Here is a 72089-nt window from a genome sequence, read left to right on the forward strand (position 1 = left end):
TTGGGCTTTGGTTCATTCATGAATCTTCATTAATATGTTAGTTAGAAATTGGCAAATGGTGAATCAGCACTCCTAGTTTTGTGCCATTATTCATCCATATAATTTAACAAGTGTTAATAAAAGTGACTTCTATCAGCTAGTCACTGTTCTAGCATTGGGAATGTATTAAAGAACAAATTAATGCTCTTGCCTTAATAGAGCTCACATTCTGGTAGAGGAATAAAACAATAAATAGACAAGCAAACAAACATACAGTGTGTTAGATGGTCATAGAACTATGGAGATAAAACAGGATAAGAAAGACAAGGAGTAGGGAAAGTGTTCAGGGATAGTGAGAGTAGTAAAATGACAGCTGAGCAGAGGACCTGAAAGAAATAAGAAAATGAGTAATGTAATGTGTTTCCATTTCAAGTAGAAGGACAAATAATTGCAAAGACCTTGAGGCAAAGCTTGCTTGAGTGTATTCTAGGAAGAGCAATGAGATTGGTGTAGAAGCAGCAAAGTGAGTCAGAGAGTGGCAAAGGTGGTTAGAGGAGTAGCAGAGGGACAAGATCTCAAACAGCCTCTAGGTCACTGTAAGGATTTTTCAAATGGAAAGCCATTTGAAAGTTTTCAGTGAGACACTACAAATATTGTAAAAGAATCATTTTGTTAGCTAGGTTGAGCCTAGACTGTATGGGAACAAGGTGAGAAGCTGAAAGATCAGTTAGGAGACTGTTGTAATATTCCAGATGAGTCATGATGGTGACTCTGACCACAGTGGAAGCAAGGAGGATGGTAAGAAGTGTTGGATTTTGGAGTTTTTTTAGAGGCCCAGCAAAAAGAATTTCTTGTCAAGATGTGGGGTATAAAAAAAGGAGAGGAGTCAAGGATAACTGAGAATTTTACCCTGTGAAATGGGAAGAATTGAGTTGGAGCTATCATTTACTGATGTAGGGAAGATGGCAGAATGATCATGCATTTGGAGACAGGTTAAATTTGAGATGCCTTTTAGGAATTTATGTGAAAATGTCATGAGCCACTGGCTACAATAATTTGGAATTTAGAAAAGAAGTCTGATCCAGAGAGGTAAATTTGAGAGTCATCAATGTTTAGCTGATATTTTATTATTTATTTTCCAGTTTTATTGAGTTATAATTGACATAAAATGTATTCATTTGTGTATAACATAATGATTTGATATATACATATATTGCAAAATGATCACCACAATAAGTTTAGTTAACATCTATCACCTCACATAGTTACATTTTTTTTTTTTTTTTTTGCGGTACGTGGGCCTCTCACTGTTGTGGCCTCTCCCATTGAGGAGCACAGGCTCTGGATGCACAGCCTCAGCGGCCATGGCTCATGGGCCTAGCCGCTCCGCAGCATGTGAGATCTTCCCGGACCGGGGCACGAACCCATGTCCCCTGCATCAGCAGGCGGACTCTCAACCACTGTGCCACCAGGGAAGCCCCATAGTTACATATTTTTCTTATGATGATAGCTTTAAAAATCTACTCTCTTAGCAACTTTCAAATGTACAATACAGGATTGTTAATTAAAGTCATCATGCTGTATATTACATGTCCAGAACTTATCTTACAACTGGAAGTTTGTACATTTTGACTACCTTCACCCATTTCTCCCATTATCACCACCCCAACCCCCCATCTCTGGCAACAGCTAATCTGTTCTCTGTTCCTATGAGTTTGGTTTTTATAGGTTCCACATATACATGAGAGCATACAGTATTTGTCTGAATTATTTCACTTAGAATAATGCCCTCAGTGTCTATACATGTTGTCAAATATTACAATATTTACTTTTTTAATGCCTGAATAATATTCTGTTGTGTGTATATACTACATCCTTATTCATCCATCAGTAGGCACTTAGATTGTTTCCATGTCTTGGTTATTGTTAATAATGCTGCAATGAACATGGGAGTGCAGATACCTCTTTGAGATAGGGATTTTGTTTTCTTTAGCTAAACACCCAGAATTGGGATTGCTAGATCATATGGTAGTTCCATTTTTGATTTTTTGAGGAACCTCTATTCTGTTTTCCATAGTGGTTGATATTTACATTTCCAGCAATAGTGTACAAGGGTTCCCTTTTCCCCACAACTTTCTCAACACTTACCTCTTGTTAAGTGTTGATGACAGTCATTCTAACAGGTGTGAGGTGGTATCTCATTGTGGTTTTGATTTTCATTTTTGATAGTTGGTATTTTAAAAGCCTTTAAACTGGTTATTTTAAAACTATAAGGGGATGGGTATAGGTAGACAAGTCAAGAGACCCTAGGGATGAGCCCTGGACCAGGTCAATACATAAAGGTTGGATTGATGAGTATACTGTTTTACTATTACTGATGAAACAAATTACCACAAATTTAGTGGCTTAAAAAACACTAACTTATTCTTTTATAGTTCTGGAGATCTGAAATGTAAAATCAAGGTTTCATCAGGGCTTCAAATGGCATTCCTTTTGGAGGCTGCAGGGGAGAGTCTGTTTCCTTGCCTTTTTTTTTTTTATCTTCTAAAGGTCATCTGCTTTCCTTGGCTCATGCCCCTTCCTTGCATTATTCTAACCTTTTGCTTCCATCATCACATCACTTACTACTGACTCTGACCCTCCTGTTTCTCTTATAAGAACCCTTGTGATTACATTGGACTCACTTGGATAATCCAGGATAAACTCTCTGCCTCAAGATCCTTAACCCAATCACATCAACAAAGCCCTTTTAACCATGTATGGTTACATAGTCATAGGTTCCCACTATTAGGACATGGTTACCTTTGAGGAACCAATATTCAACTTCCCACAAGTAGGAACCAGAAGATAAAGTCAAAGGAAGTATCATCTTGTGAGGTAGACAGAGAACAGAGGAATGTGCTCTGGAATGAGGTGAAGACAGTTCTTCAAGGAGAAAGGAATGATCACTCTGTTATATGCCACTCATTGATCCAGGAAAATGCAGATGAGAATCGACTTTTAGATTTAACCTAATGGAAATCATTGCTGACACTGACAAGAACTACATTAGTGGAAATGTGGAGGATGAAAGCCTGACTGGAGTAGAATCAGAAGATGGAGCAGGCCCAGCTTCGTGGGTATAAGATCTGTACAGTCCCTTAAGGACCCCGCTCTTAGATGAGCCTCACATTTGGATTAATGCTCTACTGTCACTGTCTGGTAATTCTTAATTTTGAAAAAGGGATCCTCACATTTTCATTTTGCACTGAACAGAGCAAATTATGTAGCTGATCCTGCAATGGATGAAAAAGAATTGGAAACAGTGGTTATGGATAAATCTGTCAAGGAATTTTATGGAAATGAGGTCAGAAAAATGGAGCCAGAGGAGGAAGTGGAGTCAAGGGAGAATTTTTAAACTTAAGATGGCTGCTTTCTAGTTTGGTGCATCCTATGTAACAGAGTTAGGGCTGATCAGGAATGATTATCCCTATTGCCAGATGTCCCACATGTGGTGTTAGCTGAGTTTACAGCATGATTTCATGGATCCCTGCATAGGAAAACACACCTCTGCTTCCTCGGCTCACCATCATTATTTTTCCATTGGGTTGGTGGTTTCATGCACGAAGGATCAAAACCTTATAAAATTAAACTCCAACATATCTTCTTAATCTATCAAGCTCATGTCACTGTGAACTCTGGTATATGAGATTAATTTTCCAGGCTTTGTTCTTCACAGAGCCATGGTCTTTTAGAAGCATTTGCAAATTGACTTTTATCAGGATTTGCTCTAGCATCTTCCCAGGCATACCAGTTAATCTGACTCAGGGCCAGAGTCATTGATTGCTGTCCTCAGGAAAGACACACTGTTGGCATTTGTCCAAGATTCAGGCAGTTTTTTCCCCCTATGCATCATAGTCACTGGAAATAAATTTCACTGTGAAGGCCTGATGACCACACTTAACAAATAACCATCCAAAGAGCTCGCACTAAGCAGCCAAACCTATCAACTCTCCCTTCTACCAAGTAAAGGCCTCGTGAAGCAATCTAACCTTGACCATTATAGATTGGAAGTTTTCAGAAATCCCTGAGATGAATGCTATTGAAACTATTAACTGGAAAAGAAAAACTGCCAGTCTTTCAAACCATCTTTAATACTTATCTACAATTATTTTACTTATTGGAGCAAATTATCTTTTGTATAACAGCTTCAATTTTGCCCAGGGATAATTCTTCAATGAACTCCATATTAGCAATTTATAAAATTTAAATAAAATGGTGCCATCTTATCTTTGGAAGTTTCCAATTTATACAGGACTTCCTTTTCTTTCCCCTTAAATTGACAACATTGCTGTGCTTCCCCTAGGTATTTATTCAATTAGTTCCTGAAGGTTTGCCCGTGACAAGGGCAGATGGATGAAACAGTGGACAGATGGATGGAAGGACAGGTGTCAGTATAATTTTAAAAAACACTTTACTCTTATTGTTTCCTTTAAAATTTTTAATTGAAGTATAGTTGACATACAATATTACATGTTTCAGTAGCATAAAAGTGATTTGAGGATTACATAAATTACAAATTGATCATCATGACAAGTCTAGTAACCACCTGTCACCATACAAAATTATTACAAAGTATAGTATTGTTGACTATATTGTCTATACAGTGAATTGCATCCTCATGACTTACTTATTTCATAACTGGAAGTTTGTACTCTTGATCTTCCTATCTATTTCGCCCAACCCACTTCCATGCTTCCCTCTGGCAAGCACCAGTTTGTTCTCTGTATCTATGAATCTATTTCTATTTTGTTTTGTGTGTTTGTTTGGATTTTTAGATTCCACATATAAGTAAAATTATATGGTATTTATCTTTTTCTGTCTGACTTATTTCACTTAACGTAATACCCTTCAGATCCATTGATGTTGCAAATGGCAAGCTTTAATTCTATTTTTTAATGCCTGAGTAATGTTCCATTTTATACATATACCACATCTTCTTTATCCATTAATCTATCAATGAACACTTAGGTTGCTTCCATTTCTTGGCTATTGTAAATAATGTTGCAATAAATATAGGGGTACTTCCATTTCATGGCTATTGTAAATAATGCTGTAATAAACATAGGGATGCATATATGCTTTTGAATTAGTGATTTTAATTTTCTTCAGCTAAAAACACAGGAGTGGAATTGCTTGATCATATGATAGTTCTCTTTTTTTGAGGAATCTCCATATGTTTTCCATAGTAGCTGCACAAATTTACATTCCCACCAACAGTGCATAAAGTTTCCCTTTTCTCCACATCCTTGCCAACACTTTTTATTTGTGGTCTTTTTGATTATAGCCATTCTGAGAGGTGTGAGGTGATAGCTCATGAGGCTTTGTTTTACATTTCCCTGATGATTAGTAATGTTGAGCATCTTTTCATGTGCTGGTTGGCCATCTGTATGTCTCCTTCAGAAAAATATTTATTAATTTTCTCTGCCTATTTTTTTTGTTTTGTTTTGTTTTGGTTTTTTGTTTGTTTGTTTGTTTTGCGGTACACGGGCCTCTCACTGCTGCGGCCTCTCCTGTTGCGGAGCACAGGCTCCGGACGCGCAGGCTCAGCGGCCATGGCTCACGGGCCCAGCCGCTCCATGGCATGTGGGTTCTTCCCGGACGGGGGCACGAATCCATGTCCCCTGCATTGGCAGGCGGACTCTCAGCCACTGTGCCACCAGGGAAGCCCTCTGCCTATTTTTAAATCAAGTATTTTTTTTTTTTTTATTTTGAGTTGTGTGAATTCTTTATATATATTGGCTATTAACCCCTTATCAGATTTATCATTTGAAAATATCTTCTCTCCCATTCAGTAGGCTGCCTTTTTGCTTTGTTGAGAGTTTACTTTTTTGGCAAAAACTTTTTAGTTTGATGTAGACTCATTTGTTACCCTTGCCAGGGGAAGACAGAACCAAAAACACATAGCTAAGTTTGTTGTCAAAGAGTATACCACCTATACTAGAAGTCTTATGCTTTCATGTCCTACATTTCTATCTTTAATCCATTTTGAGTTTACTTTTGTATATGGTGTAAGAAAGTGGTCCAGTTTCATTCTTTTGTATGTAGCTGTCCAGTTTTCCTAACCCCATTTATTAAAGAGACTATATTTTCCCCATTGTATATTCTTGACTCCTTTGTTGTAAATTAATTGACCATATAAGTTTATTTCTGGGCTCTCTCTTCTGTTCTATTGATCTATGTTTTTGTGTCAATACTTTACAGTTTTGATTACTGTTGCTCAGCAGTGTAATTTTAAATCAAGGAGTGTGGTACCTCCAGCTTTGTTCTTCTTTCTCAAAATTGCTTTAGCTGTTTGGGGTCTTTTGTTTTTCCACACAAATTTTAGAATTATTTGTTCTAGTCCTGTGAAAATGCCATTGGCATTTTGATATGGATTACATTGTTCCATAGATTACCTTGGTTAGTATGGTCACTTTAACAGTATTAATTCTTCTAATCCATGAGCATTATATATCTTTCTATTTGTTTGGTCATCTTCAATTTATTTCATCAACGATGAATAGTTTTCAGTGTATAGGTCTTTCACCTCCTTGGTTAAATTTATTCATAGTATTTTATTCTTTTAATGCAAATGTAAATGAGGTTGTTAGTTTCTCTTTCTGATAGTTTATTAATGTGTAGATATGCATCAGATTTCTGTTATATTGATTTTGTATCCTGTGACTTGAATACATTTATTAATGTGTTCTAATAGATTTTGAACTCTTTAGGGTTTTCTATAAATAGTATCATGTCATCTGCAAATAGTGACAGTTTTACTTCTTCCTTTCCAATTTATATACATACCTTTATCTCTTTTTCTTGTCTAATTGTTGTGGTTAGGACTTCCAATACTCCTCATGTTTTGCTTTTTCCAATATTTTTCATGTAGTTGATTTCTAGTCTCATACTGTTGTGGTGGGAAAAGATGCTTGACAAGATTTCTATCTTGTAAAATTTATTGAGACTTGTTTTGTGGCTTAGCATGTGATTTATCCTGGAGAATGTTTCATGTGCACTTGAAAATAATGTGTATTCTGCTGCTTTTGGATTGAATGTTCTATATATATCTATTAAAATCATCTGATCTAATGTGTTGTGGTTACCATGGGTTCATATATAAAAACCTATTTATATAGCAGTCTATTTTAAGTTAAAGTTCACTTACATTCAAATGCATTCTAAAAGCACTACATTTTTATTCCCCTGCACCATGTTTTATGCTTTGACATCATATTTTATGTCTTTTTAATTTTTGTATCACTTAATTATTTTACATATACATAATTTTACTACTTTTGTCTTTTGACCTTCATACTAGCTTTATAGGTAGTTGATCTTTACTATATGTTTGCCTTAACCAGTGAGATTTTTTCTTTCATAATTTTCTTGTTTTAAAAAACCTCTGTTTAAAGAAATCTCTTTAACATGCCTTGTAAGGTGCCAAATTTCTTTCAGCTTTTGCTTTTTATCTCTCTTTCAATTCTGAATGATAGCCTTGCCAGGCAGAGTATTATTGTTTGTAATTTTTTTTTTCATTCAGCACTTTGAAAGTATTGTGCAATTCCTTATGGCCTATAAAGTTTCTACTGAAACATCAGCTGATAGTCTTATAGGGGTTTCTTCATATGTAACTAAATTTTTTTTCTTGCTGCTTTGAAGTCTGTCTCTTTATCTTTAACTTTTGACATATTAATTATAATGTGTCTTGTTGTGTGTCTCTTTGTTTTCATCTTGTTTGGGACTCTCTGTGCTTCCTGTACTTCAATATCTGTTTCCCTTGGCAGACTGGAGAATTTTTAGTCATTATTTCTTCAAATAGATTCTCTGTCTCTTCTCTCTCTCTTCTTCTGGGATGCCCCTATAATTCAAATGTTAGTATGCTTGATGTTCCAGAGGGCACTGAAACTTTCATCGTTTTCTTGACTGTTTTTTTCTTTTGCTCTTCTGATTGTGTGGTTTTCACTACTCTCTCTTCTAGATAGCTGAACTGTTAATCTGCCTCCTCTCTGGTGTATTTTTCATTTCAGTTATTGTATTTTCACTTATGACTGACTTTTTATATTTTCTCTCTCTTTGTTGAAGTTCTTACTGGGTTCATCCATTCTTCTGAGTTTGGCGAGCATATTTAAGACTATGAATTTTTTTCTAATAACTTGCTTATATTTGTTACATTTAGTTCTTTTTAGGATGTTTGTCTTTTTCTTTCATTTGGAAGGTGTCCCTTTGTCTCTTAATTTTGTGTAACTGTGTTTTTTCTATGTAATGAGTATATCAGCTATGTCTCCCAGTTTTAAAAGAGTGGCCTCATGTAGAAGGTGTCTGTGAAGCCCAGAGGCAAAATTCCCACCCTGTTCACCAGAGTCAGGTGCTCCAGGGGTATCCCCAGTGTGAGCTGCATGCACACTCCTATTATGGTTGTGTTGCAATTGCTGTGAGTGTGCTTTTGGGAAGCATTGGCTCCCAGGCTGGCTGGCTGCAAGGCCCAACTGCAACTGCTATGAACACTCTGCTGGGTGGGGTTGGTTCCTGGTCCAGCTGTTTATGAGGTCAGCCATGGTTGCTGTGGGTGTGCTGGTGTGTGGGGCTGGCCCCTTGGAGTGGGAACCACTTTGGAGGTGAGTAGTGTTGGCAAACACCACTTGCCATGTGAGGCAGAGTTGGACCCCTAGGAGCTCCAGAGCGGTGCCAATGTCAGCTGGATTTGCCTGATGGGTAGGGTGGGGTGGAAACTATTTTGGAAGAGCTGGCTGGGCAGGTCACATGGTGTTAGGTAGGTTGATTAAGAGGGACAGGAATAGTATCTGCATCGGGCCAGCTAGGTGGAAGGAAAGTTTAAGAAAATTGGTGCCCACCAGCATTTCCTACCCTGGAGAAAAGTTCCAACAGATCCTTGTCCCTCTAGCTCATGCCCTAATATTAGTCAATGAATCTTCTTTTTGAATGGCCCAGTTGCTTTTCACGCTGTTGCCTCTTTTCTGGGACTCAGAGTGAGTGAGTTTGTACAGACTCACTCCCTTCAAGAGTGGGAATCTTGGTTTCCCACAGCCTTCTGGGTCTCCTGTATGTAAGTCTGCTGGTTTTCAGAGCCAGACATTACAGGAGTTCATTTTCCTGGTATAAGTTCCCTTGTCTTGGGAACCCAATGTGGGACTTGAACCATTAACTCCTCTGGGGGGACCTCCATGGTTGTGAAATCATTCCCACTTGTGAGTTGCTGCATCAAGGGTGTGGGTTCTGACTAGACCACATCTTTGCCCCTCCTACATCTCTTGATCTGGCCTTCTCTTTATATCTTTAGTTGTATAAAATCTGTTCTGCTAATCTTCAAGTCATTCTCAGAGATATTTGATCTGTATGTAGTTGTAGATTTGATGTGTCCATGGGAAGAAGTGAGCTCAGGATCTTCTTACTGTGCCGCCTTGATCTGGACCTGGTCTCAAGAAAATTGAATCAGACTTTTCATTGATCTACTCAGTTGTTGCTTACCAATTACATACAGTAACACAAGTTTAGAAAATATAAGTCTTGCAAGCAAGCTGCTTACATTTTAATTAGAGAGACAGATAAATGGACAAGAAATGCCCACATATTGTGGGAGGTAGAATGTTATCAAAGCCTGAGACTTTGGGATCCTTCCTTTCCTTCCTAGCTTTAATTAATCTTAAGTCTCTTCATGGTGCTCAGACTTCTCTCCTTGGTTTACTTTCTTTCTCTTATATTTTCCATCCTTACCACGCTTCCATCTATACTTACCTGTTTCCATATTTATTCCTAATACGTGAGTAAATTTATTTATTATTTATTTATTATTCCTAATATGTGAGTAAATGAATTCCTAATATGTGAGTAAATGAATAGGCTGCCCTTCTTTTTTTTTTTTTTTTAACATCTTTATTGGGGTATAATTGCTTTACAATGGTGTGTTAGTTTCTGCTTTATAACAAAGTGAATCAGCTATACATATACATATGTTCCCATATGTCTTCCCTCTTGCGTCTCCCTCCCTCCCACTCTCCCCATCCCACACTTCCAGGCTGTCACAAAGCACCGAGCTAATATCCCTGTGCCTTGCGGCTGCTTCCCCCCAGCTATCTACCTTACTACGTTTGTTAGTGTGTATATGTCCATGACTCTCTCTCGCCCTGTCAAAACTCACCCTTCCCCCTCCCCATATCCTCAAGTCCGTTCTCCAGTAGGTCTGCGTCTTTATTCCTATCTTACCCCTAGGTTCTTCATGACATTTTTTTCCCTTAAATTCCATATATATGTGTTAGCATACGGTATTTGTCTTTTTCTTTCTGACTTACTTCACGCTGTATGACAGACTCTAGGTCTATCCATCTCATTACAAATAGCTCAATTTCATTTCTTTTTAAGGCTGAGTAATATTCCATTGTGTATATGTGCCACATCTTCTTTATCCATTCATCCGATGATGGGCGCTTAGGTTGTTTCCATGTCCTGGCTATTGTAAATAGAGCTGCAATGAACATTTTGGTACATGACTCTTTTTGAATTTTGGTTTTCTCAGGGTATATGCCAAGTAGTGGGATTGCTGGGTCATATGGTAATTCTATTTGTAGTTTTTTAAGGAACCTCCATACTGTTCTCCACAGTGGCTGAACCAATTCACATTCCCACCAGCAGTGCAAGAGTGTCCCCTTTTCTCCACACCCTCTCCAGCATTTATTGTTTCTAGATTTTTTGATGATGGCCATTCTGACTGGTGTGAGATGATATCTCATTGTAGTTTTGATTTGCATTTCTCTAATGATTAATGATGTTGAGCATTCTTTCATGTGTTTGTTGGCATTCTGTATATCTTCTTTGGAGAAATGTCTGTTTAGGTCTTCTGCCCATTTTTGGATGGGGTTGTTTGTTTTTTTGTTATTGAGCTGCATGTAAATTTTGGAGATTAATCCTTTGTCAGTTGCTTCATTTGCAAATGTTTTCTCCCATTCTGAGGGTTGTCTTTTGGTCTTGATTATGGTTTCCTTTGCTGTGCAAAAGCTTTGAAGTTTCATTAGGTCCCATTTGTTTATTTTTGTTTTTATTTCCATTACTCTAGGAGGTGGGTCAGAAAGGATCTTGCTGTGATTTATGTCATAGAGTGTTTTTCCTATGTTTTCCTCTAAGAGTTTGATAGTTTCTGGCCTTACATTTAGGTCTTTAATCCATTTTGAGCTTACTTTTGTGTATGGTGTTAGGGAGTGATCTAATCTCATACTTTTACATGTACCTGTCCAGTTTTCCCAGCACCACTTATTGAAGAGGCTGTCCTTTCTCCACTGTACATTCCTGCCTCCTTTATCAAAGATAAGGTGTCCATATGTGCGTGGGTTTATCTCTGGGCTTTCTATCCTGTTCCACTGATCTATCTTTCTGTTTTTTGTGCCAGTACCATACTGTCTTGATTACTGTTGCTTTGTAGTATAGTCTGAAGTCAGGGAGCCTGATTCCTCCAGCTCCTTTTTTCGTTCTCAAGATTGCTTTGGCTATTCGGGGTCTTTTGTGTTTCCATACAAATTGCGAAATTTTTTGTTCTAGTTCTGTGAAAAATGCCAGTGGTAGTTTGATAGGGATTGCATTGAATCTGTAGATTGCTTTGGGTAGTAGAGTCATTTTCACAATGTTGATTCTTCCCATCCAAGAACATGGTATATCTCTCCATCTATTTGTATCATCTTTAATTTCTTTCATCAGTGTCTTATAATTTTCTGCATACAGGTCTTTCGTATCCTTAGGTAGGTTTATTCCTAGATATTTTATTCTTTTTGTTGCAATGGTAAATGGGAGTGTTTTCTTGCTTTCACTTTCAGATTTTTCATCATTAGTATATAGGAATGCCAGAGATTTCTGTGCATTAATTTTGTACCCTGCTACTTTACCAAATTCACTGATTAGCTCTAGTAGTTTTCTGGTAGCATCTTTAGGATTCTCTATGTATAGTATCATGTCATCTGCAAACAGTGACAGCTTTACTTCTTCTTTTCCGATTTGGATTCCTTTTATTTCCTTTTCTTCTCTGATTGCTGTGGCTAAAACTTCCAAAACTATGTTGAATAAGAGTGGTGAGAGTGGGCAACCTTGTCTTGTTCCTGATCTTAGTGGAAATGCTTTCAGTTTTTCACCATTGAGGATGATGTTTGCTGTGGGCTTGTCATATATGGCCTTTATTATGTTGAGGAAAGTTCCCTCTATGCCTACTTTCTGGAGGGTTTTTATCATAAATGGGTGTTGAATTTTGTCGAAAGCTTTCTCTGCATCTATTGAGATGATCATATGGTTTTTCTCCTTCAATTTGTTATTATGGTTTATCACATTGATAGATTTGCGTATATTGAAGAATCCTTGCATTCCTGGAATAAACCCCACTTGATCATGGTGTATGATCCTTTCAATGTGCTGTTGGATTCTGTTTGCTAGTATTTTGTTGAGGATTTTTGCATCTATGTTCATCAGTGATATTGGCCTGTAGTTTTCTTTCTTTGTGACATCCTTGTCTGGTTTTGGTATCAAGGTGTGGTGGCCTCGTAGAAGGAATTTTGGAGTGTTCCTCCCTCTGCTATATTTTGGAAGAATTCGAGAAGGATAGGTGTTAGCTCTTCTCTAAACATTTGATAGAATTCACCTGTGAAGCCATCTGGTCCTGGGCTTTTGTTTGTTGGAAGATTTTTAATCACAGTTTCAATTTCAGTGCTTGTGATTGGTCTGTTCATATTTTCTATTTCTTCCTGATTCAGTCTTGGCAGGTTGTGCATTTCTAAGAATTTGTCCATTTCTTCCAGATTGTCCATTTTATTGGCATAGAGTTGCTTGTAGTAATCTCTCATGATTTTTTTTTATTTCTACAGTGTCAGCTGTTATTTCTCCTTTCTCATTTCTAATTCTATTGATTTGAGTCTTCTCCCTTTTTTTCTTGATGAGTCTGGCTAGTGGTTTATCTATTTTGTTTATCTTCTCAAAGAACCAGCTTTTAGTTTTATTGATCTTTGCTATCGTTTCCTTCATTTCTTTTTCATTTATTTCTGATCTGATTTTTATGATTTCTTTCCTTCTGCTAGCTTTGGGGCTTTTTTTGTTCTTCTTTCTCTAATTGCTTGAGGTGCAAGGTTAGGTTGTTTATTCGAGATGTTTCCTGCTTCTTAAGGTGGGCTTGTATTGCTATAAACTTCCCCCTTAGAACTGCTTTTGCTGCATCCCATAGGTTTTGGGTCGTCGTGTCTCCATTGTCATTTGTTTCTAGGTATTTTTTTATTTCCTCTTTGATTTCTTCAGTGATCACTCCATTATTAAGTGGTGTATTGTTTAGCCTCCATGTGTTTGTATATTTTACAGATCTTTTCCTGTAATTGATATCTAGTCTCATGGCGTTTTGGTCTGAAAAGATACTTGATACAATTTCAATTTTCTTAAATTTACCAAGGCTTGATTTGTGACCCAAGATATGATCTATCCTGGAGAATGTTCCATGAGCACTTGAGAAAAATGTGTATTCTGTTGTTTTTGGATGGAGTGTCCTATAAATATCAATTAAGTCCATCTTGTTTAATGTATCATTTGAAGCTTGTGTTTCCTTATTTATTTTCATTTTGGATGATCTGTCCATGGGTGAAAGTGGGGTGTTAAAGTCCTCTACTATGAATGTGTTACTGTCAATTTCCCCTTTTATGGCTGTTAGTATTTGCCTTACATATTGAGGTGCTCCTATGTTGGGTGCATAAATATTTACAATTGTTATATCTTCTTCTTGGATCGATCCCTTGATCATTATGTAGTGTCCTTCTTTATCCCTTTTAATAGTCCTTATTTTAAAGTCTATTTTGTCTGATATGAGAATTGCTACTCCAGCTTTCTTTTGGTTTCCATTTGCATCGAATATCTTTTTCCATCCCCTTACTTTCAGTCTGTATGTGTCTCTAGGTCTGAGGTGGGTCTCTTGTAGACAGCATATATAAGGGTCTTGTTTTTGTATCCATTCAGCCAATCTGTGTCTTTTGGTGGGAGCATTTAGTCCATTTACATTTAAGGTAATTATCGATATGTATGTTCCTATTCCCATTTTCTATATTGTTTTGGGTTCGTTATTATAGGTCGTTTCCTTCTTTTGCATTTCTTATCTAGAGAAGTTCCTTTAGCATTTGTTGTAAAGCTGCTTTGGTGGTACTGAACTCTCTCAGCTTTTGCTTGTCTGTAAAGGTTTTAATTTCTCCATCAAATCTGAATGAGATCCTTGCTGGGTAGAGTAGTCTTGGTTGCAGGTTTTTCTCCTTCATCACTTTCAGTATGTCCTGCCACTCCCTTCTGGCTTGTAGGGTTTCTGCTGAGAGATCAGCTGTTAACCTTATGGGGATTCCCTTGTGTGTTATTTGTTGTTTTTCCCTTGCTGCTTTTAATATGTTTTCTTTGTATTTAATTTTTGATAGTTTGATTAATATGTGTCTTGGCGTATTTCTCCTTGTGTTTATCCTGTATGGGACTCTCTGTGCTTCCTGGACTTGATTAACTATTTCCTTTCCCATATTAGGGAAGTTTTCAACTATAATCTCTTCAAATATTTTCTCAGTCCCTTTCTTTTTTTCTTCTTCTTCTGGAACCCCTATAATTCGAATGTTGGTGCGTTTAATGTTGTCCCAGAGCTCTCTGAGACTGTCCTCAGTTCTTTTCATTCTTTTTTCTTTATTCTGCTTTGCAGTAGTTATTTCCACTACTTTATCTTCCAGGTCACTTATCCGTTCTTCTGCCTCAGTTATTCTGCTATTGATCCTATCTAGAGTACTTTTAATTTCATTTATTGCGTTGTTCATCGTTGCTTGTTTCATCTTTAGTTCTTGTAGGTCCTTGTTAACTGTTTCTTGCATTTTGTCCATTCTACTTCCAAGATTTCGGATCATCCTTACTATCATTATTCTGAATTCTTTTTCAGGTAGATTGCCTATTTCCTCTTCATTTGTTAGGTCTGGTGGGTTTTTATCTTGCTCCTTCATCTGCTGTGTGTTTTTCTGTCTTCTCATTTTGCTTATCTTACTGTGTTTGGGGTCTCCTTTTTGCAGGCTGCACGTTCGTAGTTCCCGTTGTTTTTGATGTCTGTCTCCAGTGGTTAAGGTTGTTTCAGCGGGTTGTGTAGGCTTCCTGGTGTAGGGGACTAGTGCCTGTGTTGTGCTGGATGAGGCTGGATCTGGTCTCTCTAGTGCACAGGTTCACGTCTGGTGGTGTGTGTTGGGGTGTCTGTGGCCTTGTTATGATTTTAGGCAGCTTCTCTGCTAATGGGTGGGGTTGTGTTCCTGTTTTGCTAGTTGTTTGGCATAGGTTGTCCAGCACTGTGGCTTGCTGGTCGTTGAGTGAAGCTGGGTGCTGGTGTTAAGATGGAGGTCTCTGGGAGATTTCCACCGTTTAATATTATGTGGAGCTGGGAGGTCTCTTGTTGACCAGTGTCCTGAAGTTGGCTCTCCTACCTCAGAGGCAGAGCCCTGCCTCCTGGGCTGGAGCACCAAGAGCCTTTCATCCACACGGCTCAGAATAAAAGGGAGGAAAAGTAGAGAGAATTATTAGAAGTATGAGTAAAGAAAGAAGGAAAGGAGGAAAGGAAGGAAGGAAGAAGCAAAGAAGGAAAGAAAGGAGGGAGGGAGGGAGGAAGGAAGGAAGGAGGGAAAGAAGGAGAAAATGTAGAGAGAATTAGTAGAAGTATGAGGAAAGAAAGAGGGAGAGGAGGAAAGGAAGGAAGGAAGAAAGAAGCAAAGAAGGAAAGAAAGGAGGGAGGGAGGGAGGGAGGAAGGAAGGAAAGAAGGAGGGAAAGAAGGAGAAAATGTAGAGAGAATTAGTAGAAGTATGAGGAAAGAAAGAAGGAAAGGAGGAAAGTGAGGAAGGAAGAAAGAAGCAAAGAAGGAAAGAAAGGAGGGAGGGAGGGAGGAAGGAAGGAAGGAAGGAGGGAAAGAAGGAGAAAATGTAGAGAGAATTAGTAGAAGTATGAGGAAAGAAAGAAGGAAAGGAGGAAAGGAAGGAAGGAAGAAAGAAGCAAAGAAGGAAAGAAGGAAGGGAGGGAGGGAGGAAGGGAGGAAGGAAGGAGGGAAAGAAGGAAAAAAGACAGAAAGAAAGAAGATACAGTAAAAATAAAATAAAGTATAATATAGTTATTGTACTAAAAAATATTTAGAAAGAGAAAAAAAAAAAAAAAAAAAGAACGGATAGACCCCTAGGACAAATGTTGGAAGCAAAGCTATACAGAGAAAATCTTACACAGAAGCATACACATACGCGTTCACAAAGAGAGGCAAAGGGGGAAAAATCATAAATCCTGCTCCCAGAGACCACCTCCTCAACCTGGGGTGATTCGCTGTCTAAAGGAGGGAAGGAAGGAAGGAAAGAAAGAAAGAACGAAGGTTAAGTACAATAAAGTTATTACAATTAAAATTAATTATTAAGAAAAAAAAATTTTTTTTTTAAAAACCATGGACGGATAGAGCCCTAGGATAAATGTTGGAAGCAAAGCTATACAGAGAAAATCTTACACAGAAGCATACACATACACGTTCACAAAGAGAGGCAAAGGGGGAAAAATCATAAATCCTGCTCCCAGAGACCACCTCCTCAACCTGGGGTGATTTGCTGTCTAAAGGAGGGAAGGAAGGAAGGAAAGAAAGAAAGAAAGAACGAAGGTAAAGTACAATAAAGTTATTACAATTAAAATTAATTATTAAGAAAAAAAAATTTTTTTTTTTTAAAAAAAAAACCATGGACGGATAGAGCCCTAGGACAAATGGTGGAAGCAAGAGTATACAGACAAAATCTCACACAGAAGCATACACGCACACATTCACAAAAAGAGGAAAAGGGAAAAAAATCACAGATCTCGCTCCTAAATTCCCCCTCTTCAATTTGGGATCACTCCCTGTCTATTCAGGTATTCCACAATGCAGGGCACATCAAGTTGTTTGTGGAGCTTCAATCCGCCGCCTCCGCGGCTGCCGGGAAAGACCTCCCCCTCTCCTCCCTGCTCTCACAGCTCACAGGAGCTCAACTTTGTACCCGGCCCTGCCCCTGCGCGCAGGTCGCTGGAGGGCGTCTGTGTTTTGCTCAGACAGGACGGGGTTAAAGGAGCCGCTGATTCGGGAGCTCCGGCTCACTCAGGCCGGGGGTTGGGGGATGGGGGAAGGAGGGGCACTGCGTGCAGGGTGGGCCTACGGCGGCAGAGGCGGCGTGATGCTGCGGCAGAGGCCGGCGTGACGCTGCGGCAGAGGCCGGCGTGACGCTGCGGCAGAGGCCGGCGTGACGCTGCACCAGCCTGAGACCCGCCGTGCGTACTCCCGGGGAAGTTGTCCCTGGATCCCGGGAACCTGGCAGTGGCGGCCTGCACAGGCTCCGCGGAAGAGGGGCGCGGAGAGTGACCTGTGCTCGCACACAGCCCCCCTGGTGGCGGCAGCAGCAGCCCCAGCGTCTCCCGCCCGTCTCTGGGGTCCGCGGTTTCATCCGCGGCTCGCGCCCGTCTCTGGGGTTCTCGCTTCCCGCCGCGGCTCGCTCCCGTCTCCGGGGCTCGCGCCCTCAGCCGCGGCTCGCGCCCGTCTCTGAGGTTCGCGCTTTTAGCCGCGGCTCGCGCCCGTCCCCGGAGTTCCTTTAAGCAGCGCTCTTAAACCCCTCTCCTCGCGCACCAGGAAACAAAGAGGGAAGAAAAAGTCTCTTGCCTCTTCGGCCGGTGCAGGCTTTTCCCCGAACTCCCTCCCGGCTAGTCGTGGCGCACCAACCCCTTCAGGCTATGCTCAAGCTGCCAACCCCAGTCCTCTCCCTGCGCTCCGTCAAAAACCGAAACCCGAGCCTCAGTTCGCAGCCCCGCCCGCCCCGGCGGGTGAGCAGACAAGCCTCTCGGGTTGGTGAGTGCCGGTCGGCACCGATCCTCTGTGCGGGAATCTCCCCGCTTTGACCTCCGCACCCGTCGCTGTGCACCACTCCGCGGTCCCGAAGCTCCCCCCTCCGCCTCCCGCAGTCTCCGCCCGCGGAGGGGCTTCCTAGTGTGTGGAAACGTTTCCTCCTTCACAGCTCCCTCCCACTGGTGCACGTGCCGTCCTTATTCTTTTGTCTCTGTTTTTTCTTTTTTCTTTTGCCCTACCCAGGTACGTGGGGAGTTTCTTGCCTTTTGGGAGGTCTGAGGTCTTCTGCCAGCCTTCAGTAGGTGTTCTGTAGGAGTTGTTCCACGTGTAGATGTATTTCTGGTGTATCCGTGAGGAGGAAGGCAATCTCCACGTCTTACTCTTCCGCCATCTTCCCCCGTCTCTAGGCTGCCCTTCTTATACAACATTGCTAAAAAATTTTAAGTTTAGTTATGATTCTAAAGAGGTATTTTCTTCTCCAACTTTCACTTAAAAATAAACTTTGAGTGACAACTCCAGACATTTTACTAGGCAAATGTGGCACCCTGCAAAATTCATAGTCATCTAGGGCCAATTAATATCTGCTTTGGGGGAATATGCAATTTATAATAATTTCTTAACTTGTATAAGATTTTGAAGTTTCATGAATGTTTTCAGGTATGATTTATCATTTGATATTTATATCAAACTTATAAAAATGAATTCATTTTAATTTATAGATGAGGAAACAAAGGACCAGGCCACAGTCACACAGCTAGTAAATAATAGAATTTCAACCACATCTACTTGCAATTTTCAAATCTAGTGCTTTTTCCAAGATTTTTACTGCTTCTCCAATTCCAAAGGCCAGGTTTCTGAAAGTGCTAGTATTTGACTTGAGTGAAAGGAAGGAAGGAAGAAAGAAAGAAAGTAAGGTAGGGAAGGAGTGAAAAGAAGAGTGAAGGGAGGAAGGAGAGAAAAGAAGAAAGGAAAGATTGAAGAAAGGAAGGAAGGAAAGAAGAAAAGAGGGAAATGAAGGAAGAAAAGAGGAAGGAAAGAAGGTAATATAATGTAAGTATATCAATTAAGGTACAGGTGGGAGTTGAGTCAGCCGACTGAAGATGCCCTATGTCAAGTGTGGTACCCAAGAGGATGTAAGTTTTTTCCATAGACTCTTCTTTTATTGCTTTTCCCAGCAGCAAGTCAAAAGTAAGAGAATTCAGTAAGTTAAAATAGATGGCTAAGTACAGAATTTCCTTTGTCATACTGAAGGTTGAGTTAATAAATTAGAAAAGTAACAGCTGTAGAGGCATCTGTAGTTTCATAAGTTTAAGATCTCTAAAGCAGTACGGCATATTTATCAGATGATTAGCTAAGTAGAGCCTTTATAAAAGATTACCTCTCTGCTGTTTGATGATCTTTGATCAAGGTAGAACAGCTTTAGTTCTGAAAGATAAAATTAACTTAAAGTAGGCTTAATATATTATTCATATCTATAAAAAGAACAGAACAGAGGTAGAAAAATTTAGTGATTTGGGTACTAATGTTTAAGGGAACTATTTTTGATTAAACCAGCCTCTACTAGTATTTCTCCTTTCTTGTTTTCCATATTAATTATTGAATGTACTTTATAGATTTCATCATTTTGCTTGTAGTTTACTGTGGTAATCTTATTTCCCTTCTGGATATTTATCTTGCTATCAATGACATGTCAAATACTTTTTAAAATGAATTCCTGATAATATTTAGCAGAATAATCACATAAAGAAATTCAGAAGTACCCATTTTAATTAAAATAGCTTGAAAATTTTATCAAACGGGTAACTTTCTTTAAGAAAAAATCAAATAAAATCTCCTACTTTATTCTCTTTCTTATATAAGGAGATGATTTCAAATAAAGCTATCCACAAGAGTTGTCTTCAACCATCTCATCTTATTCATAGAATGCTGCATACAGTGAAATCTCTTTAAACTAATATTGCTATTTCAAATAATTAGAACCTAGAAAAGGTGTGATTCTTAGTTAATTTTCCCTACAGTTCTTTAATAAAAATATTTTTTAAAATGTATAGATCAAGGAAGGTATATTTCATATTGTTACACTACTGAATCTTACAAACCATGGATATGGTACCTCTTTCCATTTATTAAGTCTTCTCTAATTTCTCTCATGTTTAGTAGTTTTGTTTGTAGAGAGTTTGCATATCTCGTGTTAAATTTATTCTGGGTATTTGACGTATTTTAAAGCTATTTTAAAAGTTATAAGTATACAGTTTTTATTTTCCAAATTTTGCTTATATTTAGAAATAAATTTGATGTTTATTTTAATATTGTGTGCAGAAACATTTCTGAAATTACCAGTTAATTTTACTAGTTTTCCTAAATTATATCATACACAAACAATGACAAATTTTTCCTTCTATTCCAATACTTTACCTATTTATTTATTTAACCCCAATGCACTGGCCAAGATCCCCAGAAAAATGAAGAATAGTGGTGGTGATAGTGACATTCTTATCTCATTCATCTCAAAGGGCAGCTTTCAATAGTTAACCATTAAATGGGATGTTTCCTAGAGGTTTTGTTGGTATATTTTATAAAATCGAGGAAGTTTCCTTCTATTCCTAGCTGCTAAGAGTTTTTATCATGATAAGGTGTTGGACTTTATCAAATACCTTTTATGAATCTATTTTTAAAAATATTTTATTGAAGTATAGTTGATTTACAATGTTGTATTAGTCTCAGGTGTACAGCAAAGTGAATCAGTTATACATATACATATAGCCATTTTTTTTCAGATTTCTTTTCCCCATAAAAATATTGATAATTTAAATCTACTTAAGTCTAATTTTGTATTATTTTTTCTTGAATTTTCATCAGTATATTTTCTTGAAATATGTTTTGGATATGGTCAGCGTTGCTGTCAGGCTAAGAAACTTAAGCAAAATGTTCTTTTCCTCCAAAGTGGTATATTCTCTTCATAATAAGTTACAATGTGTGGAATAGTTATTGTACTTCATAGTGATAAAGAAACTAGTGACTTGAATGGTCATACTTCCTCTTAAAATGAGAAAATTTAGTCAAGTAATATTTAATCATCTCGCTGATACCTTAAATATATGGGAAATGTCCACTGTAGGAAAGCAATACTTTGAACATTTACATTTTTCATATATTTTTATGAAAATAGAAGCTTAAAAGGAAATTTATCAACTTGGATTTAATTCTAGATCCAAGTTGATAAATAGACACATATTTCAGGTAGTAACTTGGAACCACTGAAAGGAATAGCTGCGTTTGTGCAAAAACATCTGAAATAATTAACTTAGTTATTTATTTTTTCAACATTGTCTTGTCCAAAACTATTTATCATTGCTTTGCTTTCAAGATGTTTCTTTTTCTGTCCTAAGAGAAAGAAAACATCATTCTGTACAATGTACCTAATACATTACACAAGCATACAATGTAAACATTTTTAGCATTTCTCCATTTTAGGCAACCTATCTTTCTAAGGCTAATTTATCTTATAAGCTGAAGAGTACATTCATTTTAACCTGGTAAGGTTTCCACTCTAAGTAGAAATACTGGATCATAAATTTAAAAATTATTAGTTATCAGAAAATTTTTAAAAATCAAACTTCTGATTAGCGTTAGTTCAGTGGGCCAAGTTAAGAGCTATGGGCTTCTGTTCTCCACACCCTGTGGTGTGACATGATGACAGTGTGACCTGGTTACCTGATTTCACTAAGACATGAAGCCTCTTCCTGTACCTGTGACCATGACATCACAGTTCCATCCTTCATCTCTTGTTTGTTCTCATTGTGATTAGTCCAACATGCTTTCAAGACAGCTCTCTTAAATTCAACCCAAACTACCAGACTACATAAAGTGTATTTTGTGTCTTAAACAATTTAATCTGCTGACTAAACAGCAGGTAAATTTTGTCCTTGTGCCTGGATGAAATCTTTGTCTCAGGCAGGCTCAATACTGTTCTGGAACCTTGAGGTAGTGTCAGTAACGCTGGGTGAAGAGTCCTGGGGTCAGAAAACTGTGTGTTATTCTCTGGCACCTCACATGGGCATGCAGCTTCTTTTGTGCTGTTGTGTCTTGGTGAAAACGTTAATGTTAACATCCTGTTTCACTGCTTCATCACAGCTGTCAGGACTGATAAAGGTGACAAACTAGAGCAGGTGGGTAATGAGAGGTAGAGAGTTTCAGCTTCATGTGCTCCTTGAATCTTGAGTTTGACTTAGAGGTTCTTTTTGACTCTGCTTCAAACCCCAGCTTCTTCTCAGTCCATGACTCTCTTCCTATTTCCCTGGATTCCATTTTACTTTTCCACTGTGGTGCAGGGCAAGTACCAGTTGTATCCTCTGGATAGCCAAAACAATTGGCTCAATTTTTATTTTATTGTATTAAAATTTTTCTTTCAATTTTCAGATTCAATATATTCTATGTTCCTAGCTGTTTGGGAAATCAAAGGCTCTTAAGACACAGACTATGCCCTTCAGATTCTTACAATGTAGTTTGTCTATTTATTCAACACAACTTTGCCAGATGTTTTATTGAAGAGTAATATATTTATATGAGAAAACACAAAATATGACATAATTTAAGTCATAAAATATTTGGTACTCTTGTCAGTGGCTATGGAAGATGAGTGAGAAGAGTGTAATGTAATGGAAAGAGCACACTATCTAGCCTAAAACTTTGTTAATGAAAGAATGATCCACATGGATCAGCAACGCCAGTGCTACCAGGAGCTTGTTAGAAATGCAGACACTCAGAACCCAGCCTATACTTACCAAATTAGAATCTGCTTCTTAACAAATCTTCAATTAAGCTTGGAAAAGCACTGCTCAAGAACAATTGGATTATTACTTAGATGTTTAGTCGATAATATATTTTCTTCCAAACTGTGAAACCCTGAATTTTCTTTTTTAAATTTTTTATTTTTTAAAATTTTTACTGAAGTATAGTTGATTTACAATGTTGTGTTAATTTCTACTGTATAGTAAAGTGATTCAGTTATATCTATACATACATTCTTTTTTTAATATTCTTTTCCATTATGGTTTATCACAGGATATTGAATATAGTTCTCTGTGCTACACAATAGGACCTTGTTGTTTATCCTTTCTATATATAATAGTTTACATCTGCTAACCCCAATCTCCCACTCCATCCCTCCCCCAACCCCCTCCCTGTTGGCAACCACAAGTCTGTTCTCTATGTCTGTGAGTCTGTTTCTGTTTCGCAGATAGGTTCATTTGTGTCATTTTTTAGATTCCACATATGAGTGATATCATATGGTATTTGTCTTTCTCTTTCTGACTTACTTCCCTTAATATGATAATCTCTAGTTGTATCCATGTTGCTGCAAATGGCATTATTTCATTCTTTTTTATAGCTGAGTAGTATTCCATAGTACAATATATATGTACCACATCTTCTTTATCCATTCATCTGTTGATAGACATTTAGGTTATTTCCATGTCTTGGATATTGTGAATAGTGCTGCTATGAACATAGGGGTGTATGTTTCCAAATGATCATGAGTATTGACATACTAAAGAGGTTGGTAGTAATGCAGGGGTGGCTTTGTTGAATTTTGTTTACACTATATTTTGCTTTCACAATGACTTTATTTATGTGTATGCAAGCATGTGCATATACACACACACAGAGATATATATTTTTTCTGGGCTCTTAGGCCCACTGCTAAAAGCAGTAGTATGGAGTATCTATAATTACCATGTTTTTTGCATTAGATGTTATGGGAGATGAAAAGGTAAATAACATAGTCTCTTGACCCAGGGAAGAAGTCTTGTGGAGAAAAGATCTACCAGACATATGAATAAATAAATAAATGCAATGTTACAGGAACAATAAACAAGATGACATTAAAAATACTCCATGGATCTTGCATTTTAAAATCAATTCTACTAAGATATCATTTATATACAATAAAATGCAACCATTTTTTAAAAAGAACACTTGGATTTAAGTCCTTTTGGAGCCACTTATTAGTGAGCACAAATACCTCTCTGATGGCAATGATTAATATCAGCTTCACAGGCTCATAATAAGGTTAAATTGAAGATAATGCATGTGAAACCCTTTATAAATTACCAAGTAATACACACATCAAAGTTATCTGTATTTTCAGCAAAAGTTTTCATGGAAGTGTATAACTTTCACGATAATCTGTGTAATAAGCATGCAATCTGAATATCTCTTTTGGTCCCTGGTTTCTACTTAGCTAAACTTTCTCTCTCTCTCATAAGGACACATTTTTTTTTGCAGTACGCAGGCCTCTGTCGGCACCTCTCCCATTGCAGAGCACAGGCTCTGGATGCGCAGGCTCAGAGGCCATGGCTCACGGGCCTAGCTGCTCCATGACATGTGGGATCTTCCCGGACCGGGGCACGAACCTGTGTCCCCTGCATCGTCAGGTGGACTCTCAACCACTGCACCACCAGGGAAGCCCATAAGGACACATTTTTAAAACTACATTCTTGGGTTCTTTTCTGAGGTGTTTCTACTTCTGTTTTTGTTTTTTCCACTTTAGAACTCCTGAGCCATTCTACTTCTCCTGGAAGAGTCAGTAAGATCTTCTTTAAAAAAACCCTTTATCAATTAAGACTTAACAATTAACTATTATCATTAATATAGACAATTATTTAATATAAAAAAATCATACTCAAAAGTGATCACATACTTAAGCTCAGGAAATAGGAGTAATCTCTCACAAAATATATGGGATTCTAATTTGTTAGAAATTCAGAAGCATGTGGAGATTTAATTTTTGTAATATTAATCTTGTATCCCATTGGAATGTTGGTACGAGGCAAACAACATCTGATTCAGTCTGCCAAGCTATTCCCCCTCCACTTCTCACTACATTATGTACTTCAAAGATACAAAACATTAACAATTCACACCATCACTTACAACTAAGATTGATGGTTAACCCAGTTCCAAAATACGGAGCAATTTCCTACTAACCACAAGGCTTAGAGGTCAGAATTAAGAGTTACAATTGCTGACCAAAGTATTTTTCCTTTCAAATAGTTTATTTCCAAAGAATCACATACAGAATATTTAAGGATTAACATACCAGTTTTTCTAGTTATTTGTTGCTTTTGGTAGGGTGGAAAGATGGAGGAAGAGGCAAAGGCTGCCATGTTACATGTGTTTGAGACAAGCTTGTAGTTGATACAATTTCTAGTTGAAAAAAATATTTTAAATTCAGATAATTAAGTTTCATGTCAAAAAGTTTATTTTAGTTGTAAATATTAAAATGACAACTAGTTCACATATTTTATCTTCGTCTGGGACATAGTGGGGGTAATCGACATACTTAGAACTTGTACTTCTTAAAAAATTAGATACATAATGCTCATTGTTATCATTCATGCCCCCTCCCCAAATATAACTTGTGGGAAAACATTGGCTCACAAGCTGCTTTATTATATAGAATTTATTCACTGTTTATTAACTCAAAAGGAAGTGAATGCATCCCCATTGCCTCTGACTTTTTCTATGACATTTATGTTATCCTGTTATTATGACATAAAAAGCAACTATGTTCATATTATATAATACATTTGATTGGGGTGACATTGTTAGATGCTATCTATGTTTATCAAGTCATCTGCAATTTTTTCAATACCACTAAGTGATAGGTGAGGGCTAGCAAATTGGATTACTCATATTTGGAGAATCAAAGGATATACTTAATGTTTTATTTTTCTTAAGAGACATGTTTATTTAATCTAAATGTTATGCAATGACTTTCATAATTGCTTCCAAGATTTTTCTCTCTTTGGAACCTGAAATTTTACAACTATGTTAATTAATAACAATGTTTTGCAGTTCTGTGGCACCTTTTTGTCTGAGAATCTCAGTGTTTACTTAATGTTCATCATATCTTTGGGGAGATGTGATTCTGTGATGTTTTCTTTTCTACTTTTTTCTTTTTAAATACAAATAGTGCATTAATTCAAAGTCCCCACATTTTGTCCAGTACTGAATTTGCGTGGTACATTGTGCAAATAAAAAGAGGATCTCACTCAGCTGTTGTTCTCAGGGAGCCTGAATGGGCCCTAATTACTATCCTGCTTGCATTTGGTGAAGGTGCAACTGGAGTCATTAGAAAGCATGCAAAAGCATTTCATAGGCTTCTTGGAGGTAAAGATCATGCTTTTACCTTCTTTTATTTTTCACATCATAGGTATAACCAAAGTCACTGTGAACTCCAAGTATACACATTCTACAGGATAATGGAATGATAAATTTGTAGGCTAAGATGAACTACAGTCATGGAGAACTTTGAGCACTACAGATTAAAGCTAGATTCCTTGTGTTAGCAACCTACTGTTGCATAACAAATTACCACAAACTCAGAGGCTTCAAACAACACACATTTATTATCTTATAACATCTGTGGGTCCAAAGTTTTGGGACAACTTAACTGAGTTCTCTGCTTAGTATCTCAAAAAACTTCAACCAAAGTGTTAGCTGGGCTATGTTCACATCTGGAGGCTGATGGGGGATAAATTCACTTCCAAGCTTATGCATGTTGTCAAAGGATTTCATTTCCTTTTGGTTGTAGGACTGAGGACCCTGGTTAGTTGCTGGCTGTTGGATGGAGATCACTTCCAGAACCTAGAGACGACTCTCAGCTCCTTGCCAGGTGGGTCTTCCAATATGGCCACTTCTTCAAAGTTAGCTAGGGAAACAGACTCTGGAGTGAATCTACTAACAAGGCACAGTCTAATAAATGTAATACAAACATAGGAGTGACATCCCTTCACCTTTGTCATTTTCTACTAGGTAGAAGCAAGTGAAAGGCTTTTCCCACACTCAATGGAAGACAATTGCACAAGGCCATGAGCATGAGGAGGTGGGGATTATAAGGACCACTGTAGAGTCTGTTCACACTACTCTTTAACCTGCCTATATTGACTGAGATTAGGGAAAGCTGCAGATAGTGGGAAAGCTAAGTTAATAGTTACTAAAGCAAAATAGAACTTTATTCTTCTCTCATGTGAAAAAAGAGGAAGATAAATCCAGAAGAAGGCATGTCATGACTGATATGGCAGTCCCTCCTGTTCATCTCGGGCCTATACTCTATCTTTGTCCTGTGCAATTTTTAATATATCTTTCAGTCACAGCTTCTAGTCTTAAGGTCACCTCATGGTTCAGTATAGCTATTGATACTTACAGTCATCACCAGCATAAAGGAGTAAAAGTAGATGGAAAAAATGTTCAACCCAGCTGAAACAGTTCCCATAGCCTTCCTGTATAGTCCACAAAATAGTCCATCAATTTGGACAAACCTTACATATAGCTGAGGGTTACATATAGCTTAGTTACACAAAGCTGAAAGGGAGGTTGAAAAATGTAGTCTTTAAATGAAGCTACTGTTGCCCCAATTAAATCAGGGTTCTTTTACTAAAGAAGAAAATAAGCATAGTTATTAGGTGGTAACTTGCTATTTCTGCCATGCTGGCATTGAAAGCTCCTTATAAGCTTGCCCTGACAAAATGTTGAACCTCACTGTCCAGTACTAACCTGCTATGGAAACCATGCACCTGGGTCTGCATTCAGCCACCCCTAAACAGAGAAACCATGTTGATCTCTTCCTGTGCTAGTCCAGGTGTCTTCACCATGGAATGTTCCATACATTGACTCTCCCATCCTTGCTAGAGTTCCTGCATTGGTAACATGTGCAGCGAATCAATCAATAGTGCTTGGGCTGTGCTTTGTTTTGATTAATTCCATCCTTCATCTTCAACCCTTGGATCCCAAAGCTCTTGAGTTGGAATCCTGGCCTAGTGCCTGCTTCCTTTCTACTGTGTGATTTATTTGTCTGCTCTGGAATCTGCATCACTGTGCACTGGCTTCATTTCAGGACACAGATCACTTCCTTTTGTGCCAGGTCCTTGTTTGGGTGAGTCATGTTCTCCATTCCCATGCTCTTGGTTACCATGCTATTCTGTCAGCTACAGCTGGGACTCACCCCAGTGTCTGCCATGTCTCATTGTCTGGGTATAGTTCACAGTTTATCTACCTGCAGCCTCAGCCTGCCACTCCTACAGCAATAATCCATGCCATGCCAGAGGTTGAACAGCTGGCAGTACTAGCCTAGGTGTGTGGTAGGTACTTGGTAAATATTTGATGAGTTTAATGAGTACTGCATTTTAGGAGAAGATTCTTTGATCTTACTAATGCCAGCTTCCCTCACAAACTCAGGTTATGCTTTTTTCTTCTCCAAGAATATTCCAGTACAAGTCAAGTCTAAAACCATTTAGGTCTCAGGCAATGGTCTTGGGACCTAACTTTGTCAATTCCCCAAATAATTTGGGTGGGAATCTCAATGAGTGGTGAAGTATTGGAGGTGGTGGTGTTTAGCGCTTTGAGTCCCAAGGAATATGGCTGCTGAGGTTGTGATTGTCAGGACAAAGGGAAGGGAAATCAGAATTCTGTTGAGCTGCCTGGGTCTGCTGCCCAACCTTTTCATTTCCCGTTGTCGCCTCAAATCTCCTTTCTTCTTACTCTTCCACCACTGTTGCTGGAGATCCTACAAATGTTTTACTCCCGTCGAATTTCACTCTATGATTGCCTTAGTTTATCCCACTCTCCAAGTTCATCTCCCTGCCCTAATGTCTGACCCACGTTGACCTGTAGGTTCCTAGTATGAAATTGCAAGTATAGTGGCAAAAAATGTCACCCTTTCTACTCAAAACAGTTAGGACATCACAGTCTCAGTTTTAGTTCACACTACAAATACTTATGAAACCTTGCCTTGTGTAAGACACTGTTCTTGGGGTTTGGGAGACAAGGCTGAATGAAAGAATGTCCTTAATCTCAAGTCATTTATGATCTAGAGAAAGACAGAAACAATGAACAGGGAAATGAATGGACAGACAGGAAAACATCACGTAATGATAAAAACATTGCAGGGAATTAAAATAAGCTATTGTATTAGTGAGTGACTTAGGTTTAAATAGTTAAGAAAGACCTCTGAAAAATTAAAATATATGTCGGGAGAGACCTTCAAGATGACAGAGGAGTAAGATGGGGAGATTACCTTCCTCCCCACAAATAACTCAGAAATACATCTACATGAGGAACAACTCCTACAGAACACCTACTGAACACTGGCAGAAGACCTCAGACTTCCCAAAATATATATATATCTTTTTCCTTTTGCTCGTTTTGTGAGTGTGTATCTGTGTGCTTCTTTGGGTGATTTTGCCTGTATAGCTTTGCTTTTACCATTTGTCCTAGGATTCTGTCTGTCCTTTTTTTTTTATAGTATAGTTTTTAGTGCTTGTTATCATTGGTGGATTTGTTTTTTGGTTTGGTTGCTCTCTTCTTTCTTTCTGTCTTATTTTTTTCCTTTTTTCTTTTTTTTTGCGGTACACAGACCTCTCACTGTTGTGGCCTCTCCTGTTGTGGAGCACAGGTTCTGGACGCGCAGGCTCAGCGGCCATGGCTCACAGACCCAGCAACTCCACGGCATGTGGCATCTTCCCGGATCAGGGCACGAACCCATGTTCTCTGCATCGGCAGGCGGACTCTCAACCACTGCGCCACCAGGGAAGCTCTTTTTTTTCCTTTTTTTTTTTTTTATAACTTTTTAATTTTTAATGATTTATTCTTATTTTAATAACTTTCTTTTTTCTTTCTTTCTTTCTTTTCCTTTCTCCCTTTTCTTCTGAGCCAACTGGCTGACAGGATCTTGGTGCTCAGACCGGGTGTCAGACCTGTGCCTCTGAGGTGGGAGAGCTGAGTTAGGGATATTAGTCCACCAGAGACCTCCTGGCTCCATGTAATATAGAAAGGCAAAAGCTCTCCCAGAGATCTCCATCTCAATGCTAAGACCCAGCCCCACTCAACGACCAGCAAGCTACAGTGCTGGACACCCCATGCCAAACAGCTAACAAGACAGGAACACAACCCCACCCATTAGCAGAGAGGCTGACTATAATCTTAATAAGGTCACAGACACCCCAAAACACACCACTGGACGCAGTCCTGCCCACCAGAAATACTAGATCCAGCCTAATCCAACACAACACAGGCACCAGTCCCCTCCACCAGGAAGGCTTCACAACCCACTGAATCAACCTTAGTCACTGGGGGCAGACACCAAAAACAACGAGAACTACAAACATATAGCCTGCAAAAAGGAAACCACAAACACAGTAAGTTAAGCAAAATGAGAAGAAAGGGAAACAGACAGCAGATGAAAGAGCAAGGTAAAAACTCACCAGACCAAACAAATGAGGAGGAAATAGGCAGTCTACCTGAAAAGGAATTCAAAATAATGAAAGTAAAGATGATCCAAAATCTTGGAAACAGAATGGAGAAAATATAAAAAAAACATTTAACAAGGACCTAGAAGAACTAAAGAGCAAACAAACTATGATGAACAACACAATAAATGAAGTTAAAAATTTTCTAGAAGGAATCAATAGCAGAATAACTGAGGAAAAAGAATGTATAAGTGACCTGGAAGATAAAATAGTGGAAATAACTACTGTAGAACAGAATAAAGAAAAAAGAATGAAAAGAACTGAGGACAGTCTCAGAGACCTCTGGGACAACATTAAACGCACCAACATTCGAATTAAAGGGGTCCCAGAAGAAGAAGAGAAAAAGAAAGTGACTGAGAAATACTTTGAAGAGATTATAGTTGAAAACTTCCCAAATATGGGAAAGGAAATAGTCAATCAAGTCCAGGAAGTGCAGAGAGTTCCATACAGGACAAATCCAAGGAGAAATATGCCAAGACACATTTCAATCAAACCATCAACAGTTAATCACAAAGAAAAAATATTAAAAGCAACAAGGGAAAAGCAACAAATAACATACAAGGGAATCCCCATAAGGTCAACAGCTGATCTTTCAGCAGAAACTCTGCAAGCCAGAAGGGACTGGCAGGACATATTTAAAGTGATGAAAGGGAAAAACCTACAATCAACATTACACTACCCTGCAAGGATCTCATTCAGATTAGACAGAGAAATTAAAAGATTTACAGAAAAGCAAAAGCTAAGAGAATACAGCACCACCAAATCAGCTTTACAACAAATGCTAAAGGAACTTCTCTAGGCAGGAAACACAAGAGAAGGAAAAGACTTCCAATAACAAACCCAAAACAATTAAGAAAATGGTAATAGGAACATACATATTGATAACTACCTTAAATGTAAATGGATTAAATGCTCCCACCAAAAGACATAGACTGGCTAAATGGATACAAAAATAAGACCTGTATATATGTGGTCTACAAGAGACTCACTTCAGACCTAGGGACACATACAGACTGAAAGTGAGGGGATGGAAAAAGATACTCCATGCAAATGGAAATCAAAAAAAAGCTGGAGTAGCAATTCTCATATCAGACAAAAAAGACTTTAAAATAAAGACTATTACAAGAGACAAAGAAGGACACTACATAATGATCAAGGGATCAATCCAAGAAGACATAACAGTTGTAAATATTTATGCACCCAACATAGGAGCACCTCAATTCATAAGGCAAATGCTAACGGCCATAAAAGGGGAAATCAACAGTAATACAATCATAGTTGGGGACTTTAACACCCCACTTTCACCAATGGAGAGATCATCCAGAATGAGAAAAAATAAGGAAACAGAAGCTTTAAGTGATACATTAAACAAAATGGAGTTAATTGATATTTATAGGACATTCCATCAAAAGCAACAGAATACAATTTCTTCACAAGTGCTCATGGAACATTCTGCTGGATAGATCACAACTTGAGTCACAAATCAAGCCTTGGTAAATTTAAGAAAACTGAAATTGTATCTTTTCCGACCACAATGCTGTGAGACCAGATATCAATTACAGGAAAAAATCTGTAAAAAATACAAACACATGGAGGCTAAACAATACACTACTAAATAACCAAGAGGTCACTGAAGAAATGAAAGAGGAAATTTAAAAAATGCCTAGAAACAAATGACAATGAAAACATGACAACCCAAAACCTATGGGATGCAGCAAAAGCAGTTCTAAGAGAGAAGATTATAGCAAAATAATCCTATCTCAAGAAACACCTCGAAAAAGCAACCTAACCTTACACCTAGAGCAATTAGAGAAAGAAGAACAACAAAAAGACCCCCAAAAGTTAGCAGAAGGAAAGAAATACTAAAGATCACATCAGAAATAAATGAAAAAGAAATGAAGGAAACGATAGCAAAGTTCAATAAAACAAAAAGCTGGTTCTTTGAGAAGATAAATAAAATTCATAAACCATTCGCCAGACTCATCAAGAAAAAAAGAATTAGCTAGACTCATCAAATTAATAGAATTAGAAATGAAAAAGGAGAAGTAACAACTGACAAGGCAGAAATACAGAGAATCAGGAGAGATTACCACAAGCAACTATATGCCAGTAAAACGGACAACCTGGAAGAAATGCACAAATTCTTAGAAAAGCACAATCTTCCAAGATTGAACCAGGAAGAAATAGAAAATATAAACAGACCAATCAGAAGCACTGACTTTGAAACTGTGATTAAAAATCTTCCAACAAACAAAAACCCAGGACCAGATGGCTTCACAAGCGAATTCTATCAAGCGTTTAGAGAAGAGCTAACACGTAACCTTCTCAAACTATTCCAAAATATAGCAGAGGGAGGAACACTCCCAAACTCATTCTGTGAGGCCACTATCACCCTGATACCAAAACAGACAAAGATGTCACAAAGAAATAAATCTACAGGACAATATCACTGATGAACATAGATGTAAAGTTCCTCAACAAAATACTAGCAAACAGAATCCAGCAGCACATTAAAAGGATCATACACCATGATCAAGTGAGGTTTATCCCAGGAATGCAAGGATTCTTCAATGTACACAAATCAATCAATGTGATAAATCATATTAAAAAATTGAAGGAGAAAATCCATATGATTATCTCAATAGATGCAGAAAAGCTTTTGAGAAAATTCAAAACCCATTTATGATAAAAACCCTCCACAAAGTAGGCATAGTGGGAACTTACCTCAACATGATAAAGGCCATATATGACAAACCTACAGCCAACATCGTTTTCAATGGTTAAAAACTGAAACCATTTCCTATAAGATTAGTAACAAGACAAGGTTGCCCACTCTCACCACTGTTATTCAACATAGTTTTGGAAGTTTTAGCCACAGCAATCAGAGAAGTAAAAGAAATAAAAGGAATCCAAATCAGAAAAGAAGAAGTAAAGCTGTCACTGTTTGCAGATGATATGATACTATACATAGAGAATCCTAAAGATGTTACCAGAAAACTACTAGAGCTAATCAATGAATTTGTTAAAGTAGCAGGACACAAAATTAATGCACAGAAATCTCCTGCATTCCTATACACTAAGGATGAAAAATCTGAAAGAGTAATTAAGGAAATACTCCCATTTATCATTGCCAGAAAAAGAATATAATATCTAGGAATAAACCTAGCTAAGGAGACAAAAGACCTGTATGCAGAAAACTGTAAGACACTGATGAAAGAAATTAAAGATGATACAAATAGATGGAGAGATATACCATGTTCTTGGATTGGAAGAATCAACATTGTGAAAATGACTATACTACCCAAAGCAATCTGCTGATTCAGTGCCATCTCTATCAAACTACCAATGGCATTTTCCACAGAGCTAGAACAAAATATTTCACAATTTGTACGGAAACACAAAAGACACTGAAGAGCGAAAAAAATCTTGAGAATGGAAAATGAAGCTGGAGGAATCAGGCTCCTGGACATCAGGCTATACTACAAAGCTATAGTAATCAAGACAGTATGGTACTGGTACAAAAACAGAAATATAGATGAATGGAACAGGATAGAAAGCCCAGAGATAAACCCATGCACATATGGTCACCTTATTTTTGATAAAGGAGGCAAGAATATACAATGGGGAAAAGATAGCTTCAATAAGTGGGGCTGGGAAAATTAGACAACTACATGTAAAAGAATGAAGTTAGAACATTCCCTAACATCATATACAAAAAGAAACTCAAAATGGATTAAAGACCAAAATGTAAGGCCAGACACTATAAAACTCTTAGAGGAAAACATAAGCAGAACACTCTATGACATGGACCTAATGAAACTTCAAAGCTTTTGCACAGCAAAGGAAACCATAAACAAGACGAAAAGACAACCCTCAGAATGGGAGAAAATATCTGCAAATGAAACAACTGACAAAGGATTAATCTCCAAAATATACAAGCAGCTCAATATCAAAAAAAAAAACAATGCAATCCAAAAATGGGCAGAAGACCTAAATTGACATTTCTCCAAAGAAGATACACAGATTCCCAACAAACACATGAAAGGATGCACAACATCACTAATCATTAGAGGAATGCAACTCAAAACTGCAACGAGGTGTCACCTCACACCAGTCAGAATGGTCATCATCAAAAATTCTACAAACAATAAATGCTGGAGAGGGTGTGGAGAAAAGGAAACCCTCTTGCACTGTTGGTGGGAATATAAATTGATACAGCCACTCTGGAGAACAGTATGGAGTTTCCTTAAAAAAAAATTACAATAGAACTACCATACAACTCAGCAATCCCACTACTGGGCATATATCCTGAGAAAACCATAATTCAAAAAGTGTCATGTACCACAATTTTCATTGCAGCTCTATTACATTAGCCAGGACATGGAAGCAACCTAAGTGTCCATCAACAGATGAATGGATAAAGAAGATGTGGCACATATATACAATAGAATATTACTCAGCCATAAGAAGAAATGAAATTGAGTTTTTTGTAGTGAGGTGGATGGACCTAGAGTCTGTCATACAGAGTGAAGTAAGTCAGAAAGAGATAAACAAATACCGTATGCTAACACATATATATGGAATCTAAAAAAAAAAAAAAAATCGTTCTGAAGAACGTAGGGGCTGGACAGGAATCAAGACGCAGACGTAGAGAATGGACTTGAGGACATGGGGAAAGGGAAGGGGAAGCTGGGATGAAGTGAGAGAGTGGCATGGACATATATACACTACCAAATATAAAATAGATAGCTAGTGGGAAGCAGCCACATAGCCCAGGGAGATCAGCTCCGTGATTTGTGACCACTTAGAGGGGTGGTTTAGGGAGGTTCGGAGGGAGAAACAATAGGGAGGAGATATGGGGATATATGTATATGTATAGTTGATTCACTTTGTTATAAATCAGAAACTAACACACCATTGTAAAGCAATTATACTCCAATAAAGATGTAAAAGAAAATAAAATATATGTCAGTAATTATTTACAATAGAGAAGATATAGAAACAATCTGTCTGTTAACAGATGAATGGATTTAAAAAATGTGTTATATATACAATGAAATAATATTCAGGCTTAAAAAGAAGGAAATCTTGCCCATTTTAACAACATGGAAGAAACTGGAGGGCATTATACTAAGTGAAATGAACAGACAGAGAAAGACAAATACTGTATGGTTTCATGTATATGTGGAATTTATCTTTAAAAAAAGTCAAACTCATAGAAACAGAACAGAATGGAGGTTGCTAGGGTTTGGTTAGTACTTAATCTAGATGCCTCAAGTGTGGTGTGGTTGAAATAGGGAGAGGCTGGTCAAAGTTTATAAACTTTCATTTATAAAATGAATAAATTATAAGATTTTAAGGCAAAGAGAAAACTGTATGTGTGTTTGAATGTACGTACAAGTTTATACAGCAAAATGTTTATAATCACAGCCTCTAGGTGGTAAGGTTAAGAGTCATCTTTAAAAATTTGCTCTTCATGTGTTTTCTGGCTTTTTTCTTGCACTGTGTAAGATTTTTCCTACAATAAGAAAATAAAAGCAATACAAGTACATCATAAAATAGAGAAAAAGGAATACAGACAGGCTGCTTCTAAGCATTTCCTTTCTGCAGATAAATGTTGATGACCTTCACCATCACAGAGAGGAGCTGCTGTTACACTTTTTTTTGAGGCATCTAGATTAAGTACTACCTAAGACTAGATTTATTAGCAGTCCATCTGAACAAGATGGAACCATGTGCAGTTTATAGTTTCAGGAAAAAGACACTTCAGACCAGCTAATGTGAGAAGAAAGTAACAGGCCACTGAAGATGTATGCTTGTCACTGAGATAAAAATTCCTTCCCCAAATACTTCTCTTTTGCCAGCTGTGCTAGGCGACCCAGTGCTTTGCCCGTGAGACCTTCCATGTTCAATGGATTGTGGTGGAACAGCAATTCACCCATGCAAAAAGCAGTTGTATGTTTCCAAAGAGGAGGATTATAGAAGTTCAAGAGAAAAATGAATTCTTGTATTGTGCTGATCTCTTTTTTATATACATGCATATATTATAAGTATGCTCAATTTACTAAATAGTTATTTTTTATGAAGACATAATACTCCTTGCTGATTCTGAAAGAGGGAATCAGGCAAATTATTATATGAGTACATTTATCACATTTTTCCATTTTATTATACTTCTGGATAATTAATATTCTTCCTAGAACTGCAGTCAGTATGTACTGAAATACAATACACATTGTACTAAAATAACAATTTATAATTTTTTCAATAAACAGAGAGATTCATTTCTATGTGTGTTACAAGCTACTTACTTCTTGAAGTTGGATCCAAAGCCCTTAGAGTAAGAATGTACCTTAGAAATCATTTTGTTCCAGTAGTGGCAGAGGCGGTTATCTCAGGAATTTGAGAATATCAAAAGGCAGGAAAAAAAACTGTAAAGTATATAACCCTTAAAGCAGGAAAACTTCACTGGATGGGATGTACTTTAATAAGGCTTTTTCTCTGAGGGAAGTCTCTAGTCTGAAAGGCACAAAGCAGCTGGAAATAAGCAGAAGCCTATTTTGTTACTGACTAGAGATACCCGAGGATAGAGTTGAGGGCTGCCAGAGGGGCTGGGAACTGAGTGAGGGAATCCTGGTAAGAAGCAAACCACAGAAGGAAGAGCCTCAAAATCTGTGTATAAATTCCCCTCAAATCCCCTAACATAGGGGAGACGTTCAGGTGCCCTACAAAAAGCAACAGTGGAAAGGTTGAAAGAAATGTCAGTTGCTGCCCTCCACTGTGGAGACAGAGTTTAGAATTTGAGTCTGGCCATGTTGGAGGGCTTGGTAAACTCAGGCTATTCATGGAAACCCCACAAGTTTCATGACATTGGAGTAAAGACTATGTGCCAGATCTAAAGAGTTCACCCTAGGTCTGAGCATAAACCATGAGACCCACTCCCAAAAGTATAAAACAAAGCCTCCACAAGCTTGATGTAATCAGCCAGTAATGTAACTGTCTGTTAGAACAAAAATAAACACCATCCAGAGGATGATAACAGAATCTAGAGTCTGTATCACCCACAATGTCTAGTACATATTAAAAATTAGTAGGTATGCAAAGGAACAGGAAAATGTGATGCATTGGTCAAGAGGAAAATAAGCCAAAAGAAACCAACCCTGATGACATAGATGTTGAAACTAGCAGACAAGAATTTTAAAGTGGCTCTTATTATTATGCAAACTAGAAGTTATCTATTTATTGTTTCTCAGTCCCAATTCTACCTTTCTTTGCCCTGCTTTGTGATATTGGAACTAGAGTCTGTAAACATTTCTCTTTTGCCAGCTGACACAATGAAAAGCTTTGTTAAGAGAAGGTACTGAATGGGTCACTGCAGGAGGTAGAGGCTTCTCTTCCTGGTTATGGTATGCTTTTAACTTTTTAAAAATTCTGGTCCCTGCTGCATGAGGCAGCCAGTAGAATGTGTGACACCCAGAAGGTGGCTTTCCCATGAGTTTTAGCAGCACCTCAGCAGGGAGCTTCCCACTTGTCTCTCCACTGGGCTGGCATCCCAGCAGGTGATTTCTTGCTTGCCATCCCTAGCCTGAAATACATCATGAACTTTCCTGCCATTCAGTGGTCCAAAGACACACTCAATCTAATGATGTATGAATCTCGGTTTTGAAGGTGAAAGTGACTTATTCCCTGTCTATTCATGCCTCAGCCTTAGCGGCAGTGGCTGCTCCCTATGTAGGTTATTTATATATTCTTTAGAGTTCTCTTTATCTCTCAGTAGTTAATTCCCTGGAACTAGTTAATAATTCTTTTTATTATATTTTTCCTATTCAAATTATTGGTGTGTTTTCTACCTCCCAACTGGACCCTGAACTACAAAATATATTCAAAGTCCACACAAAGTTGCCTAAAAATATGTTCAAAATGAATAGGATATCTCAGTAGAGTTTCTAGAGTTAAAAAAATAAACTGACTAAAATATAAAATAGCTATAATAAATAATTAATGTATAAAATATCTATAATAAAAATTTATGGCATGGACTTATTAACAGATTGAACATGACAAAATAATGTCTGAATTTAAAAATTGAATAATGTCTGTATTTCTCTGATGAACTTAAAAAACAGAGAATGAAAAAAAAAGTGAACAGAGCTTTGGGGACCTGTGGAATACTGTCACAAAAATATAACATACATATAATTGTAGTCTCAGAAAGAGAGGAGAAAGGGAAAATTGGACAGAAAAATATTAAAAAAAAATAATGGTTGAAAAGTTCCCAACTTGGGAAAGCATATAAATCTATAGATTCAAGCAGTTCAGCAAACTCTAAAGTAGATAAATATATATATCATTCTTAAGCATATCATTGTCAAATTGCTGAAATTTAATTATAGGAGCTCTTGAAATCAGACAAAGAAAAATGATAATTATATAAAGAGTACCAGTAATGTGAATGGCTGCTGGCCTCTCATCAGAACTAATGAAGACCAGAACACAGGAAACATCTTTAAAGTACAGAAAGGAGAAAAAAAAGTCAGCTCTGAATTCCTTCAGTAAAATATACTTCAAAAATATATAAAGATAAGTAGAAACAGATAAGAATTTTCTTAGGAAAAAAACAACAAAACTGAGAATTCTTCACCAGCAGCCCTGCACTACAAGGAGTACTAAAGGAATTTTTTTAGAAGAAAGTTACGCTACATGGAAAATCATGTTTACAGTTGGGAATGAAGAGCACTAGAAACTTTAAATATGTGGGTAAATGCAATAGAAACTGATTTTTCTCTTAATTTTTGTAAAATACATATAATCAAGTAAAATAAAACAAAATTTATAATACATGCAGATATAAGACATATGAAAACAATAACACAAAAGAGATAGTGAACAGAATTACAATGTTTCAAGATTCTTACATTTTAAAAAAAGCAGTACAATTTTAATTCTAAGTAGAATGTGACAAGTTAAAATTGCCTAGTGTAATCCCTAGAGGTACAATTTTAAAAGAAGAGAGAGGTATACCTAAATAGTCAGAAGGAATTAAAATGCAATAATGCAACTAGTAAATTAATCTTAAATAAGGAATGGAAGGGGAGAAAGCAGAGAGGCAAATATTGTACGAAGGTAGACAAGCACAACCATGTAAACATTTATATTAACCGTAAATGAACTAAGCACTCCAGTTAAAAGGCAGAAGTTATCAGATTTCAGATTGCTTATCTTCAAAAAAAAGTAATACCTGACTTGTAGTAAATGTAAAGACACAAGCATGTAGACTAAATGAGTGGGGAAAATATACCATTCAAAAAGTAAGTATATGAAAGCTGGTGTGACTATCTAAATATCAGCAAAGCAGACTCTAAGACAAGGAATATTAACAAAGTGCATTTCATAATGATAAAAGAAAAACATATATGATGACATACATGATGTCAACAGGCAGATATCATATACATAAACACACACAGACACACATATAAAAAGAAGAGTTTCAAAATACATGAAGCAAAACTGACAGAACTAAAAGGGGGTATAGACAAATCCAAAATCAAAGTGGGGTATTGTACCACCCCCCTCTAATTAATAGGAGAACTGGATAATAGAACAGTAAGAATGTAGAATGTATTTAACAACATAACCATCTTGACCAACTGACATTTTTAGACCAACTGATAGTTATAGAATAACTGAACAATACACATCCTTTCAGGTACACATAAAATGTACATCAGGATAGATTATATGTTGGACCATAAAAAAGTTCTCAATTAGCTAAAATTGATTGAATCTTACAGAGGATGTTCTTTGAGAAAAGTAAAATTAAATTAGAAATCAATAAAAATTAAATTATGGAAAAGGTCAATTATGGAGAAATTAGCAATAAATTTTAAAATATCCTATGGATCAAAGAAAAAAAAACACTAGGAGAAATTAAAAGTATTCCAACTTAAAGATAATAAAAGCAATATATAAAAATTGTTAGATGCAGCTAAAATTGCATAGAGTGAATTTTATAACTTTAAATGCTTATATCAGTAATTTTAAACTTGCTTTTTTAACCTTCCAAATTAAAAAGCTTCAAAAGATGTGCAAATTAAAAACCAATCAATCAGTAGAAACCAGATACAAGCATACCAAAAATTAGCAAAACCTAATATCCATTCTTTGAAGGGATTAATATATATTTTAAAAACCTAGTTTAGTTATATCAAGAAAGAAAGAAAAGAGAGAGAAAAACATATATCTTCTCTTTAATTCCTGGTATTAACAACTTAACTACCAATGTCACAGACCTAAAAAGGTAATGGAGGGACTAGCATAAATCACTATAACTTTGACAATAAATTGGATACTTTATTGAATTAGAAGAATTTCTTGGAAAACAAACTTTTCAAAATAGACACAAGATGAAACAGAAAATATGAACTATATTGTGGAGGTATAAATTATGGTACTTGACAAATTGGAAGGAGAGAGTAGTGAGTAAGAAGGAGGAATCAAACAGGATACCAGAGCCATTGACTCAAGCAGTTGTGTAGATTATAGTGACATTTTTTGTGAAGGAAGAGACTAGAGGAGAAATTGATTTTCTAGGGAAGTAGGAGCATGTATGATATGAGTTCAGCTTTGAACATATTAAGTGTGAGATTTCCCAAAGAATATACAAATAGGCAATTGTGTATATAAGTTTGGAATACAGAGGAGAGGGTTGAGTGAGAATTGTAAACATGAGTGGAAATTAAAGCCACAGAAACAATATATTATCTAAAGAGGTAGTGGAATAGAGAAGACGGCTTAGGCTGGAGACCTGTGAACAACACTTAGAGATAACAGGGGAGGAGTCTATAAAAGAGATAAAGAAAAAGTAATCAGCAGATATGAAGAAAACCTAGAGTATAAAATCATAAAAACAAGGAGAGGATAGTGCTGAATTTTGTTAAATGCCTTTTCTGAATCTATTGACAAGATCATCAAAGTAATTCTCCTTTGTATTGTTTCATGTGGTTAATAACATTTATTAAGATTTTTATGTTAAGCCAACTTGCATTCCTAGGGAATAACCATACTTAGTCACAATGGCTTTTTTTTTTAATATTAATGGGTTTTATTTGATAATGTTTTAAGGATTTTTGCATCCGTATTCATTGTTCATGGTAGATATTGTTCTGTACTTTTCTTCTGTTGTCATGTATCTGGCAAGTTTTGTTATCAGTGTCGTACTAACACACTAAAACCAGTTGAACAATGTGGCCTCATCCTGTTGTCTGAAATAATTTGTATAATATTAATACTCTTTCTTAGGTGTTTGATACATTTGAAACATCTAGGCCTATAGTTTTTTTCTTTGTTGGGAATTTTGATTAAAAAACATTCAGCATCAGATATTAGGTTATCTCATAGTTTCTGTTGGCAGAAATATTGGTATGACTTAACTGGATGTCTCTGGCTCAAGTTCTATCATGAAGTTATAGTTAGGCTGTTGACCAGGGTTACAGTCATTTCAGGACTTGACTGGAGCTGAAGGATTCACCTCTGAATCACTGATGGGGTTGTTGGTAAGCCTCAGTTCCTCATCAGCTGTTGGCAAGTTCCTTGTCACATGAACCTCTCAGGCTGCTTGAGTGTCCTCACAAGTGTTACCTAGCTTCCCCCAGAGCGAGCAATCCAAGAGAGAGCAAGAGTGCACACAAGAATTCCCAAGATGAGAGTCAGAGGCTTTTTGTAACCGAATCCCAGAACTGATATACCATCACTTCTGTTATATTCTATTCATTAGAAACAATTCACAAAGCCCTGCCCAAACGTAAGGGGAGGGGATCACACAAGGGCATGAATACCAAGAGGTGGGGATAATTGGAGGCCATTTTAGAAGCTGCCCACAATACTCATCATTTCACTCAGTAGTCGGCCTTAATCTTTAGGTGGCAGGTAGCCCTGAGTTCTGGGCAGTGAGGCGAATAATGCACACAAATTTGTGTCGTTGTTAAAGATGTCAGTAATGCTGATTAAGTGCCACCCACCTCTGAAACAAACCTTATAATATACATCACTATAGAGTCATTACAGTTCAAGTGTTATTATAAATTTGGAAACACATTTAAATCATGGGCATAATCAAATTTGAGCCAAAAACTAACTTGTACAATCTAAATTCTTATACTGAAATAGATCTTCAAAAGCTTCAGAATGAATACAAGGATTATTTTTAAAAATCGCCTGACTATATGTTTACCAACAGGAGCTGTGAAAATACTTCTTGGAAAATAAACAAATTAAAGTAGAATATTTTGAATATGTACATAACTCACATACCTTATCCTAATATTAGATATTAATAAAGAAAATGCTAATTCTATTTTTTCCTCAAAGAAATCAACTTTCTAAGCTAGTATCAGCTTAGTCAGTACTTAATAGATAGTCAGTGTCAGCATCTTAGGTCTTAAATAAAGCCACTAAAATAAATACTCATGCCCCATTAATTTCATATTCAATGTCTGGGAATACTTTTAGTGAAGGATTAGATTACATAAGCAGTGAGATATGCTAGAAGTTCACAGTACAATGATAAAATTTGGAGTAAATAAGGAGAAGTCGACAGGGCAGGAACAATCAGAAATCAAGCCCATTTGTGTCTACCTGGAGGGGTAGGATAGGGAGGGTAGGAGGGAGACACAAGAGGGAGGGGATATGGGGACATATGTATATGTATAGTTGATTCACTTTGTTATACAGCAGAAACTAACACACCATTGTAAAGCAATTATACTCCAATAAAGATGTTAAACAAAAAAAAAAAAAGAAAAAAAGAAATCAAGCCCAAATAAGTCATCACAAATTCAACTTATTTCTTGATTGGTCATGGACATCCAAGCCTGGGGTGCTGAATGGGGCAAGTTATGGCATTAGAAGTATGTGTGGAGTACTGGGCATGTCATTGCCAGATAGCAAGTTGGGTCATTCAGTGGAGGAGACCAGTGAGTGAGAATAGACAAGGTCTAGCCTTGGTGTCCTATACCTTCTGTAATGAATCTTTCTCAGACTTATTTGCTGGCCCCTTCTCTTTGGTTTAAACAAAATTGTAATGCTTCAGCGCTGTGTTCTCTCTTGCCTCTGATTAACGTGGGGAATCTGTGTGTTCCTGGGTTGGTCTTCAGTGATGCTGGGTGAGGGATGATCATCCCTTGCACAAATAAGATCACTCTTGACTATATATGTATCTTCACTTTCTTAATATTGTCTTTTGATGAGCTCAAACTATTAAAATTTAGCTTAATAGAATATATCAAAATTTCTTTTAAAGTTAATTCTTTTTCTGTCATCTTTAAGAAATATTTTCCTATCCCCAAGGTCATAAAAACATTCTTTTTTGTCCCTTAGGGGCTTATAAATTTTACTAGTCTTCTTAAAGGAAAAAACTTTTGGCTTTATTGATGTTCATTTGTCTTCTATTTCATTCAATTCTTATTTTATCATTTTCTTCTTTCTAATTTCTTTGAATGCTATAGTTTTCCTTCTACCTTCATGAGATGAATAATTAGTTCATGCATGCTAAGAGTTTCTTCTTGTCTGATAAGTTGCACTTAAGGCTATAAAATTTCCTTTAAGCACAGCTGTAGCTTAACTCGTGAGTTTTTCTTATTATCTATGTTTTTCTCGAATGTCAGTCCATTCTTATCTTTTAATGCCTGTATGGTTTTGATTGAATGACAGCCTCTTTGTGTAAAAATATCAAGAGAACATTTGAGGCTCTGGTAATGGTATATTCATCCAGAAAGGATTTACTTTTTCTTCTAGCAGTCTGTTACATTAATGGCAGACCACTTTAATTCAATCAGGGATTAAGCTGATTTGAGGCTAGAATTTTGGCTCCGTGAGGGCTCAGATTATATCCAGTGTACTCTTACTCCTGTGGTACGTAGTTCTTTATGTGTCTCCTCTAAGCCAAAAGTGTTCAGCAGCAACTCCCCACCTTGACAAGCCCTGAACTCCATTGATTTTTTTTCCCTTCACAGTCAGACCATTGAGAGCTTAAGCAATGCTTGTTCATCTCTATGCTGCCACCTGAGAACTGGCAAAATACCTAGAGGAGACCATCAGTATGAAGGTTTGGTTTACCTCTCCTTGCTACATTAGTCTTTGATACCTTGGCCACTCAGTGTTGATTGTTTTATTAGCGTTCTTATGCCCTCAAACATATAATTTATCCACCTTTGTTAGTTGTTCTTATCTTTAAGATTAGTCTGATAATCTACCATATGCCAAAGCAGAATTCTCTACCAGTCTTCTGCAGAACAGCCAAAATAATGTTTTCAAATCATGGATCAGATCAGATCACTTTTCTAATTAAAGCCTTTTGAAAGCTTTTCAGGTCACTTAGAATAAAACTCAAACACCGTACCATAATCAACAAGGCCTCACATGATCTGGCCTCTACATACCATGTATTCTCTTCTAACACTGTCTTCATCTTTTACTGTGTTCCACTTATCATGGTCATCTTTCTGTTCTCAAACACACCAAACTCCTACCTGTCTTGGAATTTTTTGTTCTTTCTTTTTTTTTTTAACGTCTTTATTGGGGTATAATTGCTCTACAATGGTGTGTTAGTTTCTGCTTTATAACAAAGTGAATCAGTTATACATATACATATGTTCCCATATATCTTCCCTCCTGCGTCTTTTGTTCTTTTTGCCTGAACACTTCTACTCAAGAGGGTCACACGGATGATACCTTCTTGTTATCCAGGACTCCACTCAAATGTCATCTCATCAAAAAGTCCCTTCCTTGACCAGCCAGGGCTATACAGTACAGTTCAAGGGGACATTATTCACATCATGGTCTGTGCAATGGCACTGGAGTTGAGCAGTGCACAGGCTGGTGCAGCATTGTACATCCATCCTGAATCACCCTGTCTAAAATTGCTCTCTATCATGCTTGAGCACAGAACTTTATCATTACCTGAAATAATGTTATTTATTCATTTACTTTATAGAATGTGTAGTTACATGCTGCCACTCTTATCCCAAGAAGGCAGCGTCCTTGCCTTATTTTTCACTGCAATATTCACTGAGTTTAAACCTGGAACGTGGTTTGGCACTTCATATATATTTGTGTAATGAATACAGGTGGTAGGAGTGTCCTCATGCTGATCATAGGTTATAGGTCTTGTCCTCCAGGTCTCGTTTGCTCTGCTCCTATAGGGGCTCAGTGGCTTACACTGGTTGCTTATAACAGATGCTAGGTGCTTAATACATATTTTTTGAATAAAATTATTTTAAAGATTCTTTAGTTAAGATGGTATAGTATCCATGCAAGGATAGGTAAACAGAAATATAGAGCACAAGAATGCAGACAATTTCAAAAAGATTTTTATGCAATGAAAAACAAAATGAATGTTTTGTCAATTAATGGTACTGGAGAAATGGTAAATTCATACGGAAAAAAGTGACCCTTTACCCTCTAACTTATGCCATATATAAAAATTTATTTTAGATGGGACATAAACTTTAATGTGAAAACAAGCTGTAGAATTCCTTGAGGAAAACAAGATAATAGCTTTAAGACTTGGGGTATACAAAGATTTCCTAAACAGAAAACTAAAACACTAGGCATAAGAGGAAAATAATAAATTAGACACTATCAAAATTAAAAATCTGCTAATCAAAAAACATCATTAAGAAAGTGAAAAGGCGGACTTCCCTGGTGGCACAGTGGTTAAGAATCCGCCTGCCAATGCTGGGGACACGTGTTCAAGCCCTGGTCTGGGAAGATTGCACATGCCGCGGAGCAACTAAGCCCGTGAGCCATAACTACTGAGCCTGCACTCTGGAGCCTGCGAGCCACAACTACTGAAGCCTGCATGCCTAGAGCCCATGCTCAGCAACAAGAGAAGCCACTGGAATGAGAAGCCTACACACTGCCTTGAAGAGCAGCCCCCACTTGCCGCAACTAGAGAAAGCCCATGCACAGCAACGAAGACACAATGCAGCCATAAATAAATTAATTAATTTAAAAAAAAAAAAAGAAAGAAAGTGAAAAGGCAAGACATAGGCTGGGAGTAGATATTCATAATTCATAAATCTGACAAGATCTTGTATCAAGACTATATAAGGAAAAATAAAGCCAATCCTATTTTTTAAACACAAGCAAAATAAAATATCTCCAAAGCTGGTAAATGTGTAAAAAGGTGATCAGCATAATTCATCATCAGGGAAATGTAAATTAAAACTGTAATATACCACCACACATTCTCCCAAAGGACTAAAATTTAAATGGCTGACAATACCAAGTGTACTTCCAAGAATTTTGAGCAGATAGAAAGCTTTTTTAAAAAATAATAGCCCAAACTGGAAACAATCCGAAATGGAGAATGGATAATGGTGTGAATACACTATAAACAGTTGACATATGCCACATCATAGAAGAATGTTAAAACATTTTGTTGAGTGAAAGAAGTCAAAAACGTACATAGTATGTGATTTCTTTTGTACGAGGGTCAAGAACAGACAAAAATGATCTGTTAGGATTGATTGGGAAGGTACATAGGCAGTGATGAAAATGTTCTATATATATATATATTTTTTTTTTTTTAAATTGGAGTGGTGGTTACATGAATGCCTACATAAGAAAAATTCATTGAACTATACAATTAAGAGTTGTGCATTTTACTGCATGTAAATTATAGTTCATTAATAATTAGACTAAATAAAAAAGAGAAAATATGTATTGAATTGAGAAAAAGGAAATTGTTTACTACATAAAAAGTGCTCAACAAAGGCTGTAATATATTTTTCCTTTAGAACCACATCTCAGTTGATTTCAAGCACTTATTATTGCTGCATGTTGCTTTAAAGTAATGACATATGCTAAAGCAACATCATTTATATTCAGAATTTTGAGCCAAAATTTTAAACTCTTTTTAACTGAAGGAAGAAGGAAGCCATGATTTCTATCCTACAAACAACAGAAATTGTCCTAATGTCAGACTGTTGCAAATAGACTACACCATATTGTGGGCAGCAGTTATGAACCTATAATAACAGCAAGGTGACCTTCCCTCTGGTTCCATGAGATAAACAGCTTAACATCCTAATAAGTTACACAAATACTTAGCAGCAAAAATGGAACATATTTATAAACCATGCTTTGTACATTTCACATATTTCCTTTTATGGTTTTCAAATTCTGTCATTTTCCTTCTCTCGGTATCTCTCATACTGACCCCCTACTTTTTAATTCTTAACAGTTACTTAAGAGTTTAATTCATTCGAGACCTTGAACATTTCTCAGGGAGAGTGAAGATGGTATAATAAAGAAGCATGATGACACTTTGCCCAATTATTATTTGATTTTACTTTTAATAATGGCATCCACAGATTCAGGGGCTTCTGCCAGGCCCAACTAAACATATTATGACCCATGATATTTAAACCAATTTCCCACTTTATTCTCCATCTTCATCACGTGTCCTCCTTTAAGCCTTCATAATATTTTTGTCCAAACTCTTTTCTCCATCATTTTTCTCAGAATCCCCTCTACAATTCAAGATAATGACTTCCTACTGCATTTTTTACTGGTGCCTTTCACTCAGCCTTTCTGGATTTGTATAGTATTCTGTGTTTAATATGTACCTACTGTCTTAAGATATGGTATAAATATAGGGTTACCTAATGTTCTGGATATTTCTGTTTGCTTTTCCATGTCTACTCTCCACCTTTGCCACTGGGCTCTGTGCCTTAGGAGACTGACTACTTTAACCGTATCGCTCATATTCCTTCACTCTCTAGATTCTGATTGGATTTTGCCGGTGACTTTTATTGGCCATATATTAGTAAACAGGAATAGAGAGAAATGGGGGTATTTGTTCTGGGGGTATTATAGTGACTGCATTCCTTTATCTAAGGCCATGGTTATTGTCATATGACGCCTCTCCCACAACTATAAATTTTGCTGAGTTCTTTTAAAAGCTACCTCTCCTTACTCCTTCAAGGCAAAGGAGGGCAGAAGCTTCCTGTGATTTCTAGTCCCAGGATTCTTCACCACTCCTTATGAGTTCCAGGACTTGCCTAAGACTCTTAAATCATTTTTTTCATAAAAATCTCTTTCCTTTCTTTTGGTGTGCTATCTCCCAAGACTGTGATTAATCTGTTTAACCTAAAACAAAAGAAAATGAGACTTGAATATGTGACCATCTCAGAAAACATGAGCTGTTTTCCTAAGTTTTAAAATAATTTATCTCTATTGCATTTCTAGAAGATGTGTATAGAGTGCAGCAGAAGCCTGGCAGCCTCATGGAACTCTGTCTAGCCTTTTTTTTTTTTTTGCCCCATTGTGGAGCACAGGCTCCGGACGCGCAGGCTCAGCGGCCATGGCTCCGCGGCATGTGGGATCCTCCCGGACAGGGGCACAAACCTGCATCCCCTGCATCGGCAGGCAGACTCTCAACCACTGAGCCACCAGGGAAGCCCTAGCCTTTTTTAAAAAATGAGATTTACCTAGCTTGCAGCTTTGGGCTCCAGGTTCACTGGAGATTTGAATCACAGAGCCATGAAATCAGAACAAGAAGGGACTTCAGCTATCATCTAATAAAATATGATTTTTCAACCATATTAATTGGAAGCAGGTTGGATCCTAGGCTGTGGAACTAATGGAGGAGCTGAGCATATAAGATTTCAACATCCCTTGCAACCCCCTTTGCATGAACAGCTCCACTTTTATCTGTCTTGCAGCTTGAGCTTTTATAAGTAGTTGGGTTTGAAATATGTCATTTAAGGTCAAACCCCTGAACACAAATATCGTGGAAATACTAAATAATAGCTAGGATTATCTAATGATTACCATATATTGGGATAACTGCTTTACATTCATTATGCCATTTAATTATGACTACATTTCCCACCCCCCACACCCCCTGAACAAAAAAAGTTATGAAAGCTCACTCCAGACTGTGGGAATTTTAACTGAATATGAGTATATAACTCTATGCTCTAATGTTTGGCCCTTTCAGTTGACAACAGTCAAGAGGTTAAGAATATGAAAAGGGTACATACTGAGATATCCCAAGATGTCTCTAAAGCTTACTCACTGGAAATATTTTATTTCTCTAATTAAATTCATCCCTGAAACAGTATCCGTAGGTGAATTTTCTTCACAGTGAACTGATTTGTGATGAGGGTTTGCTTTCAATTAACATTTACTGAACATTCACTGAATATCCTCTATGTGTCAGATACTGTTCTTTCAGTGATAGAAAGATGAACAAGGCCAAGCCCTCAAAGAGCTCACAAATGTGAATAGCAACAAAGTGACCATGTGAATATGAAGTGTTACCTAGGTCAACTGTAGCTCCTGAAGGACCTTGGAAACCATCTAGTCCATCCTGCTCATTTTATACATTAAACCCAACTCTAAATGATGTCTGCAGTTCCCATGTCTTCTGAATTCATGGGCTCTTTATTTTAAGGTTAAAATTTAAATGGCTACAAGTCCTCATTCCTTGTATTGAGGGACTAGTGTGTCTTGCCAAATGTATACAATTTGTCAGGGACTTAAATTTTTATGGGCCCATTCCACTCCTATGTTTTTAAGAATGCTTGGTCTTATTCAAGTCTTCCTTTCTGCAATCATTCAGTCCTCTGTCTCTGAGATGTTCAAGAGATGGAGCATAGTTCCTCGTCTTTGATGTCTCTGAAGCATCACCCACACAAGGTTGTCAGCAGTTTTGACTGTAAGGGAGTGGCACACTGCAGCATACCAAATCACACAAAATTTACTATTTAACTTTATGTTTCGTAAAAGTCACTCGGGCATTCCCTATGTGAGGAATCATGTGGAAGAAATAGTGTAAAATTGTAAGAACAATAGAATTTATACATTTAGAAACTGGGGAGAAGGGCATTCGGAGAGGAAATGCTAGAAACAAAGGTAAGAATAGGGAGTGGGACATGAACAACGATCTTTCATGAAAACACTTTTCCAAATTGTCCACCACTATTCCTTCACATACACTCTGAATCTGGCCACAGCAGAGGTTTTCACTGGCTTAGGGATAGTGGTTTGGCTAAATTGAGGATGCATGTATGAGTACTGTGGATGAAACTGGGCAAGGTAGTTTGGGGGAAAATAAAGGAGAAGTAGCCAAATTTAATTTTATTGTATTTGTTAGCTAGATGAAGGTTTTTTGAACAGTGGAGTGTCATGACTAAGCCTGGCCTGTCCGGAGATTAATCTGGGGAATCTGGGATAATATGTGTGGTGAACTACAACGTGGAGAGGGTGAAGGGGGAAGCTAGTCATGGTAAACAATGGGATGTGCCCCAAAATTGGGGGAATGCTGCTGGGAGTGTTGTTCATAGACAGCCTTCAGTTGTCCAGCTTGCCATGGATTGGCTCAGCTACCGTGGCCAAGGTCAGGCCGCTAGCAGGATCAACTCCTATCCAATAACTACTTATGCAGGACTATAAAGGCTTGCATATCTTGTCCCAACTTGGTACAACTCAGAAGAGTCATCTTGGCTTCTGAGCTTCCCAAGGGGTAGGTGCTGAGCTCAGGCTCTTCTTGGACCTGACTGTTGCTTTACTTCTCTCTCTGTCCACTCCTGCTTCCTTCTCTTCCCTTCCACAGGTATTGATCCCAAGGAAAATTCTTAATAAATATCCTGTATTTTAAACTCCATCTCAGAGCCTGTTTTCCAGGGAAAACAATCTGTGACATTACTCAGGATATGGTTACACTACTAGTCTAGATGACGAGCAATAAAGACATAAATTAGTGTCATTTGGAATAGAAAGGTCAGACATAAAGAAGTCAGCTCATCCATTGAATGGTTTTGCTATCATGTAGACATCACTGGAGATTCTGTAGTTAGGATTCACTAGGACCAAATATATGTGACTGCAAAAATGATTCAGCCTAGTCCATTCAAAGTGTATGTGAAAACATAATGAGTGAATAAATCAACATGTGAAACAGATGTGGCAAGTTCATTTATAGTTCCATGAATAGAGTGGGACCAGAAATACAGATTCTACTGTTTGGAGGGCTATAGTAATAAGACACAGAGAAGCTGACTGGCTGTCTTTGTTCTCGAATCTGATCCTGCTGTACTTGTATATACAAAAACTGTGATGAGTAAAGCAGTGCAGAACATTTTCAATGAGATATTTACTATGCTACAATTGCAAGTCCCATGAATGCTAATCAGGGATTTGAGATACCCTAAATAGGTGCATCTTATCACAGTCCACTGTCAGCTGGGAAACCTGAAATGGCCTTTTTTCCCAATTAAGTCACAAGCTTTATAAAAGGGTACACTGAAGCATCACCTAACCAGATCCAAGTATTTGTAACTGTGAAGCATCCAGGATTTTTTTTTAAATCAACACTTTTATTTTATGATCTAGTTAAAAATAAAGCAAGATGATAAACAGAATTTACAGTAAATGAGCTTGTTCTGTTGTAATGTGTTTCTTCCTACTAAAGGTCGAGAGTAAATAAAACCTGACTAATTTTAAATATTTTAGTTGGGCACCAGCTAACTGGCTTTTTATCCTATTAAGGAAAGATAGTTCAGAGGATAGCATAATTTCTACACAGGTAGAGGCAGCTTTCTACCCTGAGTATGTCCATACCTCAGACATAATAGCTCTTAAACAGTAAAATATACTTAATACCCAAAAGAAATTCATTTTTGCTCAAGATGTTATCATCAAGACCATGTTTATTAATTTCAAAAATATTTATTGAGTACTAAACATGTACCAAATACCATGCTAAACAGGGGGATTTAAGTTTATGAAAGAATAAAATCAGCTAAGAAGAGAGGGAGGAGGAAGGAGATGAGGAAGGAGGAAAAAGGAGGGAATGTCTATAAAGAAGTAATTTTTTACAGTTTCAATGTTTCTGAGGGTTCAAATACAGTAAGAACCAAAAAGCACCCATTAGATTTGATACCTGGCTCATTATAAGTAACTTTTGAAAATTGGTTTCTGCAGTGAAGAGGCCAGTGTAGTGGTTTCATATTAAGGAAGAAAGTGAACACAGCAGGTTCTGAATAGCTTTCAGAGAACTTGGTGTAAAGCAAAGGAAAATGCTGGAGGTGACTTGGGGAGAGGAATCAATGTAGAGGAAGAAGATTTTTTCAGATGTGAGAGAACTGATCTATGCTGAGAGGAAAGAGCTATTAGAGAGGAAAATTTGGAAAATACAGGAGAGAGACAAGATAAATGATGAAGTGAGATCCCCCAGGAGGCCGCCTGGGATAGGACTTTGAGGGCAAGTGTTGGGATCAAGTTTGGACAACAACGATAATAATAACAATGATGGTGACTATTAAGTATTGATCACTGCATGACACACCTGCCTCAGTATTACATATTATTTACTCTTCCCCGCAAAGCATTGTCAGATGTGTATAATTATTATTCCATTTTTATAGCTGAGGAAAGTGAGACACAAAGAGGAGAGTGTAGATGCAGATGAGTTTTTAGTTGGGAGAAAGATATCAAGGTATTTATTGCTTGTAGACCTCACTTTGGCCCTAGAAAGCAGAAGGCAAGGAAATCTGCTAAGAATGAGGAGGAAGCTTACACAGTAAAAGACTGGAGTTGGATTTTGAAGGTTGGAAATAGTTGTGAAGGGGCTGAGAGTGAGCTCTACCTAGAAATCACAGGAAGCTCCCTGAGCAGAAATAGCCAAGGTTCAAGATCACAGATTTTCACTATTTGCAATTAATTTAGCTGTGAAGCATTGGCTCCTAGAAGCCGAGGAGGTGAACATTTAGCATTGACACCAGGATCACAGTCTTTATCTGCACCACTAAGAACTTCTAACATCGTGGAGGACATCAGTGTGCACATGCTAGCCCATAGAATACTCCATCATCAACGTTCCTTGACCCTCTCTATTCCAATTGCATTCCTGGCCACTTCATTTCATCCGCTCACCCCATGGACGTTTCATGAAGTTTATTATGAAGCTTATTCACACAATATATCTACTGGCACCTCATTACTTCCAATAACTTAAATTCCCTATCTTCCCCCAAGCTATATGATTCTTCTTATCTCATCCTGTTCCCAGGTTTAATCATTTTATTAATTCAATGATGCCCTTCCAAGCTACTGCCTCCTACCTCCTTGCACATGCTCCTCCCTCTGTCTAGTATATACTTTTTTCTATATATATTTTTTTGCCTGACAAAAGCTGTTCCATATCAGCTTTTCCAGGAAGCTCTCCAAGTCCCCTCATCCCTAAGTTTATTTTTTAGTTATGTGTCTCCCCGTATGCTCCTTCCCAGCTCTGCACAACTCCTCACATCCTGCAAAGTGATGATTAGTTTATTTTCTGTTCTCCCATACAACTAAATGATCAGGCTCTTGAAGCCTGGGATTGTATTTTTGTTTAATGTCTGTATACATGTAACCTTGCATAGTGACTTATAGTTTATTAAGTAATTCCTTAATAAACACTTGAAAGATATAATCAGTTTCTTTTTCTTTTCCTTTTTTTTTTTTTTTTTTGAGGTATGCGGGCCTCTCACTGCTGTGGCCTCTCCCATTGTGGAGCACAGGTTCTGGACGCGCAGGCTCAGCGGCCATGGCTCATGGGCCTAGTCGCTCTGTGGTATGTGGGAACCTCCCAGACCAGGGCACGAACCCATGTCCCCTGCATCGGCAGGCAGACTCTCAACCACTGCGCCACCAGGGAAGCCCCAGACACCCATTCTTTTTGTAAGAATTTAATAAAACTGATTAATATACCAATTTTTAGTAACCTATACCAGTATTCAGACTCTTGATGCTGTGTTAATCCTTTTATTTGTGAGTTCTTAAACAGTGATACATCACATGCAATTCCTGAGAAAGTATCTCAATATTAACATCAGTGATGATAGCACTGGACTGACAAAGTTATTATACTTCAAGGAAAGTTTTATTTTGTTTTTGTTTTTGTTTTGTTTTGTTTTATGCACTAGGTATCCAGTGCATAGTCTGCCTGATTTATCTTGTGTGGAGTACCATATACAGAAACTAGATTACGGGTCCATTATAAACAAATATAACTCAGGAACAGCCATGTGGAAGAGATGCATTAGGACAAGGTATGGGGAAAGTGTGTGGAGCTTCCATGCCTTTCCCTAATATGTCACTCTCCCAGCACCTCCACTGGTTCACCAACCTGGAAGCTTGGAAAGAGTTTTTTAAAAGGGAATTATCTTTAAATTCCAAAGCTTTGTGCTAAGTTTTGCAATTACAGAGAAATTATCTGTGAGATCCAACAGGGCTCAGCCTCACTCTCTGCATTTCTTCTCTCTTGGTGTTGCTCTCACATCTATCTTCAATGGAGATGAAACATTGTTTTCACCATTGATAGAGCATTTTGCTATTTAGAAATGATGATAAATAGTTGGTCTTTAAAAGTTAAGTTTCACCTGTTGAAGAGTTGTTTCACATTTTTAAGAATAAGTAAGAGTATAGGAGTAACAACGTAGTACAAAAGTTTGAAGAAGTTTAGAATTGCATCATTTAAATCTGGAAGTTTATGTTGCAGTTCTTACCTGATACGTCACTGCCTTGCTCCATAACTGATCTAGGTACAGAGCTCACAGGGTGGTGGCCCTTTTGACAAAAGAACAATCTGATTCTAATGTCACTGAGCTGCCTGCAGATGTCACTCAGAGATAAGGTCAATGGCTCTGCACCTGTCTTCCTCTCCTCTCTCTGGACAACTGTTCTCTCAAATAGAGGGGAAGAGAACTAACATTTTGTTGTCTATTATGTACCTGACCTTCTTCTAATTTATTTTATGTTATCCCATCTCATCTCATCTCATCCTCACATAGTACTACAATGTAGGCATTCCCTAAAATTTATAGACATGGAAAATGGGGGCTACCTACATTACTCAGAAATAGTGAGACACCCTGTAAAGGGCACAGGATTTGAGTTCAAGCATTGGCCTTAACCATTTCCCAGATATTATCTGAAGCAAACTATTTACTCTCTCCAATCCCCAGTTTTTTAATATGTAAATAATGATAATAAATATCTCTCTTAGAGCATGATTTTGAGAGTTAAGGTAACATATAAAGCACTTAGCACAGTGCTAGGAACATAGGTATTACTACACAGATATATATTGTTATGTTAAATTATTTACAGTCTAACTTCTGTATGTATCTATTGCAGGAAAATCAAATATTTCTGGCACTTATTAACCTGGTCTTGAGCAGGTCATTTAAGTTCTACAAGTTTCTGCTTCCTTAGTTGTAAGATGGAGATAATGTAGCTATTATAAAGATACAATGAGATGATTTGTATAAGAGTATTTGCAATAATAATATTTTAGTGTTTTCCACTAAAATTACCATAACTTCTACCACTCCTTCTATACCTAGTACTTATATTTCTATAACCATTCCAAGAGCTTTCTCCACATGATTTCATTTAAAGCTCACAAAACCTTTGATATAATGACCTTTATTATCCAGTATTTACAGATGAAGAAATTAAAGCTTAGCGAGTTAAAATCACTTTCTCAAGGTAACAGAGCTATTAAGTGGTAGAGTAACTTGGGACGTAAAGGCACTTTACAAAGTAGTTCGCCAGTAGAGACATGACATGGTGGTAGAAGTTAATTGTATCATGTGACAGAATGTTTAATACTCTCAGCAAGCATTTGAGAATTTTCTCAAGAATTCATATTGAAGCTTCTTACCTCTGAATTAACAGGAGCTGTGGGCAGTTATGATTATCCCAACATAACTCACCCTGGAAGGATATAGGTCCACTGCTAAGGCACTAGAGGAAACCTTCACATACATGCCCAGAGCAATGGGGGCTCAGACATTGATGGAGGCAGTGTTAGGCACTGGAAAGAGCCGTGACTTTGTTCCACACACAAATGGACTAGAAATCAGTTTTACTATCTTGTGGCTTTAGAAAGTTAGCATTCTATACCTCATTTTTCACTGTCTATAAATTAGGAATGACTGTACATTAATGACTTCATTAACTTGATAGTACAAACAGTGACTCATAAGCCAGAAGATTTGTAAGAAAATAACTAGAAGGTCAGGGCATGTCTGCAAACCTTCACCAGGAATACGTCATTAAAATAATTGTTCATTGGTGTGGCCCACCTTATAATCCAAATATCCATCTTGAACTGGAACTTGGTTCATGAAAAGTAGAAGAGCCAACATGAAGGGGGAAACCCATACAAATTGTAATCCGAGGAATGGGAGCAATACATAGCAATACTGGTTACTTAATAACCCTCACAAATGAAATTGTGTCCAATCTGTTAGGATGAAGTATTACCTGAAGTTATTCCTTGTTTTTGTATGTGTGTGTGTGTGTGTGTGTGTGTGTGTGTATCATTTTTTTCTGCTTCATTAATATATTGGTACTTACTAACCCAAATCATTCTGGCATGCCCTTACTGCCGCCTCACAGAGTGGAGTGCAGAAGAGAGAGCCTTTTGAGAAGGAGCCTTCAAACAATACTAGAATAGCACTCACTCCCCTTGTTCTGAGTCAGAGTTACCAAAGGAACATCACAATTCACATTTAGATCTGCCTATGGGGGAAAAGTACATTGACAATAAAGTGCTCAGGTATTTTCTATCTCTAACACAGAGACTCTTCACAATTTTTCAATAATTTCCCATGCTCCTTACCACAGGAAAAGAATGTGTTTGTCCTACATCTGCTGTCACTGTGGCAGTTGTTTTCCACTGGGTAACGCTAGCCTCTTGTGTATTTTGCCCAGCATGAGTCAGGTTCTCAGGGCTTGACCACCTTGAGGCACTGACCAAATATTGTCTCTGGGCCTATGAAGCAGAGGTATTTTCTCAGAAGGTGCAGCTTCCCCCCACACATTAGCCTACTCTTACACAGAAAGCATGCACATTTTGGACAGGAGAAATAAATGTACTTGGAGAACTTCTTGGACCCTAAGGTTAGCGTGTAAATGCCCAGAAATTTATAAGAAAATGTACTCTTAAAAGAAATCCACTTTGTGGCCCTAGGCAGGCCATGGGAAAGGTGACCTATGCCAGTACTTCACATCATCCCTCCTGTGACCTTGTTCCTGCTTCTTGATTCCTCAGATCTGTGTAAACCTGACTGAATCCCAGTGTTGCAAGACAACTTCATAGCATAAATTCAAAATTCACCTGAATATTTTAGTTTGACTTAATAATTTTCCAACTCTAGAAGTAAGTGAACACTGAACACACTCAATGCACACATGTCCACACTACATCTCAGGACAGGAGATGACCGTCTGGACGAATTAGTGAAGTCTTCTATTTATGAAGCATTTCATAAGTTCAAATTCAGATGAGCACAGAGTAGACAGCATACTCATGGAAGCTCTCAGTTAGACACATTTTTCTCTTAAACACTGTCCCTCACTTATTAGTTTTCTTCTATCGGCTTGAGTTCACTTGTGTAAAATTCACTTTTAATTTACTTGCATAAAGACATGAGTAAAATACAACTTTTTGAAGACTCCCTAGAGGATACAGAAGAGATTTACCTTACAAATCCCACAGTCAACAATTTAGAAGAAAAGACAACTGAAAGAAAGAAAGACTTTTTTCAAGTTCTTTCTTAGCCAGGGATCCTGAGACTAGAGGAAATGGAGTGTTTTCTCTCTTTTCTTCAAGTAGCATCACTGACACCACACTGATGCTTGTTTCCTTCCTTTCAGATTTTTCCTTGGGAATTTGAAATATTCCAGCCCTTTTGGAGGATTTCTTTGTCTCACCTCAAGAAACTTATAAGCAGATTGGCCTTGCTGTGTGAGAGATTCTTATACTAGGTCCTAAGGGACAAATTGCATTATTATTTATTATATAACAGTATGAAGAATATTCTTATTGTCATGTGATTGTGCAGTAACATTATGCAATAGAGTGAGGAAGTGTTTTTTTTTTAATATTTAGGACAATTAAAAATAAAGATAAACCACAAACTTCTATTATTTATAGATTAGAGATCTATCTAGAAATAGTACTCTATACTCTTCTGTGGAATAACTGGTTAATTATAATCAATAATTGAAAAATTATTTTAAAATCTAGTATACAATGTCATAATCAATTATCAATAGTGATTCTGAAAAGAAAAAAATTACAATACTTGTTAGTCTATGTTTTGGAAAAAAATTTAGCTGTACTGTATTTGAGAACGTTTCTCGGACAGAAGACATTTGATTAAGGTTAATCTATTTTGGCACTGGGATCACACCTTACATGTGGTCATATAAATGGTTTAGATGGGATGGATGCTTGATAAGTCAGCATCCAACTGGGAAAAGAGAAACACTTTATCGCTTTCAAATAGATTACATTTAATACAAGAAATTTGTTATACAGGGGTAGAAGTGATTTTTTAAAAAAAGCCAATAGGAGGTGCTGAGGCAACTTAGAGATTAGCAACAGCAGGAAGATAACAGAGAAATGATTCCAGACTCTAAAAGCAAGGGCTGTTTGGAAATTGCCAGAAGATAGGAGTTACTGGTTGAGAGCCGAGAACACAGCTTTTTAAGATCTTGAACTCTAGTGAAGATCTATCTGCTGCCAAATACCATAAGAAGAAGAGAGAGAGGAAGGGAAAACAACACCCTGGCTTATCCCTTCCTTCTGTCATCCTTTCTTCTACCAATGACACCAACTAGTCAAAATTACCATGAGGCCAGAAGGAAGAGGTGCTAGGAAATGTAGCTCCCCATAACACAGAGTACAGGAAGGAAAAGGTAGGAAGTTAAACTAAGAGAAAATGGAGTGTTGACCTGCATTAATGTTATTTTGATAATCTGTATTTGTGCTAAGAAGAGGTAATAAGGCATAAATTTTGTGGAAAGCATTTAGAGGGGACATAGACATTAACTTTTTCCATTGTCCTTCATCACTCTACCATGCTCTTCTTCATCACACCCATCCTTACTCTTTTACTTCCTTTCTTAAAGAAAAGCTGTCCTTACTTAATCCAAGTTTCATAAATCTAACTGCACTCAGATGCTGTACTGCTATAATTATATTTCATCTATTAATTCATAGATCCTCCTCTAACACCCTTCTCTCCCCCATTCTCCCACCTCTCTCTCTCTCACTTTTTCTTTTCTGCCAAGACTGTAAATAATTATGCACATAACATCAGATAATTTAAACATACAAAGCAAATACTAACAGAACTGAAAGGAAAAGTAAACAAAAATACAATAATAGTAGGGGACTTCAATACTCCATTACATTAGATAGATCATCCAGACAGAAAACCCATAAGGAAACAGTGGATTTGAACAACACTATAAACAAAATGGGTCTAACAGACATAAACAATCATTCCATTCAACAGTGCCAAAATACACATTCTTCTCAAGTACACACAGAACATTCTCCAGGATAGACCACATGTAGAGCTTCAAAACAAGTCTTAGCGAATTAAGAAGACTGAAATCATATTGTATCTTTTCTGATCACAGTGGAATGAAACTAGAAGTCAATAACAGGGGGAAAACTAGAAAATTCACAAAAACCTGGAAATTGAACAACATGTTCCTGAAAAGCCAGTGGGTCAAAGAAGAAATCAAAAGGGGAATCTGAAAGGACCCTGATACAGACAACAAAACAAAACAAAATAAAACATACCAAAACTTATGGTATGCAGCAAAAGTAGTTCTGAGAGGGAAATTTATAATGACAAATGCCTATATTAAGAAAAAGAAAGATACAAAATAAACAGCTTAACTTTATGCCTCATGGAATTAAAAAAGAAAAACAAAGTAAGCCCACACTTAGCAGAAGGAAAGAAATAATAAAGACTAGAGAAGAAATCAGTGAAATAGAAAATAGTGAAAGAATAAGAAAAAATCAAATTAAGCTTTTTTTTTAAAGATCAACAAAATTGACAAAATCTTAGATAAACTACCCAAGAAAAAAAAGAGAAAGGACTCAGATAAAAGTAATAAAGAAAAAGGAGACATTACATTTGACACACAAAAATCAACGACTCATAGGAGGCTACACTGAACAATTATATGCTAACAAATTGGACAGAAGAAATGAATAAATTCCTAGAAATATACAGCATACCAAGTCTGAATCATGAATAAACAGAAAATCTAAACAGATTAATAATGAGTAAGGAGATTGGATCAGTAATCAAAACCCTCCCCAAAAATAAAAGCCAGTATCTGATGGTTTCGCTGGTGAATTCTAACAGATATTTAAAGAAGAATTAACTGAAATCCTTCTCAATTCTTCCAAAAAAATTAAAGAGGATGGAACACTCCCAAATTAATTATTATAAGACCAGATTACCATGATATAAAAGCAAAGATAAGGACACTACAGTAAAAACAACAAGAACAAAAGCCCTGTAACCCTGATGAATACAGATGAAAGTTACAGACCTGTAACTCTGATGAATACAGATGCAAAAATTCCTAAGAAAATACTAACAAACTGAATTTGATAGCACATTAAAAGGGTCATTCACTATAACCAAGGGGAATTTATCCTTGGGATGAAAGGATGGTTCACTAACACAAATCAATAAATGTGATACCCAATATTAATAGAATGAAAGATAAAAATAATAGGTTCTCTCAATAGGCACAGAAAAACTGTTTGACAGAAATCAATACCTTTTCATGATAAAAGCTCTCAACAAATTTGGTGTACAAGGAACACGCCTCAATGTAATAAAGGTCATATATGATGATCCCACAGCTAATATCATATTCAATAGTGAAAAAATTAAAAGCTCTTCCTCCAAGATCAGAAACAAGACAAGGGTGTGCACTTTCACCACTACTATTCAACCTAGTATGGAAGTCCTAGCCAGAGAAATTAAGGAAATAAATACATACATACAATTAGGTTAAAAAAAAATAAAAGGTATCCAAATAGGAAAGGAAGAAGTAAAATTGTCCTTGTTTGCAGATGACCTGATCTTGTATATAGAAAACCCTAAATATTCCACCAGAAAAATGTTAGAACCAGAAATGTTAAGCAAATTCAGTGAAGTTGCAGAATACAAAATGAACATACAAAAATCAGTTTCATTTCTGTACACTAACCACAAACAACCTGAAGAAGAAATAAAGAAAATGATTCCATTTATAATAGCATCAAAAGAATAAAATACTCAGGAATAAATGTAACTAAGGAAATAAAAGATTTGTACAATGAAAACTGTAAGATACTGATGAGAAAATTGAAGAATACACAAATAAATGGAAAGATAGCCCAGGTTCCTGGATTAGAAGAATTAATATTATTAAAAAGTCCATACTACCCAAAGTGATCTACAGATCCAATGTAATAGTGAACAAAATGGCAGTTTTCACAGATATTTTAAAAATCATAAAATTCATATGGAAATACAGAGGATCCCAAATAGCCAAAGCTATCCTGAGAAAGAAGAACAAAGCTGGAATCATCACACTTCCTGATCTCAAACTATAGCACAAAGCTATAATGATCAAAACAATATGGTACTGGCATAAAAATAGATACATAACCAAAAGAACAGTACTGGGAGCTCAGAAATAAATCCATCCATACATGGTGAACTAATGTCTGACAAGGGAGCCAAGAATACTCAATATTAAAGAGACTCTTTTTAATAAATGGTATTGGGAAACTGGATATTCACATGCAAAAGAATGGAATTGGACCCATATATCTTACACTACAAAATTGAATTCTAAATGGATTAAAGACTTAAATGTAAGACCTGAAACTGTAAAACTCCTAGAAGAAAATGTAGGGAAGAAGATTCTTTCTTTCTTTTTTTTTTTTTTAGGGAACATGATATTTTATTACCCAGTTTCTATCTTTTTTTTTTTTTTTTTGCCATGCCACGTGGCTTGTGGGATCGTATTTCCCTGACCAGCAATCAAACAGAGGTCCCCTGCAGTGGGAGCATGCAGTCCTAACTACTGGACCACCAGGGATTCCCTGGAAGAAGTTTCCTGACTTTGGTCGTGGCAATGACACTTCAGATATAACCCTAAAGCAAAATTAAACAAGAAGATAGCAAAGATCAATAAAACTAAGAGCTGGTTCTTAGAGAAGCTAAACAAAATTGATAAACCATTAGCCAGACTCACAAAGAAAAAAAGGGAGAAGACTCAAAAAACAGAATTAGAAATGAAAAAGGAGAAGTAAAAACAGACAAGGCAGAAATACAAAGGATCAGGAGAGATTACTACAAGCAACTATATGCCAATAAAATGGAAAACCTGGAAGAAATAGACAAATTCTTAGAAAAGCACAACCTTCCAAGACTGAACCAGGAATAAATAGAAAATATAAACAGACCAATCACAAGCACTGAAATTGAAACTGTGATTAAAAATCTTCCAACAAATAAAAGCTCAAGAGCAGGTGGATTCACAGGCGAGTTCTATGATATATTTAGAGAGGAGCTAACATTCATCCTTCTCAAACTCTTCTAACATATAGCAGAGGGAGAAACACTCCCAAACTCATTCTATGAGGCCACGTTCATCCTGACACAAAAATCAGACAAAGATGCCACACACAAAAAAAAACACAAACCAGTATCACTGATGAACATAGATGCAAAAATCCTCAACAAAATACTAGCAAACAGAATCCAACAGCACATTAAAAGGATCATACACCATGATCAAGTGGGGTTTGTCCCAGGAATGCAAGGATTATTCAATATATGCAAATCAATCAATGTGATACACCATATTAACAAACTGAAGGATAAAAACCGTATGATCATCTCAATACATGCAGGAAAAGCTTTCGACAAAATTCAACATCCAATTATGATAAAAACTCTCCAGAAAGTAGGCATAGAGGGAGCTTACCTCAACATAATAAAGGCATATATGACAAACCCACAGCCAACACCATTCTGAATGGTGAAAAACTGAAACCATTTCCTCTAAGATTAGGAACAAGACAAGGTTGCCCACTCTCACTGCTATTATTCAAATGTGGTTTTAGAAGTTTTAGCCACAGCAATCAGAGAAGAAAAAGAAAAAAAAGGAATCCAAATTGGAAAAGAAGTAAAACTGGCACTGTTTGCAGATGACATGATACTATACATAGAGAATCTTAAAGATGCCACCAGAAAACTACTAGAGCTAATCAATGAATTAGAGCTAATCACAGGAATCTCTTGCATTCCTATACACTAAGGATGAAAAATCTGAGAGAAATTAAGGAAACACTCCCATTTACCACTGCAACAAAAAGAATGAAATACCTAGGAAGAAACCTACCTAGGGAGAAAAAAGACCTGTATGCAGAAAACTATAAGACACTGGTGAAAGAAATTTAAGATGATACAAACAGATGGAGAGATATACTATGCTCTTGTATTGGAAGAATCAATATTGTGAAAATGACTATACTGCCCAAAGCAATCTACAGATTCAATGCAATCCTTATATTACCAATGGCATTTTTCACAGAACTAGAACAAAATATTTCACAATTTGTATGGAAACACAAAAGACCTCAAATTGCTAAAGCAATCTTGAGAAAGAAAAATGGAGCTGGAGGAATCAGGGTCCCAGACTTCAGACTATACTACAAAGCTACAGTAATCAAGACAATATGGTACTGGCACAAAAACAGAAATATAGATCAATGGAACAGGAGAGAAAGCCCAGGGATAAACCCATGCATGTATGGTCACCTTATCTTTGATAAAGGAGGCAAGAATATACAATGGAGAAAAGACAGCCTCATCAATAAGTGGGGCTGTGAAAACTGGACAGCTACATGTAAAAGAATGAAATTAGAATACTTCCTAACACCATACACAAAAATAAGCTCAAAATGGGTTAAAGGTCTAAATGTAAGGCCAGACACTATAAGACTCTTAGAGGAAAACATAGGCAGAACACTCTGTGACATAAATCACAGCAAGATTCTTTTTGACCCACCTGCTAGGGAAATAGAAATAAAAACAAAAATAAACAAAGGGAACCTATTGAAACTTCAAAGCTTTTGCACAGCAAAGGAAACCATAAACAAGACCAAAAGACAGCCCTCAGAATGGGAGAAAATATTTGCAAATGAAGCAACTGACAAAGGATTAATCTCCAAAATATACAAGCAGCTCATGCAGCTCAATATCAAAAAACCAAACAACTCAATCCAAAAATGGAGAGACGACCTAAACAGAAATTTCTCCAAAGAAGATATACAGATTGCCAACAAACACATGAAAGGATGCTCAACATCGTTAATCATTAGAGAAATGCAAATCAAAACAACCATGAGATATCCCCTCACACCGGTCAGAATGGCCATCATCAAAAAAATCTAGAAACAATAAATGCTGGAGAGGGTGTGGAGAAAAGGGAACCCCCTTGCACTGTTGGTGGGAATGTAAATTGATACAGCCACTAAGGGAACAGTATAGAGGTTCCTTAAGAAACTAAAAATAGAACTACCATATGACCCAGCAATCCCACTACTGGGCATTTACACTGAGCAAACCATAATTCAAAAAGAGTCATGTTCCACAATGTTCATTGCAGCAGTATTTACAAGAGCCAGGACATGGAAGCAACCTAAGTGTCCATCAACAGATGAATGGATAAAGAATATGTGGCACATATATACAATGGAATATTACTCAGCCATAAAAAGAAATGAAATTGAGTTATTTGTAGTGAGGTGGATGGACCTAGAGTCTGTCATACAGAGTGAAGTAAGTCAGAAAGAGAAAAACAAATACTGTGTGCTAACATATATATATGGAATCTTAAAAAAAAATGGTTCTGATGAACATAGGATTAGGACAGGAATAAAGATACAGACTTAGAGAATGGACTTGAGGACACAAGGAGGGGAAAGGGTAAGCTGGGACGAAGTGAGAGAGTTGCATTGACAAATATACATTACCAAATGTAAAATAGATAGCTAGTGGGAAACAGCTGCATATCACAGGGAGATAAGCTCGGTGCTTTGTGACCACTTAGAGGGGTGGGATAGGGAGGGTGGGAGGGAGATGCAAGGGAGAGGGGATATGGGAATATATGTTTATGTATAGCTGATTCACTTTGTTATACAGCAGAAACTAACACAATATTGTAAAGCAATTATACTCCAATAAAGAGGTTAAAAAATAAAATAAATAAATAAATACGATTTCACTGGAGATTGCAAACCTCCCCATTGAGGGAGAGTTCCTGTCTCAGTCAGTTTACTAGTGAATATTGAAAGAGGAGGAGAAAAAAATCGTTCTCCTCTAGATAGTAATGGTTAAAGAAAAAGGAAAATAAGAGACATTTTTATGCTTATTTCATTTTAATGTGGTGATTCTGCCTTTGTCAATGGACTTTTTGGACTTTCCCTCATTTCACAAGAAAAGACATACTTCCTCCTAACTTCCTGAAAGTAAAGGTTATGGAATGTTCTAGAATGCTTATTCTAACTTTCTTCATGTGGCAAAGAAAACATAAATTATTTCTTTATTGATCTTGGCAGGAACACGGGAATAGCACCGCCCCCCAACCGTCTCTACATTTATGATTCTCAAAATGTAGTGTGCAGAAATACAACCATGAAAGTTTATTAAAATGCAAATATTCTCATTCTGAGAATTCTCATTCAGTATTTGTGAATGAAACATGCTGAAGTCCAGGAATATGCATTTTTAGTAAGCTTTTCTCTTTGTTTTGCTGGCTCATAATGGTAGTGTTTTCCATGATGGCTGGATGATCTGATTGTTTTTCAGATGGTCCTTGGATTCCACTTTGAGAAACACTCAACATAGTGTCAAGCACCTGTACATAAATTTATAAATTCAAAGAAATAATAAACTCAGAAATAGCTTCAGAAAATAAAAATAAACAAGTTGGACTGCATCAAACTACAAAGCTTTTACACAGCAAAAGAAACAACAAACTGAAAGGCCATCTATGGAATGGGACAAGGTATCCACTAACCATGTATCTGAAAAGAGATTAATGCCTAACACATATTAGAAATTCATACAACTCAATATAATAACAAAAGAAAAATAATTAATTCTATTACAGATCTGAATTGGCAAAGAGTCTATGGGCAAAGGACCTGAATAGGCTCTTTTCCAGAGAAGACATACAAATGTCCAATAAGTACATGAAAAGTTGCTCAACATCAGTACTCATCAGGGAAATGCAAATCAAAACCACAATGAACTATCACCTCATGCTTGTTAGAAAGGGTATAGTAAAAAAGACAAGAGATAACAAGTGTGAAGAAAAGAGAACTTTTGTGCACTGTTGGTGGGAATGTAAATTGGTACAGCCATCATGGAAAACAGTATGCAGGTTCCCTGCAAAATTAAAAATAGAACTACCATTATGAGCCAGCAATTCCACTACTGCGTATATATCTGCAATTATATGGAATCACCATTTCAAAGGGATATCTGTACCCCCATGTTCATTGCAGCATTATTCATAATAGTCAAGACATGGAAACAACCTAAGTGTCCATCATAGATAAATGTATAAAGAAGTGGTCATATATGTATACAGTAGAATATTATTTTGCCATGAGAAAGAAGGAAATCTTGTCATTTGCAACAAAATGTATGGACCCTGAGGGCATTATAATAAGTAAAATAAGTTGTACAGAGAAAGACAATACTGTATGATCTCACTGTTATGTGGAATCTAAAAAAGGCTGAACATGTAGAAACAGAGAGTAAAATGGTGATTTCTAGGGACTGAGGGGTGAGGGAAATGAAGAGATTTAGGTCAAACAGCACAAACTTTCAGTTATAAGATGAATAAGTTCCTGGGATAAAAGATACAGCCTGGTGACTATAGTTAATAATACTGTATTGTATATTTGAAAGTTGCTATGAGACTAAAGCTTAAATGTTCTCATCATAATAAAAGCAACAGTGACAAAATGGTAATATGTAAGATAAAGAATGTGTTAACAAACTTTTGTGCTAAATATTCTGCTATATATATATGTATATTAAATCATCACATTGTACACCTTACACAATATTATGTCAATTATATTTCAATAAGCCAGGAGAAAAATAATTTTGCTGCTGAATTTGCTTTTATTGGCCTCTCTCTCCTTCATATTCTCTCTTTACTTGTAGCTGTGAAGCCAGTTCCTCTAAGTTTTCCTCTTTCTTCTGAAATGGGCAAAGGATAAACTTATTATCTTGATGGGAAGGAGACAAGAAGAGGAAGGCAAGGCCAAGTGGGGAAAATAATGGACTTTCTTTCTTGGAAAGAAGAAGTCGGAAGGTAGGTCCCAACAACTCCAGTAATCTCTCAGGGCAAATCTTCTATTTTGTTCCAACTAAATGGATGCTAGTAACTATGAGATTCCTTGGAAATATGCCACATTTCCCTTGAAAAAGAAAGAAAATCTAATAAAAGGTCATATAGTTCCCAGTAGAGTGGATGCTGTCAGCCCCTAGCCTCAGGCCCAGCTACGAATCAGATACCATATGCAAGCTGTGCTCATAATGCGATGAAGCTGAGCTGGGTGTAATGTCACCCCTAGCAGTGGTTGTAAATTACTCAATTACTCAATCAGTATTATCGAGTCTTGTATAGCTTTATGTCAAATGGCTAAACTATTGGAAGGAATTAAGTTCTTTGGTGTGAGTTTTAGTAACACTAACAATTGGCCACTCCCATGGAAGATAGTCTGTTCAATCTTTTGGGTTCCAGAATTTCTTTCTCTCTGCTAGGTCACTGGACTCGGCCAGGCATCTTGTACTGTACTTAAGCCAGCTGGCTGGGACTTGCATTCTTTTCTCATTCCTGCTGAGCTTTGTTTCTTTGGACTCAGGTCTGTTATGAGTATTCCATGGTTCATCTCAGAAAGACATTATCCAGGGCATGTCTCTGCCATCTGGTTGCTATGTTTTTCTCTGCTCTGCCCTCTTAAAATCAAAACTTTCCTTTGTTTCTTGAACTTGAGGCTTTGCTACTTGATGAGAATCCTGGTAGTCACCCTTTCCTAGGGTCAAAAATTTCTAACGCTTGTGGTGTCTCCTCACTTCTGCTAATTCCTTCCTCCCTCATATGTCTTCCTTGGAAGAGAGAACATGGATAGGAGCAAGCAACAGAAATAGTTAAAGCATGCTCTTAGAAGACAGGTTTTCTGTGGCTGGAAACTGCTTATACAATTACTCAATAAGTATTATCGAGTATCTACTCACACTGTTCCCAACTGTGTCAAATACCTAGGAAGGAGACATAGGAAAGATACCCATAGACCCAGACTAAAGAGTTTATGATCTAATTGAACAGATGTATAAACAAGTAATTAAACCTTAGTTCCAACCTGAACTCTGTCACTAACGGTGTGACTTTGAGGCTTAAGTAGATAAAGCACTTGTCTTTCCTATAGCATATGAATATAAATACATGGAGCAGGAAATGGAGCCACAGAGAAGCTGCCCTTACCACTGGTGAAGGAGCCCTTGGCACAGAGAGAGGGAAAAAATTACTCTGGTTTCTCCCTTCATTCTGTCCCCCAATCTTCAGGGAATGCCTCCCATTAGCTGAATCCTGCTGGAAGCCAGTTTGCTCAGAACTGGGAAGTGAAGCTGGAAAAGTTTATCCTCCATTCCCTCACTCTCCCTTCAATAAAGCCAGGGAAAAAGATTTAAGGGCAAGCATGGCATTGGCACAAGCACTTGCTGTAGGTATAGCGTGTTGGGTGGGGTGGGGAGTAGGGTTAGGGATGTGTAGTGTATATGTGCTGGAGACAGAGATGACACTGGTGGGGGACAGAAGTGCATGTGGGGGCCCTAGGAAGAGTAAGTCTAGGACAGTAGCCAGTGATCATGTTTAAGAAAACCAGATTGAAGTGATGGCAATAGGGAGTCATTGCTGATTACTGAGCGAGAGCAGCAACAAGATGTGTGATATAGTGTCCAAGCCAGGGCCTTGCAAACACTGGTGACATTTGGAGCCAAATAGGTTTAGTACTTAAAATTTAAGTGGTGGCTAGTCTCAATAATCTACCTGCTGGTCTATCTGGGTAGTAAGAAACGGAAACCCGTACTTTTTAAAAAAAGGATTCTGATTTTGTAAAGCAGTTTAAGTTCAAAACCTCATACCTTTCATAGCAATAATTTAGGAATGCAAAGGAGACTCTCTCAAGAGTGTTCCTGATTTAGTCATAATTAAAATGTAGCTGAATTTACTCAGTAAATATAAGACAGGATTAAATGATTATTTACAGAATTTTTTACACAGCTGCTTTGAAAATTTATAGTATCATAAAATTCAGCTCTATTTCTAATGAAGTTTCTTAGCTGTCTCTGTGTAATATAAATCTGGCTATCTCAAATGACGGATCATGAAGCAGAAAAACCTGTGTGTTTCTTCCTACACAGTAAATTGGTAGTGGTGAGGTTCATACTCAAGAGTTTCTGTACTACTCTACAATGTTGTTTCCTTCCCATTTATCTTGCTTGCCCACTGGGCGCTGAGCTTCTCTGGGGCAAGATGTATCTTATTTTCTGATGCCCAGGACTTAGTGCAATGTCTGGCACACAGTAGGGTCCAAGTGCACGTTTGACAATTTGCTCTCATTTAATCAACTGCAGAATATTCTTACCAATGAGGTCGCAAGAGGATACTGTTTCTGTCTCTTCTGTTTCTCTGAGGAATTGTCCAAATGGGACTTGAAGTAGTGCTTCTGACAAAGGGTGGACTCATTTTCCCCTCTCATGCCCTCTGATCTGTATTCAGATTTCCTCCGTACCACGTAAAACTAGTCTCTACTCATGCGAAATTAGCTTCTCTGACTTCAGCATACACATTTGTGAGCTCCCCATAGTTACATTCAGAGAGCTGTGAAGGTGAAAGAAAATCACATAGCTGGAAGCGAACGATGATGATTAAGCATTTACTATGAGCCTGGCACTGTCAGCCATTAATCTGCTAGAACACGAACTTATTCCCAGTGGGGTAACACTTTGGACTGCTTTCCAGGTGATATGGAAGCCTCACTGAATTTGAAGCTACAGAGTTAACTTCAAGGAAGTTGGCCAGGTGTACTATAGCTGTTGAGCTAAGTATATGAGCACCACATGCATTCAACAATTCTTTTCTTCTATTTATTTGCCATGGCACAAAGTCCTACTGGCTCTTCCTCTGAAATATGCCTTACATCTCATCCCTTCTATCTATTCCCTTTGCTACCATAGGCTCTCAACCCCATGCTGGATTACTGCAATAATTTCGTTATCTCTTCAACATCTATATTTCTGTCCTTCCATTTCCATACATGCCTGCTAGATTTATCTTTCTGAATAATCTGCTGTAAATCTTACTTTGATTAGAATTGTGGTTATAAAGTTTAGGATTTCCAAGAGTGTTTCCAAACAGTCTCAAAAATAGAACAAAATAAAAGCTAAAAACAAGTTTTCCTTTTTTTTTTTTTTTTGCGGTACGCGGGCCTCTCACTCTTGTGACCTCTCCCGTTGCGGAGCACAGGCTCCGGACGCGCAGGCTCAGCGGCCATGGCTCACGGGCCAAGCCGCTCCACGGAATGTGGGATCTTCCCGGACGGGGACACGAACTCGTGTCCCCTGCATCGGCAGGCGGACTCTCAACCACTGCGCCACCAGGGGAGCCCTTTATTTTTTTATTTAACATTTTAATACAATGATTTGGAAAATAGCAGTATAGACATCTTTCAGAATATATGATATTACATCAATTTGGTAGTTTTTGTTTAATATAAAATGCATTAGTGCTCATATTTTTCTCTCCTGACTGGGATCATTAAAAAGTTTACCATAGGCCAGTATTCAAAAACTCTAAAATATATGTGTCCTTTAACAAGTGTTTGGAACCAAAGGCAATCTCTAAAACCAACTCCAGTAAATAGTTGAGGAATTTGGGGGTTGGGAAGGCAGGATAAAGAAAGGGAATAATTTCTCCCATAAACTCCATTGAACTAGTCTTTTTCCCTTCCTATTTCCTCCCCACCTCTCTAACCTAAGGGACTGCCCCATTGTGCCACTCACCCCCTGGAAGATTTCCATCCATCATTATCCCTGATCACATACACCCTGCCTCGCTCATCACTTAGACTGGGGTAAACAAAGATGGAAAGGCCATGTATCCCAGATCATGAGCTTTAGATTTGAGTAACTCTGTGTTAGAAATCTCAGGTCTACAGCTTAACTGTATGACAGGAAAGTTTCTTAAAATATCAGGGTAAAAATGCCTAGTACACATGGTTCTTGATATAACAAAATTGCTCGATAATTGGTAGGTCATATTATAACTATTTTAGGATATGAGAACAGGAATCGAAAAGGTGAAAATATTGTCTCAAAGCTGTTTGTAGGTGTTTAGTCATGAACAAAAAATGATTAAAGATTCTGAGTCACCTTCTTTATTTTCTTTCTCTTGAGCCATTTTGTTGTTACTTTGTCTATTTTGTACAGAGCAGAAACTGTATTTCCTCTTGCCAATATGCAGAGAATGAGTTCTGATTTTTCCTAACATCTATGTTAGTTGTCACAAGAGCTCTGACTTATTAATGGAATATGTCACATTATTTCAGAGAAACAAAAATTAACTTAAAATTCGCCCTTAACAGTTAATTCCATATATATATATATATATATATATATGGCAAATCAAGGAGGATGGGAGCAGACAAATCCAGGAAATAAGGATCACAGGACTAGTGGGGGAATGTCCAATAAATCCTCAGAGGGAGGCTCAAAGGAAAGAGGTGCTGCTTAAGCAGAATAGTAAAAGTCACCCTTGCTTATTTTTGCTGTTTCAGGGAGAGAAGAGGCAGACTTAAATATATTCAAGGGATTAAAACAGAATGAAGTTGAGACTGTCTGGGTTATCTGACTGCTGGACTTTTTCAGTTCCACTGCATTCTAAATAGAGTCCATCT

This window comes from Phocoena sinus, chromosome 8, assembly GCF_008692025.1.
Source record: "Phocoena sinus isolate mPhoSin1 chromosome 8, mPhoSin1.pri, whole genome shotgun sequence".
Lineage (NCBI taxonomy): Eukaryota > Metazoa > Chordata > Mammalia > Artiodactyla > Phocoenidae > Phocoena > Phocoena sinus.